Source organism: Myotis myotis, unplaced genomic scaffold (genome assembly GCF_014108235.1).
Source record: "Myotis myotis isolate mMyoMyo1 unplaced genomic scaffold, mMyoMyo1.p scaffold_m19_p_4, whole genome shotgun sequence".
Taxonomy (NCBI): Eukaryota; Metazoa; Chordata; class Mammalia; order Chiroptera; family Vespertilionidae; genus Myotis; species Myotis myotis.
In genome coordinates this window covers 56,765,362-56,837,450 of record NW_023416346.1, presented here as the reverse complement: position 1 = coordinate 56,837,450, position 72,089 = coordinate 56,765,362, and positions in this window count along the sequence as shown.

Sequence of the window (72,089 nt, the reverse complement as noted above, 5' to 3'; positions counted from 1 at the left end):
TGCATATGCTTCTCTTTCTGTTTAGTTGTTATTTAAGTATTACCAGCTACCTCAGCTCCCTGATGATATACATTAATTTTTGCTCTTCTTCCTAAGAGCTCCCTGACCAACTCCAGAAGTTTCATTGAACAAATGAGAAATGTTTTACTCTCTCCCCTGGATTCCAAAAGTCAGACCAGGCTACCTTCAATATTCTGTTAATTTTGGCAATTTTCACAAATGTTAGAATAACAGAGAATATAATTTATATTCACTCCAAGTCTCCTGATGCAACATGCATAACAAAAACACACACATGTTTCTACCTGTGCCTTCTATTATTAATTATAGAATTTGAATCTAAGAGGACACACACATTGGTGAATGTAGATCACTAATGTAATCAAAGGCATCAAATTATCAACTTGGGATTTTATAGAATGAGCATAAGTCTTAGGGTTTTAAGACTTAAGTGTAAATCCCCCATGTGCCACATGATAGCTGAGCAACTATTAGGAAGACACTTAAGCATCTACTTAATTTGAAAGCAATAAAATAGTTGTTCTGATGGTAACCAGTATGATAGGCATTAAAGCCACATAGACCTTTATTCAAATCTACTAATTGGACAAATTGAGTAAAGTTGCTTATTGTTTTAGTCTCTGTTTCCTTGTGTATGGTATTAAAATAATACCTGTGGTTTTTTCTTCAAGGGTTTTGTGAGAATTAAACAAGAAAAATGTTTACAATGTATACATGATCAGTGTTCAGGACATATGGTATATTTAAGAATGTATCTATTATTACTGTTGTTGCCTTGGTTATTTATAGTAAAAGTATTTTATTACCTGTGACAACAAGAAGCCTTTCAGTAAGTCATGCCAAGCCCATATCAGGAGAAAAAAAAAGATTGGATTTATAAGTCAAAGTATCAGTTAAACAACAGTTGTTTCTTAAGTGAATGAGATAGAACAATGTTTTAGAGGGAACCAGAAGAATATATGTCATTTTTAGAGCAATTAAAAAATCTTTGAAAGTAGGAGACATAAAAAGATTATATTTTGCCATTGAGATAATGGGAATGAAGCCACAGCTAAAATTTGTCTTGGGACAAAAGGCAAGATATTGTAATTCACAAAATAATTATAACTTGATTCTGTTGCTATAAGGAGACTGCATATCCCACACTCACTTCTTCATTTTTTCTTCATTTTATCTATCATAACCAGGATCGATAGCATAATGGATAGTAGTCTGGACTTTGGAGCCAGATGGCCTTGGTTCAAGGTCTAACTTTGCTACCTACTAACTATATGACCTTAGGAAATTCACTTAATCTTCCTTATTTGTAAAATGTGAATTATAATTCTGCATGCTACAAAGAGTTGTCATGATTGAATTAACTATGGCAAAGTGCTATGAACAGTGTCTATCACACAGTAAGCCCTATGTCAACACTTATCAAATAAAATTAGTGAAAGGTATTTTGAAAAGAGTTGAATTTCTGTGCTCTACCTGTTATCATATGGGAGAGCTCCTCATGCCCATCAGTTGCTGGTACGAATGGAGTTCTTGTGATATTCCAAGAATATGAATTTTCTGAGACTTACACAGGAGGATTAGATATTGTAGAAAGCTTTATTTCTGTGGAATCAAATCCCTGAATTTCCAAAAGTCCCATTTTCCTTCATCCCATCAAAAAAGAAGTCCTATTTTGCTTTCAGCAGGACTGAAATCAAAGTCAATGTCCAGAGTTCCTGTTCCATGTTGCAGCAGTGTTCGCTGCAGTATCAGGGTAGCTTAGTTTATGTTCCCTGCTGTAGTCCGTTAGTCAGTCAATTGCATGTGGGGTACACAGGGATACAGGGCTATGGAGGGAATATTGGCAGGAGCAAAGCCAAAGGAACCAGAGATCCAAGAAAAGAGAGAAAATTCCTTTGTTGAGGGATTATGTATTCCAATTTTTCACAGGCTTGTAGTGGTCCCACTCCCTCTGGCCAATTATCTCTATTTCCAGGATTGACTGAGAACAAGGACCTTCCCAGTGACACCCTGACTCACCACACATGTGCCCATCATTTTGTTTTTCCAGCCCCTTCCACCAGTAATCTGCAGGGAATGGGCTGGTGTTCCTTGGGGAATGCAAAGTTGAAGCTTCCTGGTGAACCTGCCTAGATGGCCATGCTTATAATGTCAGGTCTCTGCCTTTTCTTATTTCTTATTATTAACTAGAGGCCCGGTGCACAAAAATTTGTGCACTCGGTGGGGAAGGGGGGTCCCTCAGCCCGGCAAGTGCCCTCTCACAGTCTGGGACTCCTTGGGAGATAACGACCTGCTGGCTTAGGCCTGCTCCCAGGTGGCAGAGGGCAGGCCCAATCCCTAGGTGCAGCACCTGGTCAGGCTCAGAGCAGGGCTGATTGGGGAGTTGGGACGCCGTCCCCTGTCATGCACAGAGCAGGGCGGATTGGGAGGTTGCGATGCCACCCTCAGTCAGGCTCAGGGTAGGGCCAATTGGGGGGTTGGGGCACCGCCCCCTGTCACACTCAAGGCAAGGTCGATGGGGAGGTTGTGGCGCCACCCCCTGTCATGCACAGAGCAGGGCCAATCAGGGGGTTGGGGCGCTGCCCCCTGTCACACACAGAGCAGGGCCTATCAGGGGGTTGGGGTGCCACACCCTGACACACACAGAGCCGCAGGGCGATCATGTGGTTGGGGAGCTCCCCCTATCAGGCACAGAGCAGGGCTGATCAGGGGGTTGAGGCGCCTTCCCCTGTCACGAACAGAGCAGGGCCAATAGGGAGGTTGTGGCCCCACCCCCTGTCACACACAGAGCTGCAGGGCGATCAGGGGGTTTGGGCACTGCCCCCTGTCACACTGATCCTGGTGCTAGGAGGCCTCTTGGCTCCACTGATCCCACTGCTGGGTGGCATATTACCCTTTTACTATATAGGATAGAGGCGTGGTGCACGGGTTGGGGCCAGCTGGTTTGCCCTGAAGGGTGTCCTGGATCAGGGTGGGGGTCCCCACTGGGGTGCCTGGCCAGCCTGGGTGAGGGGATGATGGCTGTTTGCAGCTAGTCACACACCCTTCTGGGTGGGGGTCCCCACTGGGGTGCCTGGCCAGTCTGGGTGAGAAGCTGAGGGTTGTTTTCAGGCTGGCGAGTGACTGAAGCTCCCAACCGCTCCTTTTTTTCTTTATTTTTATTCTGGGCCAGCTTTAGCTCTGGCTCCAGCTCTGAGGCCTCTGCTGCTGAAAGCAGGTATCTGGTTTGTTTGGGTTCTATAATCGAAACAATAACTCCAGCTCTAAGATCCAGGCTGGCTGAAAGCAGGTTTCTGGGGTTTTGTTTAGCTTCTATATTTGTTACTATGTTTCAAACTGCAAGCTCAGAGGCCTGCAAGGCAGGAGGGGAACGTTGGAGTCCTCCGTCACTGAAGCAAGCGAGCCTCATGTTCGCTTCCAGCTGCCTGGCTGCCGGCCACCATCTTGGCTGGCAGTTAATTTGCATATCACCCTGATTAGCCAATGGGAAGGGTAGCGGTCGTATGCTAATTCCCATGTGTCTCTTTTATTAGATAGGACTAGAGGCCTGGAGCACGAAATTCGTGCACAGATGGGGATTCCCTCAGCCCAGCCTGCACCCTCTCTAATTGGTGACCCTTTGGCGGATGTCCAACAGGATCAGGCCTAAACTTGCAGTCGGACATCCCTCTCGCATTCTGGGACCACTGGCTCCGAAATACTCACCTGCCTGCCTGCCTGATTGCTCCTAACTGCCTCTTCCTGCTAGCCTGGTCACCCCTAACTGCCCTCTCCTGCCAGCCTGGTTGCCCCTAACTGCCTCTGCCTGCCTGCCTTATCGCTCCTAACTGCCCTCCCTTGCTGGCCTGATCTCGCCCCCAACTTCCCTCCTCTGCTGGCCAATTTGGTTCTAATTGGTCAGTTTCTATAAGAGTCAGTGTCAAAAGCTCCACCTCCTAGGCAGCCATTCGCTCCCCACAGCACCCAGATTTGGTTCTGATTGGTCGGTGTCTATGCCAATCAACGTCAAAAGCTCTGTCTCCTAGGCAGCCATTGGTTCTTCACAGCACCCACATTTGGTTCTGATTGGTCAGTTCCTATGCCAGTCATTGTCTCTGAGCCTATCAGTGGGACCTGATCAGAAAGGTGGGGCTGATCAGCAGCCTGGTGAAGGCCTGGAGAGAAATGGAGGTGTGGCTGCTGTCCAGACTGGGAGAGAAAGAGAGAGGCAAGTGCTGATCAAAAGCTGCCACAGAGGCAACAGATCAGTCCCTGCTTCTCTCTTCATGCCTCTCTCTGGCCCTGATTCGCAGCCCCCTCAGCAGTCAGTGCTGGCGCATCACAGCCATGGCAACCCAGCACTGACTGCAGGACTGACTTCTGGTTGGTCGAGCCTCCATCTTTACTGGTTGTTCAGACCCAGGGTTTTTATATATTAGGTTAACTAGCTAATTAAAATGCTTTCACAACTAATGTAAAGGTATAAGGATTCTATTCCTCATTACCCCACATCAGCTTAGCAAATATCTCACCTTTATTATTTTAAATTTATCTTTATTGTTGAAAGTATTACAGATGTCTCCCTTTATCCCCCCCATTGACATACTCCACCCTGCTCCTTTCCCCTCCCGGGGCCTTCCCTGCACTATTGTATATCAATGGGCTATGCACATCCTATCTAATAAAAGAGAAACATTAAAATTGACCATAACCCCTACATGCTTCCCTTTGGCTAATCAGCAGGATATGCAAATTAACTGCCAACCAAGATGGCGGCAGGCAGCCACACAGCTGAAGTGAACAGGAGGCTTGCTTGCTCCAGTGACAGTGGAAGCCAACATTCCCAGCCTGCCACTGCTGGGCTCTGAGCTGCACTCTAAGCAACTATGTTGCAATTATAGAAGATAAACAAGCTCCAGAGACCTGCTTTCAGCCAGCCGGGCCTCAGAGCTTAGAGCTGCTGTGATGGAAACAGAGTTTCAATTATAGAAGCCAAACAGACCCAGAACCTGCTTTCAGCCCTCAGAGATGGAGCCGGCTCTCAGCTCCAGTGATAGCCATAGAAGGCAAATAAATCCCAGAATAAAAAAAGAAAAGAAAAAAAGGAGAGGCTGGGAGCTTAAGTTGCCCTCCAGCCTGAAAACAGCTCTCAGGCCTTCACCCAGATTGTCCAGGCACCCCAGTGGGGACCCCCACCCTGAAGGGGGTGTGACCAGCTGCAAATAGCCATCATCGCCTCATCCAGGCTGGCCAGGCACCCAAGCTGGACCCCCACCCTGATCCAGGACACCCTTCAGGGCAAACTAGCCGGCCCCCACCCGTGCACCAGGCCTCTATCCTATACTACGGGCAGGGCGGGACAGTGCGAGCTGCCATTCGGGCCGCATGTGCAGCCCTGGGCAGCGGGGCATAAGCCCTGCCCTAGCCGGGACCCCTGTGTGCCACCTCATCCCCCAGCTGGGACCCCCATGCCACCTAAGCCCCGTACTGCTAAGCCCCGCCCCCAGCTGGTACCCTATGACTATTGGAGAGCAGGAAAGTGCCGCTGGGCCCTGGGTCACTGTGGTGATCTGGCCATCGGTAAGTATAAAAGTGCGGCCTGTAGGTAGCCCCCAGCTGTGCCTGATCCAGGAGCAGGAAAGCAAGCCTGGCCTGAGGGCAGCCCTAAGCTCGGCCTGAAACGGGAGCAGGAAAGCCCCCAGCTGGGCCTGCTCCCCGGTCACCATGGGGATCCTGGAGCAGGAGAGCAAGCCCGGCCTGTGGGAAGTCCCCAGCTGGGCCTGCTCCCCAGTCGCCATGGCGATCTGGGAGCAGGAAAGCCTGGCTTGCAAGCAGCACCCCCATCCTGGCCATAGCTCAAGGGAGAGTACAACATGCAGTGGAGGCCAGGAGCCTGAGAGATCAACACAGAGGGGCTCCTGCTCTAAGCCTCCATGGTGTGGCTGGGGGCAGGCCCCAGCAGACACACACACACACACACACACACACACACACACACACACACACACACACAGTGCCTGTTCTCTGCCTCCAATGTGGCTGGGGCAGACCTCCAGTGGGCACACACACACACACACACACACACACACACACACAATGCCTGCTCCGAGCCTCTGCTGCCAGACTGTGGCCATCAGTAGGACATCCACTGAGGGCTCCCGGACTGTGAGAGGGTCAGGCTGGGCTGAGGGAACCCAACCCCCCAGTGCACGAATTTCGTGCACCGGGCCTCTAGTTCTATATAATAAAAGGCCAATATGAAAATCAACTGAACGGCAGAACAACCAATCGCTATGACATGTACTGACCACCAGGAGGAAGATGCTCAATGCAGGAGCTGCTCCCTGGTTGTTAGTGCACTCCCACAAGGGGAGCACTACTCAGCCAGAAGCTGGGCTCATGGCTGGCGAGTGCAGCTGTGGTGGCAGGAGCCTCTCCTGCCTCTGCAACATCCCCTGAAGGCTCCCAGACTGTGAGAGGTTGCAGGCTGGGCTGAGGGACCCCCCCCCGGGTGCAAGTATTTTGTTCACTGGGCTTCTAGTGTATCTATAAGTTCATTGGTTAACTTCTTCCCAGTACCCCCCTTCCCTCTGAAATATGTCATTCTGTTGCATGCTGCAATGTCTCTGGATCTTTTTTGTTCATCAGTTTATTTTGTTCATTAGATTCCACATATAAATGAGATCATGTGATATTTGTATTTCTCTGACTGGCTTATTTCACTTAGGATAATACTCTCTAGGACCCTCCATGCTGTCTCTAAGGGCAAGAGATACTACTTTTTTACAGCAGCATAGTATTTCCATATGTAAATGTACCAAGGTTTTTTAATCCATTTATCTACTGATGGGCACTTGGGCTGTTGCCAGATCTTAGCTATCCTATATAATAATAGGCTAATATGCAAATCAACCGAACTGTGCAACAACCGGTAGCTATGATGCACACTGACCACCCACCAGGGGGGCAGTTGCTCAATGCAGGAGCTGACCCCTAGTGGTAAGTGCACTCCCACAGGGGGAGCGTCACTCAGCCAGAAGCTGGTGCAGCACTAAGGAGTGAGTGGCGAGTGATTAGGAGTGATTGGTGAGTGGTTAGGAGCAAGCAGCAAGCAGTTAGGAGCAAGTGGCAAGCAATTAAGAGCACTGAATGCCAAGTGCCAAGCCCAGCTCGGGCTCCTCCCCGGCTGCCTACCGCTTTGTGAATTGCTATATCCCCCGAGGGGTCCCAGATTGCAAGAGGGTGCAGTCCAGGCTGAGGGACCCCAACTGGTGCATGAATCTGTACACTGGGCCTCTAGTTGTTAATAATACTACTATGCACATAGGGGGGTATATGTTCTTTCTGATTGGTGTTTCAGGCTTATAAGGATATATTTATAGAAGTGGTATCACTGGGTCAAATGGCAGTTCCATTTTTAATTTTTTGAGGAAACTCCATACTGTTTTTCATAGTGATTGTATCAGTCTGCATTCCCACCAACAGTATACTAGGGTTCCTTTTTTCCACATCCTGACCAGCACTCGTTTGTTGATTTACTGATGATAGCCATTGTGGCAGGTAGGAGGTGGTACCTCATTATCATTTTAATTTACATCTCTCTTATGTTTAGTGACATTGAGTATTTTTTCATATGTCCCTTGGTCATTTGTATGTCCTCTTTGGAGAAGTGTCTATGCAGGTGTTTGGCCTTTTTTAAAAAAATATATATATTTTTTTATTGATTTCAGAGAGGGAGAGAGAGCTAGAAACATCAATAATGAGAGAGAATCATTGATTGGCTGCCTTCTGCATGCCCCCTACTGGGAATCGAGCCCGTAACTGGGGCATGTGCCTTTTACCAGAATCGAACCTAGGATCCTTCAGTACACAGGCTGTCCTCTATCCACTGAGTCAAAGCAGCTAGAACTCATTTTTTAATTGGTTTGCTTGTCTTCCTTTTGTTGAGTTGTATGAGTACTTTATATATTTTGGAAATTAGCTCCTTAGCAGATGTATCATTGGCAAATATGTTCTCCCTTTTTATTATGATGTTGGTTTCTTTTTCTGGACAGAAGTGTTTTTGTTTGTTGTAGTCCCATGTATTGATTTTTTCCCCATTGTTTCTCTTGCCATAGGCAATGTATGGGTGACAATTCCTCTACCTGAGATGTCTGATCTTTTGCTATCTACATTCTTTTCTAAGATTTATAAGGTTTCACAATTTACATTTAAATATTTTATCCATTTTGAGTTTATTCTTGTATATGGTATAATTTGGTGGTCTAGTTTTATTATTTTGCATGTACCTGTCCAATTATACCAATACCATTTATTGAAGAGACTGTCTTTACTTCATTGTATGCTCTTGCCTCCTTTGTCAAATATCAATTAAGCATAATGGCTTGGGTCAATTTCTGGATTCTCTGTTTTGGTCCATTGATATATATGGCTGTTCTTGTGCCAGTACCAGGTTGTTCTGATTACAGTGGCCTTGTAATATAGCTTGATATCCAGTATTGTGATCCCTCTAACATTCTTCTTCTTTCTCAAGGTTACTGCAGCTATTTCAGGTCTTTTTGGTTCCATATAAATTTTTGGAGTATTTGCACTAGATCTTAGATCTGTACAATATGCCATTGGTCTTTTGATAGGGATTGCATTGAATCAATAGATTGCTTTGGGTTGTATGGATATTTTAATGATATTAATTCTACCAATCCATGATCATGGTATATTCTTCCACTTGTTAATATCCTCTATCTTTTTTCACTGTCTTGCCATTTTCCAAGTACAGGTCTTTTACCTCCTTGGTTAAATTTAATCCTACCACCTTAAATTTTTTCAGTGGTAAATCGAATTTTTTTTTGTGTTTTTCTTTCTGAGGGTTTATTATTGGTGTACAAAAATGCCATTGGGCCCTAACTGGGTTGGTTCGGTGGATAGAGCGTCGGCCTGCGGACTCAAGGGTCCCAGGTTCGATTCCAGTCAAGGGCATGTACCTTGGAGGTGGCTGATCGATGTTTCTCTCTCATCGATATTTCTAACTCTCTATCCCTCTCCCTTTCTCTCTGTAAAGAATCAATAAAATATATCTTAAAAAATGCCATTGAGTTCTGGGTGTTATTTTTTTTATCCTGCTACATTGATGAATTCATTTATTAAATCTAGAAAATTTTGGAGGAATCTTTAGGGTTTACTATGTACAATATCATGTCATCTCCAAATAATGGCAGTTTTACATCTTTCTTTCTCATTTGGATGTCCTTTATCTTTTATTATTGTCTCATTGCTGTGCTATGACTTTCTTATTATGTTAAATAAAAGTGGTGAAAGCAGACAACCCTGTCTTATTCCTGTTCTTAGGGGAAGTGATTTAATTTTGGGCCAGTAAGTAGGGTTTTGGCTGTAGGTTTGTCATCTATGGCTTTTATTATGTTAAGGTATGACTCCTCTATTCCCACTTTGCTGAGAGTTTTTATAAAAAATGTGTGTTGGATTTTGTTGAATGCTTCTTCTGTAGCTATTGATATGATTATGTGATTTTTATCTTTCAATTTGTTAATATGATGTATCACATTTATTGATTTGCAATTATTATACCAACCTTACATCCCGGGAATAAATCCCACTTGGTCATGGTGTATGATCTTTTTAATATATTGCTGGATCTGATTTGTTGTTGAGGTAATATGTTGTTGAGGATTTTAGTATCTGTGTTCATCAGGGATATCTAATTTCTTTATTTGTAGTGTTTTTATCTGGTTTAGAATTAGACTAATGTTGGCCTTGTAAAACGTTCTTGGAAGTTTTCCTTCCTCTTTGGCTTTTGGAATAGTTTGAGGCAGATGTGTGTTCTTTGAATGTTTGGTAAAACTCCCCTGTGAAGCTGTCCACACTAGGACTTTTGTTTGCTGGGAGTTTTTTTGATTACTACTTCAATTTCATCAGTTGTTATCAGCCTATTCATGTTTTCTGCTTCTTCCTGATTCAGTTTTGGAAGTTTGTGTTTTTCTATGAATTTGTGCATTTCGTGCAGGTTGGCCAGCTTGGTGGCATATAGTTGTTCATCATTTCTTTCTATAATCCTTTGTAGTTCTGTGGTTTCAGTTGTTACTTCACCTCTGTTGTTTCAGATTCTATTTATTTGGGTCCTCTCTTCTTGTTTCATGATGAGTTTGGCTAATGCTTCATCATCTTTTTTATCTTTTCAAAGATCCAGCTCTTTGTTTCATTGATCTTTTGTATTTTTTTTTCAGTCTCTATGTCATTTATTTTTGCTCTGATCTTTATTATTTCCTGTCTTCTAATTACTCTGGGCTTTTCTTGTTGTTCTCTTTCCAATTCATTTGGTTGTAGGGTTAGATAGTTTATTAGTGCTTTTTCTGCTTTCTCAGGATAGACCTGTAGTACAATTGACTTACCTCTCAGAACTGCTTTCACTGTGTCCCATAGATTTTGGTTTATTGTATGTTCTTTTTCATTTATTTATTTTAGAAGTTTTTTAAAATATGTTTTTTATTGATTTTAGAGATAGAGTAGGGGAGAGGGATTGAAAGATAGAAACATCGATGAGAAACATCAATCAGTGGCCTTCTGCATGACCCCTACTGTGGATTAAGCCTGAAACCCAGGCATGTGTCCTCACCAGGAATTGAACTGGTGACCTCCTGGTTCATGGGTTGACACCTACCCACTGAGCCACACCAGTTGGGATACAGGAAGTTTTTTTTCTTCTTCTTTGATATCCTTGGTAACCCGTTCATTGTTTAATAACATACTATTTAGTCTCCATGTGTTTGAATATTTGAGGGTGTTTTTTTGTAGTTTATTACTAGTTTCATGCCATTGTGATCTGATAAGATACTTGATATGATTTCAGTCTTTCTGAATTTGTAGAGATTTAAAATGTGGTCTATCTTTTAGAATGTCTGATGTGCACTGGAGAAGAATATATATTCTTCAGCTTGGGGTGAAATGTTCTGTAAATATCAGTCAAATCCATTTTATCTAGTGTGTCATTTAGGATCACTCTTTCCTTGTTGATTTTTTTGTCTAGAAGATCTGTCTAGTGAAGTCAGTGGGGTGTTCAAGTCCCCTACTATGATTGTATTGCTGTTGATCTATCCCTTAAAATCCTCTAAAATATTTTTATAGATTTGGGTTTTCCTGTATTGGGTGTATATATGTATACCAGGGTTATATCCTCTTGTTTGATTGATCTCTTTAGTATTACGTATTGGTCTTCATTGCCTCTTGTTATGGCCTTCATTTTGAAGTCTATTCTTTCAGATATGAATATTGCTGTCACAACTTTTTTTCATTTCCATTTGCATGGAAAATTTTTCTATTCATTCATTCTCATCTTGTGTGAGTCTTTTGTTCTGAGGTGGGTCTCTTGTAGGCAGCATATATATGGGTCATGTTCTCTTATTCATTCTTATACATCCTACCCTATGTCTTTTGATTGGAGCATTTAAGCCATTGACATTTAAGTTTATTATTGTTAGGTACTCATTTGTTACCATTCTTATTTTTTTTTATTAGTTAAGGTATTACAAATGTGTCCTCATCCCCCCCATTAACCCCCAAATGCCCCCACCCCCTGCACACTCATGCTCCCATCCCCCTGTTGTCCATGTCAATTGGTTTGGCTTATATGCGTGTATACAAGTCCTTTGGTTGATCTCTTCCCCTTACCCCCTCCCTCCCCTACTTTCCTTCTGGGGATTGATAGCCTGATCGCTGTTTCTCAGTCTTTGGATCTGTCCCTTTTCATCAGTCTATGTTGTTCTCTATAATCCACAAATGAGTGAGATCATGTGGTATTTATCTTTCTCTGACTGGCTTATTTCACTTAGCATAATGCTCTCCAGTTCCATCCATGGTGTTGCAAAAGGCAAGAGTTCCTTCTTTTTTACTGCAGCATAGTATTCCATTGTGTAGATGTACCACAGTTTTCTAATCCACTCATCTGCTGATGGGCACTTAGGCTGTTTCCAAATCTTAACTATGGTGAATTGTGCTGCTATGAACTTAGGGGTGCATATATCCTTTCCGATTAGCGTTTCTGGTTTCCTGGGATATATTCCTAGTAGTGGGATCACTGGATCAAATGGAAGTTCCATTTTTAGTTTTTTGAGGAAGCTCCATACTGTTCTCCACAGTGGCTGCACCAGTCTGCATTCCCACCAGCAGTGCAGAAGGGTTCCTTTTTCTCCACATCCTCTCCAACACTTGTTGTTTGTTGATTTGTTGATGATAGCCATTCTGACAGGTGTGAGATGATAACGCATTGTTGTTTTGATTTGCATCTCTCAGATGATTAGTCACTTTGATCATGTTTTCATATGTCTTTCGGCCTTCTGTATGTCCTCTTTCCAAAAGTGTCTGTCTAGGTCCGTGGCCCATTTTTTTATTGGATTGTTTATCTTCCTTTTGTTAAGTTTCATGAGATCCCTGTAAATGTTGGTGATTAAACCCTGATCGGTGGTATCATTGGCAAAAATGTTCTCCCATGTAGTGGGTCTTCTTGTTGTTTTGTTGATGGTTTCCTTTGCTGTGCAAAAACTTTATTTTGATGTACTCCCATTTCTTTATTTTCTCTTTAGTTTCCATTGCCCTATGAGCATTATAAGAGAAGAAATTCCTTCGGCATATGTTTGCGATTTCGCTGCGTGTGGATTCCTCTAGTATTTTTATGGTTTCCCATCTTACGTTTAAGTCTTTTATCCATTTTGAATTTATTTTTGTGTATGGTGTGAGTTAGTGGTCTAGTTTCATCTTTTTGCATGTATCTGTCCAATTTTTCCAACACCATTTATTGAAGAGACTGTCTTGACTCCATTGTATGCTCTTGCCTCCTTTGTTGAACATTAATTGGGCATAGTGGTTTGGGTTGATTTCTGGGGTCTCTATTCTATTCCATTGATCTATGTGTCTGTTCTTGTGCCAGTACCAAGCTGTTTTAAGAACAGTGGTTTTGTAATACAGTTTGATATCTGGTATTGAGATCCCACCTACTTTGTTCTTCTTTCTCGGGATTGCTGCAGCTATTTGAGGTCTTTTTTTATTCCAGATGAATTTTTGGAATGTTCGTTCTAGATCTGTGAAATATGCCGTTGGTAATTTAATGGGGATTGCATTGAATCTATAGATTGCTTTGGGTAGTATGGACATTTTGATGATGTTGATTCTACCAATCCATGAACACGGTATGTTCTTCCATCTGTTTATGTCTTCCTCTATCTCTTTTTTCAGTGTCCTGTAGTTTTTCGCATATAAGTCTTTTCCCTCGTTAGTTAAGTTTATTCCTTGGTATCTTCATTTTTGGGGGGCGATGGTAAATGGGATTGCTTTTTTAGTCTCCCTTTCTGTAAGTTCACTATTGGTGTAAAGAAATGCCATGGATTTCTTGGCATTAATATTGTATCCTGCTGCATTGCCAAATTCATTTATTAAGTCTAATAATTTTTTGATGGAGTTTTTAGGGTTCTCTATGTACAGTATCATGCCATCTGCAAATAAAGACAGTTTTACTTCTACTTTTCCAATCTGGATGCCTTTTATTTCTTCTTGTCTGATCGCAATGGCTAGTACTTCCAGTATTATGTTGAACAGGAGTGGTGAGAGGGGGCATCCCTGTCTTGTTCCTGTTTTTAGGGGAAATGGTTTTAGTTTTGCCCATTGATTATGATGTTGGCTGTGGGTTTGTCATATATGGCTTTTATTATGTTGAGGTATGATCCCTCTATTCCTATCTTGCTAAGAGTTTTTATCAAGAAAGGGTGTTGAATTTTGTCAAATGCTTTTTCCGCATCAATTGATATGACTATGTAGTTTTTTTCTCTCAATTTGTTTATGTGATGTATCACGTTTATTGATTTGCTGATATTGTACCATCCTTGCATCCCTGGGATAAATCCTACTTGGTCATGGTATATGATCTTTTTGATGTACTGCTGGATCCGACTTGGTAGGATTTTGTTGAGGATTTTGGCATCTATGTTCATGAGGGATATTGGCCTGTAATTCTCTTTCATTGTGTTGTCTTTATCTAGTTTTGGGATTAGGGTGTTGCTGGCTTCATAAAATGAGCTCAGAAGTGTTCTTTCCTCTTGAATCTTTTGACATAGTCTGAGGAGGATAGGTTTTAGGTCTTCCTTCAATGTTTGGTAACACTCCCCTGTGAAGCCATCTGACCCCGGGCTTTTGTTTACTGGTAGCTTTTTGATTACTGCTTCGATTTCCTCCATAGTTATTGGCCTATTGAGATTTTTAGATTCTTCCTGATTAAGTTTTTGAAGGTTTTATCTTTCTAGGAATATGTCCATTTCCTCCAGGTTGTCTAGTGTGTTGGAGTAGAGTTGTTCATAGTATTTTCTAACAACCCTTTGTATTTCTGTGGGGCCTGTTATTATTTCTCTTATTTCATTTCTGATTTTGTTTATTTGGGTCCTCTCTCTTTGTTTCTTGGTGAGCCTGGCTAGAGGTTTATCAGTCTTGTTTAGCCTTTCAAAGAACCAGCTCTTGGTTTTTTTGATCTTTTGTATTATTTTTTTGGTCTCTATGTCATTTATCTCCGCTCTGATCTTTGTTATTTCCTCCCTTCTGCTTACACTGGGCTTTTCTTGTTGCTCTCTTTGTAACTCTTTGAGTTGTAGAGTTAGGTCATTTATTCTCATTGTTTCTTGTTTTTTTTGTTTGTTTGTTTGTTTTTGTTTTTGTTTTTGTTTTTGTTTTTGTTTTCAGTAGGCTTGTAGAGCTATGAACTTCCCTTTCAAGACTGCTTTCGCTGTGTCCCATAGGTTTTGGATTGTTGTTTTCTTTTCTTTTCTTTTTTTTAAATATATTTTATTGATTTTTTACAGAGAGGAAGGGAGAGGGATAGAGAGTTAGAAACATCGATGAGAGAGAAACATCGTTCAGCTGCCTCTTGCACATTCCCTATTGGGGATGTGCCCGCAACCCAGGTACATGCCCTTGACCGGAATCAAACCTGGGACCCTTGAGTCCGCAGGCCGACACTCTATCCACTGAGCCAAACCGGCTAGGGCGGATTGTTGTGTTTTCATTGTCGTTTGTTGCCATGATGTTTTTTATTTCTTCTTTGATCTCTGGTAACCCAGCCATTGTTTAATAGCATGCTATTTAGTCTCTATGTGTTTGATTTTTTTGGATTGTTTTTATTGTACTTGATTTCCAGTTTTATGCCTTTGTAATCTGAGAAGATGTTTGATATGATTTCAGTTTTCTTGGCTTTGAAGAGACTTTGTCTGTGACCCAATATATGGTCTATCTTTGAAGAAGACCCATGTGCACTTGAGAAGAATGTATATTCTGTGGCTTTGGAGTGAAATGTTCTGAAGAGGCCAATAAATTCCATCTGATCTAGTGAGTCATTTAGGATTGATGTTTCTTTGCTGAGTTTTTGTTTAGAGGATTTGTCCAGTGGTGATAATGGGGTGTTAAGTTCCCCTACTATGATTGTGTTGCTGTCAATCTCTCCCTTGATCTCCTCCAGAAGATTTCTTACGTATTTGGGTGCTCCTATATTGGGTGCATATATATTTACCAGAGTTATTTCTTCTTGTTGGATTGCTCCCTTTAGTATTATGAAGTAGCCTTCTTTATCTCTTTTTATGTCCTCCACTTTGAGATCTAATTTGTTAGATATAAGTATTGCTACCCCGGCTTTTTTTTCACTTCCATTCACCTGAAAAACCTTTTCCATTCCTTCACCATCAGTCTGTGTGCATTTTTTTTTCTTCTGAGATGGGTTTCCTGTAGACAGCAGATATATGGGTCCTGTTTTCTTATCCACTCAGTTACCCTGTGTCTTTTGATTGGGGCATTTAATCCATTTACATTTAAAGTTATTGAAACAGAACCTAGACACAGAACCTAGAGACAGAAGAACTTTGCTGGAGAGAACATGGCAAAAGATCCTGGACAGAAACTGGCCACAGAACCTAGAGACAGAACCTAGCCAGAGAACATGGCAAAAGATCCTGGACAGAAACTGGCCACAGAACTTGGAGACAGAACCTAGTGAGAGAACCTGGCTGAAGAACCTAGAGACAGAACCTGGCTACAGAACCTGGATAGAACATGGCAAGAGAACCTGACTAGAACCTGGTGACTGAACCTTGCTGGAGAACCTGGACAGAACCTGGCTGGATAACCTAGCGAGGGAACATGGACACAGAACCTGGCTGGAGATCCTAACCAGATCTTCGCCGGAGATCCTGACCAGAACTTGGCTAGAGATCCTGGCTAGGCTGCTGATCAACTGAACGCTGTCTCCATGTCATTCCTTCTTCGCCAACTCTGTCCACACCTTTGGGGACCCCTGGACCTGCTGGGGTTGGACCCCAGCACCTGCAGCCTCTCCAATCCGGGACCCCTTGGGGAATGTCTGACTGTCATTTTAGGCCCTATCCTGGCCTAAACAGGCAGTTGGACATCCCTCTCACAACCCTGGACCACTGGCTCCTAATTGCTCACCTGCCTGCCTGCCTGGTCACCCCTAACTCCCCCCCGTCCCCCGCTGGCCTGATCGCCCCTAACTGCCCCCCCCACCGGCCTGGTCACCCCTAACTGCCCCCCTCTGCCAGCCTGCTTGCCCCCAACTGCCCCCCCCCACCAGCCTGGTTGCCCCTCATGGCCCCCCCACTGGCCTGGTCACCCCATGCAGCCTGCGTGTTCAGTCGTTTGGTTGTTTCTCACTAACCCCCCTGCCGGCCTGGTCTTAGGCAGCCATATTGTGAGGGTGTGAGGGTTAATTTGAATATTACCTCTTTATTATATAGGATAATTTTTTCCATAAAAAGCATTTGCTTATATATCTCTCTCCTTTAAGAAATTCCTACCCCCTCCCTGGGTATATATTTCCATGTCAGCACATACAGATCATCCTCACTTTTTAAATGGCTGCAAATTCCATAACAGTAATAGTTAATATTTATAGAGTGCTTACTGTATACTGGTACCTGAACTGTCCTAAACACTTTCCTAGTTTTAACCCACTTAATCCTCACAGAGTCCTAAGAGGGGCATTCTGTTATTATCCCTACTTTTCATATGAGAAAACTAAAGGATAGTGGCTATGGAACTTGCCCAGCATCACGAAGCTAATCAATGGTGGAGCCAGAATTTGGATGCAGGAAATTCAACCTCTGAGTCTACACTCTTCACTACTATGTTAAACTCCAGGAGCAGAGATGTACCATATTTGACTTAGATCTGTGTTTTTGTAATAGTATTTAAAATTATTTATCTTAAAAAAATACATATCTTTATTCATTTAAGAGAGGAAGAGAGGGAAAGATTGAAACATCAGTGACGAGAGAGAATCATTGATTGGCTGCCTCCTGCACGTCCCCCTACTGGGGATCAAGCCTGCAATCTAGGTATGTGCCCTTGACCAGAATCGAACCAGGGACACTTCAGTCCACAGGCTGATGCTCCATTCACTGAGCCAAACCAGCCAGGGCTATTTATCTGTTTTAAATTGGGCTAAAATATATTATAAAATATTCCCAGGATTTTGGTTTTATTCATGTATGGCAAGCCCACTGAAAAGATAGTTGATTACACTCAGTTCCCAGGGGGAGGGGGAAACTCAGGGCCACAGGAGAGAACCCTGAGTTGGTCACAGGCAGAGAGAGTGAGAGGAAAGCATGCAACCACCATTATTATGGTTTCTGAGAACAGGAATGGGGAAGGCAAGGCAAGCAGTTGAGCAGGTTTGGGATTGGATAGTCTGAATAATTCGGGTGGCTCTGGGCTACAGGGGTGGTCTCTAGTTGTCCAGTATCTGGCCCTAGGATGATGAGGATAGAGGACTGGTTGGTTTGTATATTCCATACAACTCTTTTACTATCCCTAGAAGTTAGTTAAACTTGGGAGGGGCAGTCTCTCCCTTTCCCCGAGGCCCTAAGATGTCAAAGCATCATAAAGTGTAGAAAATTCAAAACAATGTACATAACATAAAATTTACCATCGTAACCATTGTCAAATGTACACTTCAGTGTCATTTAAATACATTCAATTCTGGTGCACCCTCACCACCGTCCATCTCAAGACTGTTTCTGTCTTGAAAACTGAAACTTTATACCATTAAATGGTAGCTCCCTATGCCTCCTGGAGCCCTGGAAAGTGCCTTTCCACTTCCTGTCTCTACGAATTTAGCTGCTCTAAGACCTCACACGAGTGGAATCACAGTATCTGTCCTGCGTCTGGCTTACTTCACCTAGCATAATGCCCTCAAGGTCATGCATGTTGTAGCATACGTCAGAACTTCCCTCCTTTTCAAGGCTGTATAATATTCCCATATGTGTATGTACTACATTCTGTTTACCTGTTTATCCATTGATGGACACTTGGGCTGTTTCCACCTTTTGGTTCATAGTAAATAATGTTGCTATGAACATGTTGTACAAGTATCTTTTTGAGTCCTGCTTTTCGGTATATACCCAGAACTGGAATTGCTGGCTCATAGGATAATTCTATGTTTAATTTTTTTTTTGAGAGAGAGGTGGGGGAGTGGTTGAGAAAAAAAAAAAAAACAGAAACATTAATATGAGACAAATATCAATAGAGCCCTAGCTGGTTTGGCTCAGTGGATAAAGTGTTGGCCTGTGGACTGAGGGGTCCCAGGTTCGATTCCAGCAAAGAGCACATGCCTGGGTTGCAGGCATGATCCCCAGTAGGGGGTGTGCAGGAGGCAGCCAATCAATGATTCTCTCTCATTATTGATGTTTCTATCTCTCTTTTCCTTCTTCTCTGATATCAATAAAAAAATTAAAATATCAATAGGCTGCATCCCACCCACCCACAATTGGGGATTGAACCCACAACCCAGATATGTGATTGTTTTTTCTTCTGTGGATATCAAGTATTGTACATAGGAAATAAATTTTAGACATAGAAAAAAAATAAAGTTATTATTGATAGAAACTTGTTAGTAGCCATTTTTGTTCTTTACCGCTGTGTTCCTTCTTTGTTTCCTATTTTTTATTTTTACAGCAGACCCTTTAGCATTTTTTGCATTGCTGGTTTGGTGGTAATAAACACCCGTAGACCATTTTTGTCTGTGAAGCTCCTGATTTGACCCTCAATTTTGATTGATAGCCTTGCTGTGTACAGTATTCTTGGATTCAGACCCTTCCTTTGCATGACTTTGTATATTTCACTCCCTTCTTGCCTGATGTGTTTTTCTGTTGAGAAATCAGTCGCTAGTCTGATGGGGAATCCTTTATTAGGTAACTTTCTGTCTCTCTCTGGCTGCTTTTAAGATTCTTGCTTTGTCGTTGGTGTTTGCCAATTTAATTATAATGTGGCTTGGCGTTGGTCTTTTGGGGTTTATTTTGTTTGGAACTCTGAGAGCTTCTTGGATTTGTGTCAGTTTTTTCTTCCTTATATCACGGAAATTTTCTGTTATTTTTTCAAACAGGTTTTCTATTCCTTGATCAGTTTCCTCTCCCTCTGGCACCCCTATTATTCGGATGTTGTTTCATTTCATGTTGTCCCAGAGTTCTCTTAGGCTCTCCTCCTGCTTTTTAAATTTTTTTTTTCTAAAAGCTTTTCTGTTTGGGTATTTTTTCCTACCTTGTCTTCTGGCTCGCTGATGCAGTCCTCTGCTTCTTCTAGTCTACTGTTTATGCTTTCTAATGAGTTCTTTATAGCAGTGATGTCATTTTTCATTTCTTCTTGGTTCTTCTTCATTTCCTCTTGGTTCTTACACATATTGTTGAATTTGTCTTCCATTATTTTCATCCACCTTATGGCCATTTCTCTGAATTATTTCTCTTACAGGTTGCTTGCCTCCGTTGCCTCCATTTCATTTACTTTCTTTTCTGATGATGCCTGTTTTTCTTTCATATGTGGTTGGTTCTTTGTTTCACCATGATCTCTCTTCTCCAGGTGTTTGTTTATGTAGTTCTCTCTCTGCTGCATTTATTTAAAGGCACAAAATACAACACAATAAGGCACAATGTACAAGGCACTGAACACAAATGTATTCACGATATTAATAACCCCAGATAAAGGTGACCACCCGAGCGAAGAGAATTAGGGATAAAGATGAAAAAATAGAAAAAAGATAAAGGAGGAAAAGAAAAAAAAAAGGAGTGCAGAAATGAGATTGGGAAAAGGGAGAGAGAGAAAAAAGTAAGAGAGAGAATGAAATAGAAGTGGGGAAGAGACTATTTATATGGGGAGAAATCTCTAATAGAACCGCCACTAATCCCAATAAATTCCAGCAACAGATCCCTGGAGTTGAATACAAACTACAAACAACCACTAATATCAAGCAAGGCAAGGGAACACAGAAGCACAAAAATAACTGGAGAAAGAAAAAAAAAGCAAAACAGAAAAATGAAAATAAAAAACAAAACAATCTCACAAACAAGCATAAAAAAAACCCAATATACTCAAAATCAAGCAAACAATAGCAAAACGACAAAGAGTGGAAAAAACAATTTGGATAGTGAAGAAATATAGGAGAGAGGTGTATATGTATTTAGAGCAAGGGATTGGAAATTAGAAAAGTAAGTAGGGTGAAATTTAGACAGGGGGTAAAAAGAAGGAGTAGGGAAAATCTAAAGCAGGGATAGCGTAAGAGAAACAGGACAACAAAAGGGGAAAAGTGAGGAAGAGAGTTTTGGCTTAAAGGTAAAGTTGAGATAGAGAAAAATGATGCTAAAGGAACAATGAAAAAGAGTGTAGAACACTAATCCCAAAATAAAATAAAGAAAAAAATAAAATGACACTTTAAAATATGGTAAAATGATAGTAATAATACTGGTTAAAAATAAAAATGTAGTAATTAAAAAGGTAAAATCAGGTGATGAAAAAAATAAAAAGAATAATAATAAAATAGGTTCTTAATTAAAAGGTGAAAAAAGAATTAAAAAATATTAAAATAAAAATGTGCAGTAGTGAAGGTGGTTCAGATCTTCTACTCTTCTTTTTGGCACACCTTTGTCCTGCCACGTATTCAGGAGAGTGTTGAATTTCCCTGCAATACACTGTCCCTCCGTGCTGTAAACCACAGACCTGATTTTAAGGCAGGTTGTATTTGTTTACCAGACTGCCTTTATTTGTATTTACAGAAGAGACAGTTCGTGGCTCTGCCTCTGGGTGGCAGTGTGTCTGGATTGACCTCCGAGGCTATAAGTCCTCTCTATCCAGTAGTTAGGGTTTATTTTCTCTATTGTACTTGAAACTGGTTTGGGAAAGTCCACTGCCCAGAGCTGGTTCTTTAATCGTTACTCCCTGCTCTGTTTCCCAGGTTCCCCCAAAACAACTTTCCCCTACAGGCTCTGCGAGTGACCCCAACTGGGAAATCCCATGCACTGGGTTTAATAATCCAACGCACAGATTTAAGGGGAAGTGTAAAAACAAGAGCCTGAGAAGTTGTGCAAATTCGCAAGCCTCCACCTTCCAGGTCTGTGCGCAGTCTCCGCACGCCCTCTCACCCCTGGCACCAAGTAACCGACAGACTGGCAAAATACGAGGTTGCTTTTTTGCATCCAGTCCAGCTATGGGCTTATTTTTAGCGTTCCCTTCTGCCAGAAGCCCTGCGGGAGCCCTTCCACACTCGCGGATCACACTGGCCCCAAACGGCCGCGGATTTTGTGGGGCGCAGATTTCCCCCCTCACAGGTTCCTCTCTCCAACCTGAATTGCAAGCCACACCTTTAGGGTAATTCTAACCTTTCCATGAGGAGAAGCAGTGCTCATCTGAGTTCATGTAGTCGCACTGCTTGAGATCCGTTGTTTCCGGGTTAGTAGCCGATCTCTGGATGCCGCTAACAGACACTCAAGGTGGCACAGTCTCCCACCATTTTTATTCTTTATGCCCACATTCCTTTCTCTCTATTTCTTCTTCCTGCAGCATTTCCTTTAATATTTCTTGCAGTTCTCGTTTGGTGGTGAGACACTCTTTTATCCTTCATTTGTCTGCAATTCTCTTTATTTCACCTTTTATTTTTAATGATAGCCTTGCTAGATAGAGTAGTCTAAGGTTCAGTACTCTGCTTCTCATTACTTTGTATACTTCATGGAACTCCCTTCTGACCTGAAATGTTTCTATTGAGAAATCAGGTGACAGACTAATGGGAGTTAACTTTCTGTCTCTCTCTTGAAGCTGCTAAAATTCTTTCTTTGTCTTTAATGCTTGCCCTTTTAATTATGATGTGCCTAGGTGTGGGTCTTTTGGGGTTCATCTCAATTGGAACTCTGTGTTTTATGAACTTGAGTGACTTTTACTTCCGGACAGGGAAGTTTTCTCTCGTTATTTCTTCAAACAGTGTCTCAATTATTTGCTCAGATTCTTCTCCTTCTGTGACCTTTATGATACAGATGTTGTTATGTTTCATGTTGTCCCAAAGCTCCCTTTAGCTCTCTTCCTACTTTTTATTTATTTTTTTCAATTGGTGCTCTGAATGGGTGTTTTTATACCTCATCTTCTAATCTGCTGATTAGGACCTCTGCTTCTTCTAATTTACTATTGATCCCTTCCAGGGTATTTTTTTATTTCAGCTATGTCATTCTTCATTTCTGCTTAAAACTTACTCATAATTTCTATCTTTTTCTTTTTCTTTCTTTTTTTTTTCTGGTGTAGTTCTCATTAAGTTCCATAACACTCTCATTAAGTTGCTTGTAGTTCTCACTATGTTGTTTGAGCACCCCTATAACCATTACTTTGAATTCTTTATCTGACAAATTGCTTGCCTCCATTTCATTTAGTTCCTTTTCTGCTAATTCATCTTTTTATTTAATTTGGGGGTTATTTCTTTGCCTCCCCATTTTCGCTGTTCCTTTGTATTTGTTTCTATGTATTAGATCAAACTGCTATTCCTCCCAGTCTTCATGGGGTGTTCTTATGTATTTTGTGAGTCCAGTGGTGCATTGGACCTCAGGAGTGCAGGGGATCTAGGAATCCTCTTGTTTGTATTATTTGGGTTCTCATTTTATAATTGGGTCTTGAATATTGTTGTCTTGTTCGTGGATGGAATCTCCTCTTTGGTTGGCTGCCTGTGAGAAGATTATTTATTTAAAAATGGAGAATTAATTTTTATTCTTTAAATGTCATCTGAGCTGTTGTGGAGGTGCTGACAGAACGTAACAAAATACAAAAAAAAAAACAAAAAAAAAACCCACATTCATGTTTCCTACAATAACATAAAAAGGAACCAAAACATAAGATAGACTCAGGAAAGAGAAAAGGGAGCAAGAGTGATAGAAGAAAAGAAATTTAAAAATGAGGAGAAAAAAGAGGGGAGAAAAAGGAAAATGAAGGGGCCAAGTTGTAATAAATAAAAGAAGAATAAAGAATAGGTTAAGGAAAATTGTATAAAAGAGGAACAAAATTTTTTTGAAAAGGAAAATAGAGGAGAAAATAGACACAAAATAAGAAAAGGAAAAAAGTGAGAAAGCAGGGGGAAAAGGGAAAAAATGAGTAGGAAAAGGAAAGAGAAAAATTAGATTTATCAAGGAAACAATAGAGACTAAAATAATAACAAATCAATAAAGCAGATAAAGAGGATACAATAAAAAGGGAGGGGGTGAAGTCATATTTGTCTCAGCAGAGTTTAGTGCCTCCTGAGAGCTTCTGTAGGATACTGTTCTTCTGATGACTGTATCTGACTGTTCTGTCTGCCAGTTCTAGGTTTCTCGGTAAGTACTTAGGTGCTATCCACTACAGAAACTGTCCTCCTTTGGCTTTCAACAACCTGTTTGAAACTCCAAGCAATCCAAAGTTTATGTCTCTCTCCACAGGACTTGGCTGCACACAGGAGGGATCAAGCTTCACTCTAAGCCCAGTATATTAGCAGCATGGTACCCAGGGCTAGGTCAGCAAACTTTCCCAGATTCCTTGGGCTCCTCATTTCCCCTTCTTCCCCTTCTAGCCAGCTGTCAATCTTAATCACTCAAAAGTCTGTTTCTGAAAGGGCTTTAGGTAGAATCAGGAGTATAGACCTCTGGGTATCACATGAGGGGGAGATGCTATTCAGATTTCAGGGAATGTGGTCTTTTTCCCTATCTCAGAGTTTCTCCTCTAAGAGTGTCCCAGAGTATTATTCTATCCTTGGCTGGGTAAATATCCTCATATGCAATCCTTTGGGTTCAGCTGGATAATAGGAGGTTCTATCAACTTTCCCATGTGGGGGGGGGGAACCAGCCAGTGGGATGGCCCCAACTCCAGTCCAGTCACTAATGCTTCCTGAGACTATCCAAACCTTTAGGCTTGGCCTGTGCTGCTGTCTCTTCTGCAAAGGTGGAGATGCAAGGTGTGGCAGGACTCCTGAATGTTTGGTGGGCTGTTTCACCTTGGGTGAGGTGTTGCTGTTGTTTTTTTTTCCTTTTCCTATGCTGTGGCTTCTGGGGAAGGCTAGTGCCTCTTAGGAAAAATGTCTGTTTCAGTTTGGAGGGGTACAATGGAATGCAGGACTCCTGGCTGCTGCTTTTCCCTGTCTCCCCCCAATGCTTCCCACCCCAGCCTCTCTTTAGGTACCTTGAGTCTGCAGAGCCCTCCCTCAACCAAAACCTTGGGGGAGTAACTGCTAACTAAATTCCTGTGCTCTGGGTTTAAAAAATAAAAATAAAAACACCTTAGGCTTTCTTTCTTTCTGATTGGCTCAGATCTCCTGAGCAGCCAGAAGCCCTGCTACCTTCCATGGCTGGATATTACATGGGCCACTGGTCTTAGCTCTGGTTTTCCGGGCTGTGGAGCCCAGCCTGGGTTCTGGGCCTTGATCTTCTCAGGGAAATAACCCTCCCATAGCCAAGAGATTCCTCCTCACTCTCAGCCTGCTGCCCATGGAAGCTGGGTCAGCCCATCTCACAACCTCATGCTTTCTACCAGTCTCTAGGTGTTTTGTGTCCTTCCTGGGTATTAGTTGCCTCCTCAGCTGGACCTCAGTTGGTAATTCCAGATGAATATTCCATACTTTAGTGTTGTTTTTTTCCCAGTCTTGCCCTGGGAGGAGTTGCAAGAAACGTCTGCCTATTCTAGCTGCCATCTTCTCTCCCAATTTTTCAATATCTCATCTTTAAAGTCAATTACCAATTTGTAAAGAGCTTATAATTAGTTGATTTCCATTTGTGTTTGTGTGTGTGCATGTGAGTATGTGAAACAAGATTCCCCATTCATTTATTTATTTTAATTCTTTAAATTTTTTTCCATCACCATTTATCCTCCCTATACCATCTTCAACCTTCACTCACCACCCTCACTCAAGCAATCACCATACTCTTATCCATGTACCCGAGTTCTTTCTCTATTTTAAATACTCATAGAAGAATAAATAAGGTCTTTGAGCATGTTGGGAATGACAAAACACCACTGAAAGAACTTTGAGTATTCTAAATTGGTCTGGATTTTTCTTTTTTAAAATCATGCTGAGCTTTTGCTTGAGGAACTATTAATATGGTAATATTTCTTAAATATTCAAATTTGTGATTTTCTTGGTGCAGATTCAAATTTATAGTGCTAAACACATATAAATAAAGGTCACTACCTCCTACTATGCCTGATAGGGCCACTGTGAACCCATAAGAAACACACATATTGACGTTGCATATATAAAATACTTATATTTTGGAATTTTCACTGGCCTATGTGGAATAACTACATGGTTTTTCCATGAAATATATTTTGTTAATTACCCTTACATGCAATAGTGAGAACAAGACACTGTACTTTGTTTTGTAGATTGTTGCAACTATAGTCAAAGTAAAGTGCCTGCAAGATCTTGAGTAGAACTGAAAATTAAAAGTACTTGTAGCAGTGGTATTGATCTTGGAGATCTTCATCTCCCATGATTCCTTAAAAATATCTGTACTATGCTTCTAAATAACATGCATGGATACCCCCATTCATGGCATATTATTGTGATAAATTATATCAAAGTTCTGTCAAACTCTTTCCAAATATCTAGTGGCCATTGAGGTTCTGATTTTAAGCCAGGCTGTGTTTCCTTCATGTTAGTTGCGGAGGGTATACAGTAAGAACTGACCCTCTCCATTGACATGGTAAGAGGGTTTTTGGCTCAGCAATTACAGGTCAATTAGCTGGATATCAAACCAATACAGCATTTTATGAAGCATTTGTAGTAGCCCCTGCAAATAAGTGAACATCTAATTAAGAGAAAAGAAATTAAGGAAAACAATTGTTTCAACTTGCCTTACTGCAATGGGGAAAGCCTGTCATAGAGGATCCCATCCTAGTTATCAAGAATTCTAAGCCCCCATTTCAAACTTTAAAGTATTTAAGGGAAAGGGCAGAAATACTATGATGTCCCCTTGGAAAAATTTACTTTCCCATAGTATGACATCATAATAATCTTCATTAACATTGGACACTTATGTGCTAGGTCTCATTTTAAGTGTTTTGCATGTGTTGGCTAATTCTCACAACCCTATGAGGTGGGTATTATTATTTTTCTCATTGAAGAACAATGACACAATATGCCTAAGGTTTTTCATCTAGTAAGTGGTATATCAAAGATTCAAATATAGGGAATCTGGCTCCATATTTCATCATGTTAACCACTATGATATTAATCTCAAGAGATACATATGAATAGATGACACAAATTAACCTTAACAGGCCAAAGTCCATTTTAATTTTTATTATTTTTATTTTTTTAGTAGTGGGGTGGATTTTGCACTGAACAATCAACAATCTCTCATGTGGAATTTAGTTGACCCAGGTTACACATTTGCAAGGTGACTGGTCAATGCTTGGGTTGTGGCCTGTTGCCTTGGGATTGATGTGGCTGGATGTCAAATATGTGACCTTGGCAGGTAATAATTAAATCGAGAATATTTGTTAGCTAGATGTACCCTGATATTCTTATTTTCCTCCCTAGGATTTATGTGGAAGTTTCTGTAGTGTATGATACATTTCTCACTTTTTCTGTAAATAAGTATATTTCAGAAAAAAATAGAACCAGTTTTTGGGGGCCAGTCATCAGGTGCAACATCACATGCTGATTTGTCACCAACTGGCAGCCTATTTGCTTTGCCATTTCAAAGCATGAGAGGACTCCAAACCTGTTTTTGTGGTTGGAGTGTCCCTGAAAGTTGATACATGTTCTCATTGAGATTTCTTTGAATGGCATCTTGGCAGAATACCTTTGACTATGCTTTAATTTAGCAACGACCAATTTGATGTTTTCTACATGTGCCTAAGAAAATAGAGGTTTACAATGAAAATGCTGACAAAATCTCTAAATCTAGGGTTTTAAACAGGCTTTCATTCAGTAAAGTAGTATTTTTTTTGTGTGTGCCGTAAAATACCAACAATCTGCTTACAGTGAAAATATTTAACACCTTTTGGTTTTCTTTTCTGCTAAGATGAATGCACCTGGAAACAAATGCAACCTCAGATAATACAGGCAAAAAGTTTGAAACAAGGCATTTTTATTTGAAATTTTTATATTTAATTTTTATTTTTAAACATATTGGAACCATAGCTCAGATTACAAATCCTATTCAAAACAACTTGGTGGCAAGATGCCTTTGAATAGTACACAATGCTTACCCTCGGTTCTAAGTGCCAGCAATGGGGCTATGAACTAAGTATCATTAAGTAATAATAGAAGTGGAAAAGAAATACACTATGATTAAATCTAAGAGGGAAATTTTATAGCCCAAAATTCAAAACAGAGGCCAGGATTCAGCATCCAAAACAGATGTCAAAGGCCCAGGTAGACATTGTAGTAGGAGTGGCAAAAGGAAAGAAAGAAAAAGATGTGATATTATTAGAACCACTTAGTCCCCCTGCCTGAATCTTTTACCCACCTTAATTATTTTCTTCATTGCTACCAGAATCTTTTGTGATGAAGATAGCAAACAATGCCTCTACCCTACTTATATTTGGTATTTCCTTGTAGTCTATTTAAAAGGTTTGAACTTCTGTAAGGTTTTCATTATCTGAACCCAACCTACTTTCAGCCTTCTCAAATACTGTACATATCCATAGACACTCCGTCTCTATGCTCAGTGATTCTAAATTGGGTCTGGCAGTATTTGGGAATCTGTTGAGGTATTTGGGGTTGTCATAATGAATGAGGGTCATATGGGTATTAAGCGATACAGAGCAAGGGATACTGAGCATCTTGTATTGAGTGAAATAGGTCCTCACCATTCTAGAATTGTCCCACTGAAATTCCAATAGCACTCTTGCCAAGAAACTGAAAATTTATAGCTAAACTGGACTGTTTTCAGGTCTCCAGGTGACATGCTTTCCCAGTAATGCACCCTTGCTTCTATTTATCCTTCACCTCAATGTGTTTGCTTTTATGCCTAGACTTTTCTGTCATATTCTAAACAACATCAGAGTGTAGCTTTTTCATTGAAGCCTTTCTAGATCTCCACTGAGAAGTAAATTATACTTTCTTCCTCCCATAGTTGATGAGCATACTTTGATATAGTAGAATAAGTGCTAATATGAAGAGAGACCCAAAATGTTACCTTGGTATTGCCATTAGCCAAGTGTATGACACTGGACAAATGGCTGATCTTCTTTGGGCTTTGGTTTATTCATCTGTAAAATGAGAAAGTTTTAAAAAATGGACAGATTGAACAGACTTTTCCTAAAGTTTCTTCATTTCTATGGCTTCCTTATCACATATGCCATTTTAATGACAGACTAGAACACCTTTAGACCCCTCAACATAGCACTTTGCACATCAAGTGCCTCAAATAATCGTTAATCTGACCAGTCCATGGCACTTTATTCTTTTTGCTTTTTGTTGAACATGGCACTGGCCATTGTTACTTTGTTGGACTTAATCCAGGAAATTTGTATATCTGGGCTGAGAAAAGGTCACTCAGTAAGATAGGGAAGAGCCATGTTGGATAATTATTTTGTTGGGTAATTATTACCATTGCTAAATCTATATAGAAAAGATAACACACATTTAATGAATGCAAAAGAATATGGTAGATTTTGTTTTGTTTTGTTTTGTTTCAAAATGTAGAAAAGTCTTTGAGAAAGTAGTAATAATTATAAAAGATATATTACTTAGGTTTATAATCCTATAGTCTGAAACAGGCTGTTTATCTTAAAATTAGAAGTTTTGTAGGTTTCAAATGTGTTCAAATAGTACTTGCTTTGATATAATAGTTCCCTTAGAGGTTGGCTGGAATCACATCCATATATCCAGATGTTCTTTCACAGCTGTGAGTCTGCATTATGATGTATGGGCATATTGCAAAGTACCTAGTTTGCATAATCTTTCCCAGAAGCAGAGTTTTTCTTAAGCCCTTCTAAAAGGCTTGTCACTAAACTGAGTATCATGGCTTGGTTTCTGTTTGAATCTTAGAACCACCTCAGCTGTTAACTTGGTGAAGCCATTCAAGTTATTAGCTGGTATTTCTTTAGTGTTGCCATTGTCATGGAAAGATTTTGTTTGACACATGCTGAGCCAATGCTGTCCAACATTTTTTCCCTTCCCTTCCCGTCCCTTCCCTCTCCTTCCCTCTCCTCCCCTTCCCTTCCCTTCCCTCTCCTCTCCTTCCCTTCCCTCTCCTCCCCTTCCCTTCCCTTCCGCTTCCCTTTCCCTTCTCTTCCCTCCCTTCCCGTCGCCTCCCTTCCCTCCCCCTCCCTCCCCTGCCCGTCCCTTCCGTCCTCTCCTCCCCCTCCCCTCCCCTCCCTCCCCATCCCCTTACCTCCCCCCCCCCTCCCCTGACCTCCCCTTCCCCCCTTCCTTCCTGCCCTCTCCTCCCTTTCCCTTCCCTTCCCTTCCCTTCCCTTCCTTCCCCTCCCTCCCCCCCCTCCGCTCCCCTCCCCTCCCCTTCCCTTCCCTGCCGTCTCCTCCCTCCATCCCCTCCCCTGCCCCTTACCTCCCCTCCCCTCCCCTTCCCTCCCCTTCCCTCCCCTCCCCTTCCCCTTCCCTCCTCCCTCCCTTCCCTTCCCTTCCCTTCCCTTCCCTTCCCTTCCCTTCCCTTCCCTTCCCTTCCTTTCCCTTTCCTTTTTGCCCTTATAATCTATAATAATTAAAGCATAATATGCTAATTAGACTGGACAGCCGAACAACCTTTCAGATGACCTTCCGGACAAAAGCCGGGGCTATGAGGGCTGAGCACCTTGCACAAATTTCGTGCATTGGGCTTCTAGTAAGTAATATAAATTTATTATGTAATTGTCATAACATTCAGTATTATTTTCACTGAAGGGCAATCATCTACCTTAAAAAAAAAATGGTTAGTTAGGTTTTTAGCACCTCTTCTCCCTATCACAGGTTATTTAGTGACCTTTTGAACTTATGGGTTTCTGTTTTCTCCATTTCTTCCAGCTCTCAGAACAATCTTAGTCCTTTTCCCACATTGTGACCCATGTCTTAGGAAATGCTAAAGTCAAGATTCAAATCTAGGTAGTCGGCCTGCAGAGTTTATGCTCTTGACCATCAACCTGCACTGGAGTAACCAAGATTGGGAGGTAGGGGGTGAAAAATAGGTGACCAAAGACTCTGGGCCTCTCAATCTGTTTCAACCACAGCGCCTCCACTTTTGCCTCTTTTATATATTGGATTTTAGTGTGAGTTGTTGGTTGAAGAAAGAATTTATTTGCTCAAACTGTGAAAAACCATGATCAGGTATAGACTTTAGGGAGGTCTTAAATCTAGGCCTGCTGGGTAGGAGGTATTTATGAAAAATGGATTCTTGGGACTAGATCTTTTGTTTATCCTTGTTGGAAGCATGCAGTTTGTGAGGAGTTGTTTTCAGTTATTTGCAGCCTAATGGGTAGGCAGGTAGAGAAGTAGCCAGAGTCTCTACAGTGGTTAAGAAGGGCCAAGATAGTATTGAAAACAGAAAAAGGATGCCTTATATAAAGAACTACATGGTTACTTATCCCAATCAGTTAGTATCATTGACTATAAGGTACCTTCCGGGGACTTGAAAATCAAGGAAGCTTATCCCTCCGACTTTAAGTAGGGCTGAGCTTCTTGCTCTATGTTCTTGCCATCTGTGTGTAGTAAGTTGTGTTTATTACCTGCATTATGGAACTCATATACTTTCCCTATTTGTGTTGGGAATCATTCTGTTTACCTGTTACCATACCATTTGAAAATGACAGGTGCATTCCATTTCAAGATAACAGGTACAAAAGTTGAAAAACTGTAAGATGAGAGGGCACCTGAAATTCAAAATGCTGACTCCAGTGTCAAGGCCAAGAAGCAAAGAAGTCTTTTGATACCAACAAAAATCCCAGGAGGCCCCATTACAGTTGTATCACTGTTTTAACCAGAATAGTTGTCATGATATTACTGCTCCTTGAAATCAACATAATTACCATATTTTATCACATAGAACACAGCTCTCCTCACTAATCTATACATGTCATTTGTAAATTGGTAGTTGGGCAAGATTGTCTTACTTTTTTGATAGTAAATTGTTCCATACACCACTGATTATTCAAAGTTCAGTCAGTACTGCAGAACATTTAAAGTGAAAGTGTTGCATTTCACAACCATCGATGAGTAATAAAGAAGCATAAAGCTAGTCATTTTTTGAAGACTGGAGACTAGTTTGATATAACTCTTTATACAGGTCCCTTCATGTTATACTTAGTGAGTGACAAGGAAATGCTAACTAAGAATAACTCAAAAGAATGATAGCCCTTGGTCATCCTATATTTTATTTTATTTTTAAATATATTTTTATTGATTTCAGAGAGGGAGAGGGAGAGAAACATCAATGATGAGAGAGAATCATTAATCGGCTGCCTTGTGCATGCCCCCTACTGGGAATAAAGCCCACAAACCAGGCATGTGCTCTTGACTGGAATCGAACTAAACCAGCTAGGGTGGTCATCCTATATTTTAGATAGCAACTTAACTTCCAAGAAGCTTAATGTAACACCCATAATCTCTAATTATCCTCATCATAGCAACTATAGTTTAAGCACTTACTCTTTGCCAGGTACTATTCGTAGTATCACTTAATTACCACAGCAGCACTATTATTTAGATTCTATTATGATCTCCACTTTTGTGGATGGGGAAACTGAGGTCTAGAGAACTTTAGTCATTTGCTTAAGGTCATACAACTAGTAAGTGTCAGAGTCATGATTCAAAGCCAGAGTGTCTGACTCTAGAACCTGTGCCTTAACTATTATGCTATGTTGTATTCTATTATAAAGAGAAATACAACAGACTCACCTATTTTGATCAGTATCCAAGGGAATGTAGACTTCTGAAATGCCCAAATAACTCATTGAAAAATTATCCTGCACTATAAATTCCAAGGAAAGTGTTCTATAGAGGTTCATGTATATTTTGGGCTTTTTTAAGTTTAGAGAGAAAATACAATATCCCATGATCTGTGCTCCTTTCTACCATGTCTTGAAAGTGCTTAATCCTTAAGGAACTCTGAGCTTTAGGTTCTCCTAAATTTAACTTTTAAATTCAAGTTGTAATCCATGTGGACTTATTCCCCACACATCCTTCTATTTACCAACCATCTCTCCCCTCCAGCAGAGTGTCAGTTCCAGGGATGTTCACCAGAAACCCAGTAGGAGGTGGCCCTAGTGTTATTTATCAGGTTATAGGCCTTAGAATAAAGTGTATGTGAAAATTGATTCACTCTTCATCAGCCTTTGAGGACTAATAACTCAATTAGCATGTCAGATACTGACTACATATCTCTTTCAAAAAATTCTCAAAGGTGATTCTGTATTTTGTATTAGATAAGGTGTGAGAAGTATTTTCGTTGTTGTTTGTATTTTATTAAAATTCTTATTTTCTTTACTATTCTCAGCAAAGGAAGCAGTGTTACCTTAATAATTGGATTTCTTTCTTCTTTTTAATCTGTGTGATTCAGGAAAGAATGATGATATTTTGAAGTGGGCAGATAAGGAAATATGAATTAAAATATCCTGGCTGTAATAATTTTGATTTCCAGGCCCCAGCTGAGAGCGAGTGTGTATTGAGTTGACTGGCAGAGCTATACATGCTCAGTAGCATATAGGGGTGCATTGGAGAAGGGATCAGAGGGGTGGGAAATAAAGGAAAGTCTGGTTCAGGTCTGGGTTATACTTTTAAGTAGTAGCCTACAAATGATTTTGACTGGACGTAATGATTAGAAAAAAAAAGTTTTGAGTACAAATGCCTCTGTAAACCTATCATATGCATAATGAAATGAAAAATACTATTAACATTTAATATTTTTTCCGTTACCTCATGGATATCTTTTATAACCACAGAGTACATACACCCCTTTTGAATATCAATAATTTAAGAGCTATACTTTGCTTGTCTCTTCAGTGATTTGGACCTCAGTTTTCTATATGTAATATGGGAGATATGCACTGACTAAAGTGCAGTTTTAAGTGTAATTTTATACTTATTATTCGAATATCTTTTTCCTAAGGTATTCCCAGGCACTTTAGTTATTCTTTCAGGATGAGGTTTTCACTGTTGCTTTGATGACATTTTGAGCCAGATTATGGCAGAAGAATGTGCTCATATTGATAGTCACAATGACCACATTGTCTGTTCCAATTAGAAATGCTCCCATAACATTTGCACACTTATATTTATATGTCTTATTATTTTAATATGTCCAAAATATAGTTTATTAAGTAAAGGTAGTATCACAGTTGTTTCCCCACTTGCTTTCTTTATTTCCATCCAACCTCTTCCTTCTGTTCTTTGCTAAGACATTTAGATAAATTCATTAATACAGTTGTCTGTAACAATAAAAATTATTTTATTTAGACCTAAAGCCCTTATATTAAAGATAGTACTAAATTTAAGAAATAAAAGAATCTATTCTTTGGTTAAGTCATTTATTGGCTAGATCCTGCCTTGTAAAAGGTAATCTGGGCTTTAGCAGACATGTTTGTAAAATCCATCTTTGCCATGATTTCCACATATTTAAAGCACAGAGAAATATAATTCTTACTTTGTCTGTAAAATATAAAATCCCATTTAGATTTTTATAATTATTTTAAATCCTATATTAAATTTTCTTTTTAAAGTCATATGGAGCCCTAGCTGGTTTGGCTAGGTGGATAGAGCATCAGCCTACAGACTGAAGGGTCCCAGGTTCGGTTCCGGTCACGGGCATGTACCTTGGTTGTGGGCACATCCCCAGTGGGAGGTGTGCAGGAGGCAGCTGATCGATGTTTCTCTCTCATCAATGTTTCTAACTCTCTATCCCTCTCCCTTCCTCTCTGTAAAAGATCAATAAATTATATTAAAAAAATAAAGTCATTTGGAAACTGTACCCTGTGGACTGTAGACAAATGGGAAACCTTGTGTATTTTAATAGTCAGACCAAGTTAATTCAATTGATATTACTGAGTAAATTCATTGGATACTTTTTAGGAGTCTTTTGAGTTGGTGAGACCAATCTCTGTCCTTCACCTATCCATTATGAAGGCATTGTAAAGACACTTAATTGTGCCACAGGAGGTGCAATTTTCCAGTCTTTGAGGAATCAAGAAAATGACTTAATGTGTGTGCCTCCCCCTTCCCATATCCATATGATAATTTTGTAATAGTTTATTTTAATTCAGCTCTTTTAACTTGCAATCACATTTTCTTGATTGAATTCTTAGGTAACTTTAATTTGTGCATGTTAATTGGGCATTATTTATTTTGCCACCCAGAATTGATTCACTTTTCTTTTGGAAGCCATACTTTTATTTACTCTTTGGAGATCACGTCTTACCCTTCTCAGTCCATGTATTTATTGTAGGCACATGATAACCCAGTGGTTCTCAACCTTCTGGCCCTTTAAATACAGTTCCTCATGTTGTGACCCAACCATAAAATTATTTTCGTTGCTACTTCATAACTGTAATGTTGCTACTGTTATGAATCGTAATGTAAATATCTGATATGCAGGATGGTCTTAGGCGACCCCTGTGAAGGGGTCGTTTAACTGCCAAAGGGGTCGCGACCCACAGGTTGAGAACTGCTGATTTAACCCAAGCCAATTAGAGCTTTGCATTCCCTTAAGCCAGTGGTTCTCAACCTTGGCTGCACATTAGACTCACCTGGGAATCTTTTTAAAATTCTGATTTCTGGGCCTCATCCTCTGGAAATTCTGTTTCTTTGTTATGGGGTGGGGCCACAACATTAGTAATAAAGAAACAGAATTTCTGGAGGATGTGGCCCAGAAATCAGAATTTTAAAAAGATTCCTAGGTGATTCTAATGTGCAACCTAAGTTGAGAACCACCACCTTAAGCATTAGTGATTATTTCAAGGACTGACATATGACTCACCTGGAGTAAAAGAGATGTGATGAGACCTTCATGGATACTTCTGGGAAAGAGGTTCCTGCTCTTATCAATTGACTGAGAGTTGTGTGAATGTAAGTTCTGGAGTTGCTGTGGCCATTTTGTGACCATGACAGACAAATTTGAAATAGATTGGATGCAAAGGTTAGAGTCAAGAAATGAAACATAGGGTCTTGGATATTTGCTAGAGCCATCAATACAGACCTATTTACCTGGAACTTTTTAATTACATAGTCTAATAAAATCCCTTTTGATTTAATGCACTTGGGTTCTATTTTCTGTCACTTGCAATTAAAAAAGTTCAGTTGATCATCTCTACTCAATCCCAGGGCAAGGCACAGGCTTTATATAGCCATGCACAGTGCCAAATCTTTCAACATGTAAAGAGATGATAGATAGATAGATAGATAGATAGATAGATAGATAGATAGATAGATAGATGATAGATAGATAGAGATGGAGGCAAGGAAGGAAGGAGAGATAGCAGAGGAGAGGAGAGAGAGAGAGGACAAAATATGTTTGAACTTTCTAGTATGGATTAGCAGAATAGATTGAAATGAGGCATATTTTTTACATGATAATTTATTTCACATTTATTTAGTGATGCCCTATGTCTGGCACTGTGCTACGCACTTGGCAGAGTTGAAATATAGTTTACAACGTAGTGGGTGAGATTGGTACATACCAGCAAAAGGGATACTTGAAAGGTTAATAGAAGCATGTCCAAAAGAAATCTAACTAAGGTATGACACTTGAACTGTACTTGTGAATACTAGGCACCCAAGTAGAGAAGGTCCTTTCAGATAAAGGAATTAGCATGAGCAATATTCTTTAAGAGTTTCTGAGTTTTGAGTGCCTTATGTAGCTACTGTCAGGGTGATAAAAATTTATTTTAGAAAAAAAGTTTTGTAGTTCTTGGGTCCCTGAAACAGTAATTGAAGGACTGATATTCCTATTTAGAAATGATGCCAGAACCCAGATTTGGATCAGAATGATAGAGTGGAAATGTAGCTTTGGTCTAGAATACAATCCACACTATCTGAGTATTTGTGCCTCTAGTGGTGTGCCAGTGCAGTACAAAGAATATACCATAGCCAAAAGAGGTAAAGTCTGTCACTTTGATAGGAGACAGAGAAGTGGGAAAATTTACAAGTTTCCTTGAGTAAAATTTCCTTATTTCATTTATATGTGTTGTGCAGAATGAAAATCTAATAAAAGTACATAATGTGAACAAGGAGTGGGCAAGTATCTAAAATTTTCAGGTGTGTGATACTGTATTCAGCTTTCTTTTCTGATGAAATATGATGTCTTGACCCTCTCCCTATCATGCTCTTTTATAGTATAAAAAAACACAAAACATGCCATGTTTTCTCCTCATGAAGAATATAAATTTCTTACCAGCCATGGTAGAAATCTTAAGTACTCCCTACCCCTAACTGCTAGTTTTTATACTTACTTCATCGCTGCATTGCTGGTTAAATGGCTTTTAATGTGCACTGAGTGTCAGCAGTCTTTGAGGTGCCCTGGAGGAAGAAGAGCTCTGCCTGAGCATTCATTCTAAATTAAGCATAAAGGTTCCTGCTCAATTGTGAAAATTCGCAAATTATATTTTTCAAGATACCTTACCATCTTAAAGCTACTTTACAAAATCTGAATATTAATACTATCCAGATTCTCATTTACTTTGGTACAAACTGCCTACAATAAGAGCTGATTGTGCTTTAGAATGGAAAAACAGCTTATAACTGTAGATGATCAAATGATATGTGACAGTTAAAACACACAGGGGAGCTATAGTTTTGAATTTTAAAATGTTTAAACCAAAAGGATCATAAAAATAGTAGTAGGAAAATATAGCTTGTTATATATGTATATGTATCAGAGGCTATAGGTGTGCCTACATTTAGAAATTTCTCCTATTTAAAAAACCCAATTTAATAAAACAAATGGGATGATTAATTACATTACTGAAGGATTTAAGGAAGATTTGTTAAAATATATAATGCATCTTCTGCTTTTTTTTCCTTTCCTTTCAGCATTTTTTTCTGCTGTTTTTAAGTGTTGGCTTTTATAGATTATGAACTGTAGCTACTTCTGGTGAAATGGATAGCAAGAAACATAGGTCCACTATTTAAAACTAATGTTAATTGAAAAATGAAGATGGACTATCCCTAAAATTATAATTTATTAATGGGGGAAAGGATTCAATTTCCAATTAGAAAAGTATCTTCATAGGTGGAAGCATTAGTATTTTGAAGGCTATAGAAGGGAATCTTGGCATGTGTAATGTCAAAAAAATAACACGCTAATGTAAATCACCCCACATAAGTAGAAAATGTGACATAAGTAAAAGAGTTTAAAGAGAAGGAAGGAGAGAGAAGGAGAAGGAGAAGGAGAGAGGGTGGGAGGTAAAGGGGGAGATAGAGAAAGGGAAGGAGGGAGAAAGGGAAATGGAAAGCTATTTTAGAAAATAATTTGGTTTAATACAATAAAGAGTATGGTCAGAGGGTTGGGATGCTGAGAGAGAAGATGTACTATTTATCTGATTACCATGTGGACATGGAGCAGGAGTGTTCTAACTAGTGTCCACTGATGTTCCTTGTCCTTGACTACTTATTTGTTTATTCATTCGTTCTTACATGTATTCCTTTATTCATTCAGTGGACATTTATTTGCTGAGCAATTGTTATATGGAGGCATATAATAATTGGGGAAGAAAGGAGAATATTGGGGGAGAGTGAAACATCAGGGCACAAAGTTGGAGGAGTCCTTGCAGTAGTGAAATTGAAGTGAGTGAATCTGTCCTACTTAAATAGTGATAGCTAAGTGTGGGCCACATTCTTGAAGTCTTCCTATTGTACTTGTACATCCTAGAAGGCTCACTAGAGAACAATGACTTTGGATGCTAAACTGGGAAATGGGGACAATAAGGTCACTCTCTTGGCTTTGACATCAAATTAGTTGGTTGACCTTGGTCCAATCCTTAAGCTTTCTGTGCCTCAGTCTCTTTGTCTTAAAAAAAAAATGCCCTAACCGGTTTGGCTCAGTGGTAGAGCATTGGCCTGTGGACTGAGAGGTCCCGGGCTCAATTCTGGCCAAGGGCACATGGACAGGTAGCAGACACAATCTCCAGTAGGGGGTGTGCAGGAGGCAGCTGATCAATGATTCTCTCTTCTCTCTCATCATTGATGTTCTATTTCTCCCTCTCTCTTCCTCTCTGAAATCAATAAAAATATGTTTAAAAATAAAAAAATAAACTGTATATTTTACAATAGTTTTAGATTTTTACAATAATTAAGATAATACAGAGTTCACATATATATCATACCCAATTTCTGTTATTGTTAATGTCTTACATTAGTATATTTGTAGGTTATACTGATGAATTATTGTTTATGTATGCATTAAATAAATTCTGTATGTTATTCAGATTTCCTTGGTTTTTACCTAATGCTTGTTTTCTGTTTCTAGATATCACATCCAGGATATCATATAACAGTCATAGCATCTACTTAGGCTCCTCTTACAGTACTGACTTCTGAAACTTTCCTTATTTTTGATAACCTTGACATTTAAACAATTGTGATAGAATATACAGAACATAAAACTTACATATTAACCATTTTAAGTGTAGAGTTCAGTGGCATTAAATACATCCTTGTTGTTATGCAACCATCACTACCATCCATCTCCAGAATGCTTTTTCATCTTGTGAAACTCAAACCGCATACTTATTAAATACTAATACCCCTCCCACCTCAGACCCTGGTAACTACCATTCTACTTTCTGTCTGAATTTGACTATTCTAAGTACATCATTTAAGTGGAATCATACAGTATGTGTCCTTTTGTGATGGGCTTATTTTACTTAACATAATTTTCTCAAGGTTCATTCATGTTTGGGAATGTGTCAGAATTTCATCCCCTTTTAAAGTAGAATAATATCCCATTGTTTGTGTATACTATATTTTGCTTAATCATTCACCAATGAAACTTAGATGTACAGATATTTTCCAAGTCCTTGCTTTAAATTATTTTGGGTATATACCCAGATGAATAATTAATCATACGACAGTTCTATTTTTAATTTTTTGAGGACCATTCACACTGTTTTTCATAGTATCTGCGCTACTTTACATTTCCACCAGCTGATTACAGGGATTACACTTTCTTTACATCCTTGGCAAAATTTTTTATTTTCTGTTTTTTTAGTTGCAGTCATCCTAATGGGTGTGAGGTAATTTGATTTTCATTTCCCTAATTATGAATTATGTTGTTTCTTTTCATGTGCTTATTGGACACTTGTACATCTTCTTTGGGAAAATGTCTATTGAAGTTCTTTGCCCATTTTATAATCAGGTTGTTTGTGGTTATTGTTCACTTGTAGGAAATCTTTATTTAACCTGATTAACCCCTTATCAGATATATGATTTATAAATATTTTCTCCCATCCTATAGGTTGTTGAGAATGATAATTTTAATAGACTTGCAAATTGGGCATAAGTATTCAACTAATCAGACATTTTAGTTTTTTGTCCAGATTTACAAGCCCATCAACTTCTTGTTAATGCCTCCTACTTGTTATCCCTACAATCAATTTAAAATTCTTCAGAGATCTTTGATTCAGAAAATAATTACTTGGTAATTAAAAACAGAGAGAAAATTAAGAACATATAAATGAATGAAATCACAGTGGCTTCAGTCCAACAGACCTTTAATCCATGAAAAGTATTCCTAAGGGTTTTCTTCAATTTTTAACTTTTTTCCTTCATAAAATAAAACATTTTTTTATTTGGCAAATAAAAATTTTCATCTTTTTAAAATTTCTTTATTGTTTAAAGTATTACATATGTCTCCTTTTTCCCCCATTGATCTCTCCTCAGCTATTCACACCCCCCGGTACATGCCCTCACCCCCCTATTGTCTGTGTCCATGGGTTATGCTTACATGCATGCATAAAAGTTCTTTGGTTGATCTCTTACCCAACCCCACCCTGCCTGCCCTCTGAAGTTGGATGGTCTGTTCGATGCTTCTATGTCTCTGGATCTATTTTTGTTCTTCAATTTTTATGTTGTTCATTATATTCCACAAATGAGTGAAATCATGTGATATTTATCTTTCACTGACTAGCTTATTTCGCTTAGCATAATGCTCTCCAGGTCCATCCATACTGTTGCAAATGGTAAGAGTTCCTTCCTTTTTACAGCAGCTTAGTATACCATTGTGTAGCAATACCACAGTTTTTTAATCCATTTAACTGCTGATGGGCACATAGCCTGTTTCCAAATTTTAGCTATTATAAATTGTGCTGCTATGAACATAGGTGTGTGTATATCCTTTCTGATCAGTGTTTCTGATTTTTTGGGATATATTCCTAGAAGTGGGATTACTGGGTCAAATGGGAGTTTGCCTTTTAATTTTTTGAGGAAACTCCATACTTTTTCGAGAGTGGCTGCACCAGTCTGCATTCCCACCCGCAGTGCACGAGGGTTCATTTTTCTCCACATCCTCGCCAGCACTTGTTGTTTGTTGATTTGTTGATGATAGCCATTCTGACAGGTGTGAGGTGAAAACTCATTGTCATTTTGATTTGCATCTCTTAGATGATTAGTGACTTTGAGCATGTTTTCATATATCTCTTGGCCTTCTGTATGTCTTCTTTCAAAAAGTGTAAATTTTGGACCTTTGCCCATTTTTTGATTGGATTTTTAATCTTTCTTTTGTTAAGTTGCATGAGTCCCCTATATATTGTAGAGATTAAAACCTTATTTGATATAACATTCTCAAATATGTTCTCCCATGTGGTGGGCTCTCTTGGTGTTTTGTTGATGGTTTCATTTGCTGTGCAGAAGCTATTTATTAATTAATTAATTTATTTATTTATTGTCTAAAATTTTACATATGCCTCCTTTTTCCCCAGTTGACCCCCCCCCAGCCATTCACACCCCAGGCAAGCCCCCAGTGTCTGCGTCCATTGGTTATGCTAATATGCATGCACATATGTCATTTGGATGCTCTCTAAACCACCTCCCTTCCCCTACCATTTGTCTCTGGATCTATTCTGTTCATCAAATTATGTTGATCATTACAGCCCACATATGTGTAAGATCATGTGATATATATCTTTCTCCTACTGGCTTATTTTGCTTAGCACAATGGACTCCAGGTCCATCCATGCTGTTGCAAATGGTAAAAGTTCCTTCATTTTTATAGCGGCATAGTATTCCATTGTGTAGATGTACCACAGTTTTCTAATCCACTCATCTGCTGATGGGCACTTAGGTTGTTTCCAAATCTTAGCTATGGTAAATTGTGCTGCTATGAACATAGGGGTGCACATATCCTTTCTGATTGGTGTTTCTGGTTTCTTGAGATATACTCCTGGAAGTGGGATTACTGGATCAAATGGGAGTTCCATTTTTTACTTTTTGAGGAAACGCCATACTGTCTTCCACAGTGGCTGTACCAGTCTGCATTCCCACCAGCAGTGCATGAGGGTTCCTTTTTCTCAACATCTTCTCCAGCATTTCTCATTTGTTGATTTGTTGGTGATAGCCATTCTGACAGGTGCGAGATGATACTTCATTGTAGTTTTGATTTGCATCTCTTGGATGATTAGTGACTTTGAGCATGTTTTCATATGTCTCTTGGACTTCGTTATGTCCTCTTTCGAAAAGTATCTATTTAGGTCCATTGCCCATTTTTTTGATTAGATTGTTTATCTTCCTTTTGCTAAGTTGTATAAGTTCTCTGTAAATTTTGGAGATTAAACCCTTATCTGAAATAGTACGGGGAAATATGTTCTCCCATGCAGTGGGGCTTTTTTGTTGTTTTGTTGATGGTTTCTTTTGCTGTGCAGAGCTTTTTATTTTAATGTAGTACCATTTGTTTATTGTCTTCCTAGTTTCCATTGTCCTAGGAGCTGTATCGTTTTCTCATCTTACATTTAAGTACTTAATCCATTTTGAGTTTGTTTTTCTGTATGGTGTAAGTTGGTGTTCTAGTTTCATTTTTTTGCATGTATCTGTCCAATTTTTGCAACACCATTTATTGAAGAGACTCTTTTGACTTCATTCTATGCTCATGCCTCCTTTGCCAAATATTAATTGAGCATAATGGCTTGGGTCAATTTCTGGGTTCTCTGTTCTGTTCCATTGGTCTATATGTGTGTTTTTGTGCCAGTACCAGGCAGTTTTGAGAACAGAGGCTTTGTAATATAGCCTAATATCTGGTATTGTGATCCCTCCTACTTTGTTCTTCTTTCTCAGGATTGCTATGGATATAAGGGGTCTTTTTTTATGCCATATGAATTTTTGGAGAGTTTGTTCTAGGTCTGTGAAATATGCTGTTGGTATTTTAATGGGGATTGCATTGAATCTATAGACTGCTTTGGGTAGTATGGACATTTTAATGATGTTGACTCTACCAATCCATTAACATGGTATGATCTTCCATTTGTTTATGTCTTCCTCTACCTCTTTTTTCAATTTCCTGTAGTTTTCCGAGAGCAGTTTTTTTTTTTTTTTTTTTTTTTTTTTTTTTTTTTTTTTTTTTTTTTTATACCTCCTTAGTTAAGTTTATTCTTAGGCGTCTTGATTTTGTTGTTGCAGTGGTAAATTGCATTGTTTTTTAGTTTCTCTTTCTGTGCGTTCATTATTGGTGTATAAAAGGCCATAGATTTCTGGGTATTAATTTTGTATCCTACTACATTGCCAAATTCATTTATTAAATGTAGTAATTTTTGATGGAGTCTTTAGGATTTTCTATGTACAATATCATGCAATCTGTGAATAATGACAGTTTTACTTCTTCTTTTCCAGTTTGGATGCCTTTTATTTCTTCTTATCTGATTGCTATGGCTAGCACTTCCAGTACTATGTTGAACAGGAGTGGTGAAAGTGGACATCCCTGACTTGTTCCTGTTCTTATGGAAAATGGTTTTAGTTTTTGCCCATTGAGTATGATGTAAGTTTGTCATATAAGGCTCTTATTATGTTGATGTATGAACCCTCTATTCCCACTTTGCTACGAGTTTATATCAAGAAAGGGTGTTGGATTTTGTCACATGCTTTTTTCTGCATCGATTAATAAGATTATGTGATTTCTGTCTCTCAATTTGTTTATGTGATGTTGAACATTTATTGGTTTGTGGATACTGTACCAGCCTTGCATCCCCGTAATAAACCCCACTTGGTCATGGTTTATGTTTTTTCTAATGTAATCAGGGGGCCTCAAACTATGGCCCGTGGGCCACATGCAAATACAAATATTGTATTTGTTCCCATTTTGTTTTTTCACTTCAAAAAAGGATATGTGCAGTGTGCATAGGAATTTGTTCATAGTTTTTTTTTTTTTTTTTTAAACTATAGCCCGGCCCTCCAACAATCTGAGGGACAGTGAACTGACCCTCTATTTAAAAAGTTTGAGGACCCCTGAATGTTATGCTGGATCCGATTTGCTAGAATTTTGTGGAGGATTTTAGAATCTGTTTATCAGGCATATTGCCTGTATATCTCTTTCTTTGTAGTGTCTATATCTGGTTTTGGGATTAAGGCAATGCTGGCTTCATAGAAATAATTTGGAAGAGTGCATCAGTCTTGATTTTTTTGCAATAATCTGAGGAGGATAGGTTTTAGTTCTTCTTTGAATGCTTGGTAATACTCCCCTTTAAAGCCCATGGACCAGGACTTTTGTTTGCTGGAAGTTTTTTGATTGCTGCTTCAATTCTATTAGTAATTATTGGCCTATTCATATTTTTTTATTCTTTGATTGAATTTGGAAGATTGTATTTTTCTAGGAATATGTCCATTTCATCTAGGTTGTCCACTTTGTTGGAGTGGAGGTTTTTTTAGTATTTTTTACAATAATTTGTATGTCTCTGGTTGGTTGTTACTTCACCTCTTTCATTTCTGATTTTGGTTATTTGGGTTTTCCCTCTTTGCTTCTCGGTGAGCCTGGCTAGAGGTTCATCAATCTTGTTTATCCTTTCAAAGAACCAGCTCTTAGTTTCATTGATTTTTGTATTTTTTGTCTTCATGTCATTTATTTCCACTCTGATCTATATTATTTCCTACCTTCTGCTCACTATAGCCTTTTCTTGTTGCTCTCTTTGTAATTTTTTAAGTTGTAGGGTTAGATAATTTATTACTATTTTTCTGAGGTAGACAGACTATGAACTTCCCTCTCAAAACTGCTTTCACTGTGTCCCATAGATTTTGGATTGTTGTGTTTTCATTGTCATTTGTTGCCATGATGCTTTTTATTTCTTCTTTGATCTCTTTGGTAACCCAATCATTGTTTAATAGCATGCTATTTAGCCTCCAAGTGTTTGATTTTTTATTGTTTTTATTGTAGTTGGTTTCTAATTTTATGCCATTGTGATCTGAGAAGATGCTTGATATGATTTCTATCTTCTAGAATTTAAGACACTTTGCCTGTGTCCCAATATATGGTCTATCTTTCAAAATGTCCCATGTGCACTTAAAAAATATATATTATGTAGCTTTGAGGTGAAATATTTTGAAGATGTCAATTAATTCCATCTGATCTAGTGAGTCATTTAGGATTGCTGTTCCTTTACTGACTTTTTTGTCTAGAAGATTTATCCCGTGGTGACAATGGGCTAGTAAAGTCCCTCACTATGATTGTATTGCTATTGTTCTCTTCCTTGATATCTTCCAAAAGTTTTTTTAAAAATGTATTTTAGAGCTCCTGTATTGGATGCATATGTGTTTACTAGAGTTATATCCTCTTGTTGAATTGCACCCTTTAGTATTATGAAATGGTCCTCCTTATCTCTTGTTATAGCCTTCATTTTGAGGTCTATTTTGTCACATATAAGTGTTGCTACACCAGCTTTTTTTTAGTTTTCATTTTCATGAAAAATTTTTTTACATCCCTTCACTATTAGTCCGTGTGAGCCCTTTGTTCTGAGATAGGTCTCTTGTAGCAAATATATGAGTCATGTTTTCTTATCCATTCAGCTATCCTGTGCCTTTGATTGGAGCGTTTAATGCATTTACATTTAAGGTTATTATTTTTTTATTAAATCTTTATTGTTCAGATTATTACATTTGTTCCTCTTCCCCTCCCCCATAACTCCCCTCCCTCCAGTTCCCACCCCACCCTCCGCCCTCACTCCCCACCCACTGTCCTCATCCATAGGTGCATGATTTTTGTCCAGTCTCTTCCTGCATCTCCCACACCCCTTCCCCCCCCCAAGAATAGTCAGTCCATTCCCTTTCTATGTCCCTGATTCTATTATAATCAACAATTCATTCTGTTCATCAGATTATTTATTCACTTGATTCTTAGATTCACTTGTGGATAGATGCATATTTGTTGTTAATAATTTGTATCTTTACCTTTTTCTTCTTCTTCCTCTTCTTAAAGGATACCTTTCAGCATTTCATATAATACTGGTTTGGTGGTGATGAACTCCTTTAGCTTTTCCTTATCTGTGAAGCTCTTTATCTGACCTTCAATTCTGAATGATAGCTTTCCTGGATAAAGTAATCTTGGTTGTAGGTTCTTGGCATTCATCACTTTGAATATTTTTTGCCACTCCCTTCTGGCCTGCAAAGTTTCTGTTGAGAAATCAGCTGACAGTCGTATGGGTATTCCCTTGTAGGTAACTGAGTTTCTTTCTCTTGCTGCTTTTAGGATTCTCTCTTTGTCTTTTGCTCTTGGCATTTTAATTATGATGTGTCTTGGCGTGGTCCTCTTTGGATTCCTTTTGTTTGGGATTCTCTGTGCTTCTTGGAGTTGTAAGTCTATTTCTTTCACCAGGTAGGGGAAGTTTTCTGTTATTATTTCTTCAAATAGGTTTTCAATATCTTGCTCTCTCTCTTCTTCTGGCACCCCTATAATTCTGATGTTGTTATGCTTGAAGCTGTCCCAGAGGCTCCTTGCACTATCTTCATATTTTCGGATTCTTTTTTCATTTTGCTTTTCCGGTTGGGTGTTTTTTGCTTCTTCGCATTTCAAATCTTTGACTTGATTCTTGCGTTCCTCTGGTCTGCTGTTGGGAGTCTGTATAGTATTCGTTATTTCATTCAGTGTATGCTTAATTTCTAGTTGGTTCTTTATCATAACATCGAGGGTCTCATTAGATTTCTTGTAGATCTCATTAAGTTTATCCGCGGCTTCTAGACAGTTCTTGAGAGACCTTAAAAGTGTGGTTCTGAACTCTATATCTTCCATTGACAATTTTGTCCTGTTTCTTTGTCTCCGCATTTTTTTATGCTTTCTTGGTGCACTCCCTAGTGTTCTTTGTGCACAGTCTTGTTGTAGTTAAGCCTTGATTGTTGTAGTTAATACTGGGGGGATTTGACCTCCAGGCCAACTTGCTGTGAGAGTCAGCTGTGTCTGCAGTAGGAAAACTTCTGTCCTCTGGGGAGGTGCTAATCTAGCCTTTGCCTGAGGCTATCTGGCAAATGGCTCTGTGCAGGGCTTGGGCGGGGCGGGTTGCACGGGATCAACAGGGTGGGTGGAGGGAGCAGTTATGGCTGCTCTCAGTCTCATCCCCAGAGGCTCTGCCTCTCAGAGTCCCAGAAACTGCTACAAAACTCGGAGAGAAAGCTGCCCTTGGGTTCCAACCGATGCCAGACAGTCCCACTTCTCCTGTTTGAGTCTGGGTCCCTAGAGACTCGCCCAGAACTGGAGCTCAGGGCCTGAGCCTCCCTCCCAATTGAAAACAACAACCGTGCCCTCAGCCACCAGCCCGCTCTGTGCGCACCTCCGCACCTTTGTATTTTCTGCACTGCACCTCCTCTGAGTCTCGGTATGCTGTTCTCTTTCCTTCTAGTTGAAGAATTTCCCCTCAGCCAGCTTTCCTGTGGTTCTGGGTGATGTCCGTTCCGTCTTTTAGTTGTATTTTTAAGTGGTTGTGCGAGGCAGCATTCTCCGGTGTTTACCTATGCCACCATCTTGGTTCTCCCCCTTAAGGTTATTATTGATAGGTACTTGTTTGTCGCCATTTTTATTCTTTATGCCTGTGCTCCTTCTTCTGTTTCTATTTCTTTATTTTTATAGCAATCATTTTAGCATTTTTTTTTTTGCATTGCTGACTTCATGGTAATAAACTCACTTAGCCTTATTTTTGTCTGTGAAACTCCTGATTTCACCTTCAATTTTGAATTACAGTCTTGCTGAATATAGTATTCTTCATTCAGTCCATTTCTTTGCATCACTTTGTATACTTCATTCCATTCTCTTCTGGCTTGATGTGTTTCTGTTGAGAAATCATTTGATAGTTTAATGGAAGATCCCTTGTAGGTAACTCTCTGTCTCTCTCAGGCAGCCTTTAAGATTCTTACTTTGTCATTGGTGTTGGCCAACTTAATTATGATGTGTTTTGGTATTGATCTTTTGGGGTTCATCTTTTTTGGTACTCTGTGTACTTCTTGGACTTGTGTGACCTTTTACTTCTCCAAATCAGGGCAGTTTTCTGTCATTATTTCTTCAAACAGGTTTTATGTTCCTTGCTCAGCTTCCTCTCCTTCAAGCTCCCCTATTACGCAGATGTTTCGTTTTGTGTTATTCCATAACTCCCATAGGTTCTCCTCCTGCTTTTTATGTTTTCTTTCCATTTGCTGCTCCGCTTGGTTGTTTTCCTACCTTGTCTTCTAATTTGCTGATGCAGTCCTCAGAATCTTGTCTACTGTTGAAACTTTCTATCATGTTCTTTATGGAAGCTATGACATTCTTCATTTCCTCTTGATTCTTCTTCATTTCCCCTTGATTTTTACACATGCTGGTGAATTATTCTTTTATATTTTTTAGTCTCCTTATAACTATTGCTCTGAATTCTTTCTCTGACAAATTGTGTGCCTCCATTTTGTTTATTTCCTTTTCTGTTGATTCCTCCTTTTATTTCATACTAGAGGCCCGGTGCATGAAAATTCATGCACTGGAAGGGGACAGAGTCCCTCAGCCTGGCCTGGCCCCTCTCACATTCTGGGAACCCTCAGGGGTGGGAGGCAACCCAGCAATCAGGGGAAGGCAATGCCCCATCACACCTCTGCTGCTGCCACTGCTGACCGTGCAAGACACAGGCAGCCCTGGTTACCTGAGCCTCAGGTGGCCCTGGGCGGCTGGGCAGCTGACATCTGAGGATTGCCTAAGCCTTGGGCATCGGCTGAGCAGCAGTCATCTGAGGCTTGTCTGAGCCTCAGGCTGGACCTGGGCGGCTGGGCAGCCACCATCTGAGGCTTGTCTGCACCTCCAGCCAGCCTAGGCAACTGGGGGGCTAAGAGGACTGTGGGACTCTGGAGACAGGCACCCCGTCGGGGCTGAGGGGTCTTGGCACCACCATCTTGTGGCTGTGGGCACCGTAATCTTTGATGGCATGGCAGTCAATTAGCATATTTCCTCCTTGTTGGCTGTGGGTGCCATCATCTTTGAGGGCAGGGCAGTCAATTAACATATTCCATCCTTACTGGTTGTGGGCACCACCATCTTTGAGGGTGGGGCAGTCAAATAGCATATTCCATCCTTATTGGCTGTGAGCACCACCATCCTTAAGGGTGAGGGAGTCAATTAGCATATTCCCTCCTTATTGGCTGTGGGCGCCACCATCTTTGAGGCAGTCAATTAGCATATCCTCTCTTTATTAGATAGGATGGAGGTTGTTTCTTTGTCTCCCAATTTTTTTTAAATTTTATTTTATTGTTTAAAGTATTACAGATAGTAGTACATATATCTCTTTTTATTTTTCCCCATTGACCTTCCCCTGGCCTCCCCTAACCCCCAGCACATGCCCTCACCCCACCCCCAGTGTCTTGTATCCATTGGTTATGCTTATATGCATGCATACATGTCCTTCGGTTGATCTCTTACCTCTACCCTCCCAACAATCCCCAGCCTTCCCACTGTGATTTGACAGTCTGTTTAATGCTTCTCTGCCTCTATATCTATCTTTCTATTCATCAGGTTATAATGTTCTTTATTATCCATAAGTGAGTGAGATCATGTGGTGTTTTTCTTTCACTTCCTGGCTTATTTAACTTAGCATAATGCTCTCCAGTTCCATCCATGCTGTTGCAAATGGTAAGAATTCCTTCTTTTTTATAGCAGCGTAGTATTCCATTGTGTAGATGTACCATGGTTTTCTAATCCACTCATCTGTTGATGGGCATTTAGGCTGTTTCCAAATCTTGGCTATAATAAATTGTGCTGCTATGAACATAGGGGTGCATACATCCGTTCTGATTGCTGTTTCTGTTTTCTTGGGATATATTCCTAGAAGTGGTATTACTGGGTCAAATAGCAGTTCCATTTTTAAAATATTTGAGGAAACACCATACTGTTTTCCACAATGGCTGCACCAGTCTGCATTCCCACCAGCAGTGAAGGAGGGTTCCTTTATCCCCGCATCCTCTCCGGCACTTGTCATTTGTTGATTTGTTGATGATAGCCATTCTGACAGGTGTGAGGTGGCACCTCATTGTCATTTTGATTCGCATCTCTCTGATGATTAGTGACTTAGAGCATGTTTTCATGTGTCTTTTGACTTTCTGAGTGTCCTCTTTCAAAAAGATTCTATTTAGGTCCTTTGCCCATTTTTTGATTGGATTATTTATTTTCCTTTTGTTGAGTTGTATGAGTTCCCTGTAAATGTTGAAGATTAAACCTTATCAGACAAATATGGTCTCCCATACAGTGGGGTTTCTTGTTGTTTTGTTGATGGTTTCTTTTGCTGTGCAGGATTATTGTATTTTGATGTAGTCCCATTTGCTTATTTTCTCCTTAGTCTCTCTTGCCCTGGGATCTGTGTCTGTAAAGATATTGCTATGACATATGTCTGCATTTTTGCTTCCTATGGAATCTTGTAGGATTTTTATGGCTAGTACTTCTAGTACTGTGTCGAACAGGAGTGGTAAAAGTGAGCATCCTGGTCTTGTTCCTGTTCTTAGGGGAAATTGATTTAGTTTTTGCCCATTGAGTATGATTTTGGCGGTAGGTTTGTCATAGAGGGCTTTTATTATGTTGAGGTATGATCCCTCTAGTCCCACTTTGCTGAGAGTTTTTATCAAGAAAGGGTGCTGGATTTTGTCAAATGCTTTTTCTGCATCGATTGGTATGATTATGTGATTTTTGTCTCTCAGTTTGTTTATGTGATGTATCACCTTTATTGATTTGTAGATATTAAACCACCCTTGCATCCCTGGAATAAATCCCACTTGGTCATGGTGTATGATCTTTCTGATGTATTGCTGAATCCGATTTGCTAGGATTTTGATGATGATTTTAGCATCCATGTTCATCAAGGATATTGGTCTGTAGTTCTCTTTTTTTGTGGTGTCTTTATCTGGTTTTGGGATTAGGATAATGCTGGCTTAATAGAAAGAGCTTGGAAGTGTGTTTTCCTCTTGAATTTTTTGGAATAGTCTGAGGAGGATAGGTTTTAGTTCTGCTTTGAATGCTTGGTAGATCTCCCCTGTAAAACTGTTCAGACCAGGGCTTTTGTTTGCTGGAAGAATTTTGATTGGTTTCAATTTCTTTTGTAGTTATCAACCTATTCAGGTTTTTTGACTCTTCTTGGTTGAGTTTTGGGAGCTTGTATTTTTTTTAAGAATATCTCCATTTCATCTAGGTTGTCCATTTTGTTGGAATAGAATTGTTCATAGTATTTTTTCATAATCATTTGTATTTCTGTGGGATCAGTTGTTATTTCACCTCTTTCATATCTGATTTTGTTTATTTGGGTCCTCTCTCTTTGCTTCTTGGTGAGCCTGGCTAGAGGTTCATTAATCTTGTTTATCCTTTTAAAGTACCAGTTCTTTTTTTTGTTTGTTTTTGTTGTTGTTTTTTTGTCGTCTCTATGTCATTTATCTCCGCTCTGATCTTTATTATTTCCTTCCTTTTGCTTACACTGGGATTATCTTGTTGCTCTCTTTCTAACTCATTGAGTTGTAGGGTTAGATAATTTATTACTATTTTTTCTTGTTTTTTGAGGCAGGCCTTTAGAGCTATGAACTTTCCTCTCAAGACTGCTTTCACTGTGTTCACATAGATATTGGATTCTTTTGTTTTCATTGTTGCTTGTTGCCATGATGCTTTTTATTTCTTCCTTGATCTCTCTGGTAACACAGTCATTGTTTTATAGCATGCTCTTTAGCTTCCAGGGGTTTGATTTTTTTATTGTTTTTATTGTAGTTGATTTCTAGTTTTATGCCATTGTGGTCTGAGATTATGCTTGATATGATTTCTATCTTCTTGAATTTGAAGAGACTTTGCCTGTGACCCAATAGATGGTCTATCTTTGAAAATGACCCATGTGCACTTAATAATGTATATTCTATGGCTTTGGGGTGAAATGTTCTGGAGATGTCAATTAATTCCATCTGATCTAGTGATTCATTTATGATTGATATTTCTTTGCTGATTTTTTGTTTAGAGGATTTGTCCAATGGTTATAGTGGGGTATTAAAGACCCCTACCATGACTGCAGTGCTATCAATATCTCCCTTGATATCCTCCAAAAGTTTTATATATATATATTTGGGTGCTCCTATATTGGGTGCATATATGTTTACCAGAGTTATATTTATATTTTCTTTTTGGATTGCTCCCTGTAGTATTATGAAGTGGCCTTCCTTATCTCTTGTTATGTCCTTTGAGATCTAATTTGTCCGATATAAGTATTGCTACCCCAGCTTTTTTTTTTCATTTCCATTTGCCTGAAAAATCTTTTTCCATCCCTTCACCATCAGTCTGTGTGAGTCCTTTTTTCTGAGGTGGGTTTCCTGTAGACAGCAGATATATGGGTCATGTTTACTTATCCACTCAGCAACCCTATGTCTTTTGATTGGGGCATTTAATCCATTAACATTTAAAATTATTATTGGTAGGTACTTGTTTATCACCATTTTTAATCTTTACGCCTGTGTTCCTTTTTCATTTTCTGTTTCTTCTTTTTACAGCAGACCCTTTGGCATTTCTGGCATTGCTGGTTTGGTGGTAATAAACTCCTTTAGTCCTTTTTTGTCTGTGAAGCTCCTTATTTCACCCTCAATTTTGATTTATAGCCTTGCTGGGTACAGTATTCTTGGATTCTGACCCTTCTTTTGCATGACTTTGTATCTTTCATTCCATTCCCTTTTTGCCTGATGTGTTTCTGTTGAGAAAGCAGTCACTAGTCTGATGGGGGATCCTTTGTAGGTAACTTTCTGTCTCTCTCTGTCCGCTTTTAAGATTCTTACTTGTTGGTGTTTGCCAATTTAATTATAATGTGCCTTGGCGTTAGTCTTTTGTGGTTCATTTTGTTTGGGACTCTGTGAGCTTCTTGGATTTGTGTGAGTTTCTTCTCCCCTATATCAGGGAAGTTTTCTGTCATTATTTCTTCAAACATGTTTTCTATTTCTTGCTCAGTTTCCTCTTTTTCTGGCACCCCTATTATGCGGATGTTGTTTCATTTCGTGTTGTCCCAAAGTTCCCTTAGGCTCTCGTGCTGTTTTTTAAGTTTTTTTCTAGATGCTGCTCTGCTTGGGTATTTTTTCATACCTTGTCTCTAGCTCACTGATGCAGTCTTTGGCTTCTTCTAGTCTACTGTTGATGCTTTCTATTGACTTCTTTGTAGCAGCGATGCAATTTTTCATTTCTTCTTGGTTCTTCTTCATTTCCTCTTGGTTCTTACACATATTGTTGAATTTGTCTTCCATTCTTTTCAGCCACCTTATGACTATTTCTCTGAATTCTTTCTCTGACATATTGCTTGCCTCCTGTTCATTTACTTCCTTTTCTGGTGATGCCTCCTTTTCTTTCTAGTGTTCCTGGGTAAGTAGCTGGTCCCTGGGTGCCATGGTTGCAGCATCCTGGAATGTATACACTTCCAATAACAGCCACTCTCCCCTTTAAGACAGTGCAGTCTCCCTCACCAAAAAAAAAAAATAAAAATAAAAATCTGTCTCCCAGTTTTTGCTGTTCCTTTGTGATTGTTCCTATGTATTAGATCAAACTGCTATGCCCCTAAGATTTTTTGAGTTTATATTATATAATAGATGTTTTGTGGGACACAGTGGTGCAATATATCAGGTCTTCTAGGCTGGGTATTCTAGGGATGCCCCCTACTTGGGATATTTGGGTTCTCTTGGTGTAGTTGGGCCTGGAGTTTTATTGTCCTGTTCATGGATGGAGTTTCCTCTCAGGGTGTCTGAATATGTGACTTTCTCTCTACCATGTTGACTGAATGGCACAAAATACAACTCAACAAGACATGACACAAAGGTAATAAAACATGAATGTACTCACAACACTGATAACACCAACAAAAGTGACCACCAGAGTAAAGATAATTAGGATAGAGCAAAGAGAACAAAAATGATATCAAGAAAAGAAAAAAAAAAAGGTGAAAGTGAAAAGAAAAAGAAGAAAAATGTGGAAATATATATGGGGAGAAAACATCACAAAACAAACAAACCAAAAAATACAAATAACAAGCACCCAGCAAAAGGCTGGGACAGAATCTGTAGAGGTAGATCTTATATACAGAAAGTGAGTTTAAGGGATTGAATGAATAGGGGAAGGAGCACAGTTCAGTATAGAGGAGGTTGAAAGATAATGAGTAGATAAGAAGAAAATAAAAATAATTAAAATAAATAAATAGAAAGATAAAACAAATTTGTTTTTAAATATATTTTTCATTTATTCATTTTTTTGGAAAAGGAGAATAGAGATGAGAGCAGATAGGGTTGCAGTTAGTGAGAGAATCTAATTAAACAATTAGGAGAAGAGGAGAGCAATAGAGGAGAGAAAAAACAAAAGCCTTAAAAATTGACTAGCGAAGAAAGAGGAAAGAGAAGGGTGCATGAACTTGGAGCAGGGGAGAGGAAATTAGATATATGAGTAAGCCAACAGAGTCTACAATAATAACAAGTAAAAGGAAAGAGAATAACTAAAGCAGGATGAAAAAGGGAGAAGTGAGGAAGAAAATGGTGGAAAAAAGAAAAAAAATAAGATAAAAAGATAAAATAGAATGAAGAAAAATAATACAAAAACAATAAAATATTAAAAAAAATAAAAAATAAAGTGTCATTCACTTCAGCCCTGTTTTAATGCTCCATGAGGGCTGCTTTAAGACTCCACTCCTATGTTTTGTCTGCCATTCTCAGTTTCCTGTTATGTTTTCAGCCCCATGTTGAAGTTCCAAGCAATTCCCCCACTCTGTGTCTATCTCCACAGCCTTGGCTGCAAGCACGTGGGACCATTCTGCCTGCTATGTCTATCAATCTTAATCACTCCAGTGTCTGGTTCTGACAGGGCTTTAGGTGGTGGTGGTGCTGTATCGCTTTCTGGAACTGGACTAAATGGCCCCTCTTCAACCCAGGCCCTGAGGGCTCTTTGGGGATGTTCAGTGTCTTGGTTTCCTTTGAAAAGCTCCTGGTGTAGGCTGGGTGTGGCTGTATTAGATTTCTTGAGGCTGCTGAGAGGGGCTGGCTCTTCAGGAGAAAAATGGCTGCTTAGATTTGGAGGGTCAGAAATGTTTCAGTGCCAGATTCCCAGTCACTTCTCTCTGTCCTGCTCTCCTCTACCACCTCTCCCCAGACTCCACAAATATGCACCACCACCTGCACCACAGACTTGGGTGAGTGTTTTTAATTAAAAGGTTCTATGAACTGGGTTTAGGAATTAAAGCAAAGACAAAAGAGAAACAAAACAACCACACAATTATGAGTTTCTCCTCTCCCTCCCCCCAGCTCTGCATGGCTTGGGAGTTCTTCAGGATGCCTTTCTGGCTGCAGCCTCTCGCAGCTATGGACCTAGATCTAGATTTCCCAGCTGCCAGCAGGCTGGTTGACTTCCTTTCCACAGTCATATGTTAAGCCTGTCCTCAATGGACTTGGTGCACTGCAGCTTCCTCCTGACCCTCTCAGCCTGGTGGTCACATGTCTTTTTCCAGCCCAGATCCTCAATCTTACAATTCTCCAGGCATCCTTTGTCCTTCCCAGCTGTGAATTGTCTTACCAACTGTGTCTAATTCACCAATTCTGGGTGTATGTTATTCAGTTTAGTTGCTGCTTCTTTCTCCTCTGGGACAAGGCACAGGGCAAGGTCAAGGTGCAGGACAAGTTTGCCTATTTGGCATTTTCCCTCCCAAAATAAAACATTTCTACTAAATAATTAAAATTGATTTTATTTACTAAAGAGGTAGCCTGTTGTTAGCTGTCCTAAAAATTATTCCAGTCTTCATGGATAGAAGCAACTGGATGCCTTTAGACCAAGTATCAAATTGCCCAAATGTCTGCTCAAAAAAGAGGAACTTGTCCCTGTGAAGCCCAGGTAACAGATGGATGTCAGTGAGTATCCCTAGAGATGATAACACTTCACCATACTACCCATTCTACTTCTATTCTTCTTTTTATAACTTTCTCAAACTGCTTACTCTTCTAATCTTGACTGATTTATTTTCTTCCCTTTGTTAAGGACAAACTCACCCAACTGATATATCTAAAGTACTAGTTGGCAGAACTGGGCTTGGACCTATAGCTGGTGATTCCAACTTGCCATTAGGCTTCCTTCCAAAGCAGTAGATAGAAATGTGGTTTTTGACAGAATTTGAAGATCAGGAAGGTAAGTATTGATGAGCTTTCAGCTTCTCACCTAAGAATCATTTGTTGGTCTGAACACATGTGCTTTGATACACTGAGAACAAGTCTCCACACTGAGCAGATTGATGGACACAATTAGCCTCTTTACCACAGAGGGGCACTATCAGATACAACAGGGACTGACAAGGGTAAACACAGAAGGCAAGGAATGGATAGAAAAGAGGTACATAAAATGGAAAAAAAGCATAGTTCCATCAATAATGATATTAAATGTTCACATGTTGTCCAGAGTACCCTGCTTACTCAGAGTGTTTAGGAAAAGTATAATGTTGAGAATAATGAAGGCATAGACAAATTATATCATTTAATCCCTTCATCAACCCAATGATGTAGATACTATCAATATTACCCTCAGTTTACAAGGGAAGAATCTAAGTCCTAGGAAGTTATATGAGCTTCCCAAAATTACACAAGAAAACTTAGGGTTCAAGTCATGTATTTGTAACTTCATTACTGTTGCTACTATTGGTTTTTGTTTGTTTATTTGTTTTTGTTTTGTTTTGTTTTGCCTTAATAACAGGTGAAGGGAAAAAAAAAACTATGGGTGATAATATGAAGATGAAAATATAATATGTGACAAGGAAAAGATGGGTGTGAGGAGTATGACACCAGAATGAAAACTAGAGTTAGTAGAGAGGAAGAAGAATTAGGTGTCAGTTAAAAGGACACTTGGAAGAAAATATTTGGTCCCTGATAACTTAATGACTCCTATATCTTCTTCAATATGAACAGACTAAATGAAAATGATAAAAAATAATTTTTCATTTCAAAATAAAAATAAAGGTTTTCTTCACCCTCTAATGAATATAGTTTAAGTAGATATAAAGAGTAGCCCACAGGCCAGGAAACAAAGTCAGATAGCATCTTACAGGTGGATATAAAAATATGACCTTCAAACACATGTCAAGAAAAACAGTATTTGCTCATGCTTTCTTAGCACATCTCAGGATTGCTTACCTTATGATTTTTCTGGAAATACCTATACAATTTTCTGTTTATCCAACTCTTTAGACAGATGCCAATGACAGCCTCTATAATTCTGACAAGTCATTGCCACTTTGAGAAATCCAGGGATAGTGCTGATGCCTATGTAATCACAAGGCACAGCTCAAGCTAGAGTTTGCCATTCTGATATCTCTCTGTGACAGAAACAAGGCCCCATATGCAAATACTGATTGAGCCACTTGTCAGAATGACTAGGAAGAGTATACCTGTTTACGGTATGGTGGTGGTATGATACTGTTTAGGCATTGTAGGTTGCTATATTCCAACAACATTCATTGGGCCATGTTTTTGTATCTTTGTTGCAGTGTTTCACTTAATACCATTTTATTTCTAAGATTTGTTATTCTTTTCCCCTCTATGCTTCTGTGGAGAATCCTTTGGTATTGGAAATTGGCAAAGAGGAAAACGTAATGCAGTCATCCCAATCCTAGCTGAAAATGCCCTCCCCCACTTTTTTTCATCTAACATGAATTTTGCATTCTCTTGAGGGCTTGACCTTTGGTGAAGCAGACTTCCTTTGGCTTACTCCCAGAGTACATTTTTATCTCCCAGGTGTTTTGGAAGAGATTTTCCTGTGCTAAGAATCTGCCATCTAATCAGGTCATCTTTTCAATGACTTAGTCTCACCCTCATAGTCTATGGAATCCTATTTAGTATGAATAGATTCAGCCATGCATTTGAAGATTCTTTCCCCAGCAGGTTTCTATAGCACAGGATTTGTACATTATTTGTAACATGTCACAATGAAATGTAGTACCTCAAGATGTTTCCCAATAATGGCACAAAAATAGTAGGAGATCTTAAAGCTTTCTATACTTTTCTTAGATTTTTTTTTAAAAAAATCTTTATTGTTGAAAGTATTATATATAACCCTCTTTTCCCCCATTGACCCCTTCTAGCCTGTCCCCAATAAGGCAGTCAGAGAAAGATAAGTGTCACATGATCTCACTCATATGTGGAACCTAATGAGCAAAATGAACTGATGAACAAAATAGATCCAGAGATATAAAAGCATGGGACAGACTGTTTTTTGTTTGTCAGAGAGACTTCCATTTTTAAATATAATTAACAGCATTTTCCTTTTTTTGTATTTCATTGAGCCTCTCTTTATACAGCTATAGATAATATTTATTAAACAATTAAAGTGAGACAGGCATTATGTTGTGCTTTGCATGCATTATCTTTACATACTCCCAGTACACTGAGGTTCAGAGTATTTATGAGATTCTCCCAAAGGCCTGTAGCTTATAATATGGAAGCCAGGGTTCAAAATCAATCTGTCTGAGCTGATGCTTTTGAACAATTCACTGATATTACTTAGGATATAGACTAAGATACTGTAACCAAGAGACCCCAAAATACAGTGGTTTAAATAACAGAAATTTCTTTCTCTTTGATTTCTCTGGATGGGGCAGTTTTGTTCTATTGTATACCTTGGGGATTCAGTTGCCTTCCATTTTATAATGCTATTGTAACCTAGAAATGCCACTCATCTGCAGAATCAAAACTGGATCACTGTTGCATCTGCATTCCAGCACTTGGGAGGAGGAAAGAGGGGGTGTGTAGGTCAAGTATTCTCATTTCTAATGATTTGAAGCAGAAGATGCACATAGTCATACCTAGTTGTAAGGGAAGCTGGGAAATGTGATCTCTATCTGGGCAGGTTTGTGTCATGCCAGAACTGGGGAGGCGTTTTATTCCTAAATTAAAGGAAAAAAGAAAAAAATATTCAAGGGGCAGCCAGCAGTCTGCCACACCCACTATAATAGCTGATTTTATTCATCATCATCCCCTTCTAATACATACTAAGTCAGGTAAGTGGCATCAATAAGAGATTACCATCTGTGGACAAGAGAGCAGCCTGAAGTCAAATAACCTGGATGTTTTAGTTATACAGGTTCAGGGATGGTAAGCTTTGTATAGCATCTCTGTTAATGTAACTAGTCATGCTAATATTCATGGATTTTTATAGCTCTTCTTAAGAAGATCAGTTTAGGAGACGATTATTTTAGTATTTATGTAGTTGTCAAACTTTTGCTCCGTTTCTGGTAATTTTAATTGTTTTTCTATTATAATATTAACAACTCAAACCAGCAAGTTAATCCCTTTTTGAGTCTTTTACAGTGGGGCCTTGACTTACAAGTGTCCCGACTAACGAGTTTTTCGAGATATGAGCCTTCTCTCGGCCGATTTTTTGCTTTGAGTTGCGAGCTAAAATTCGGGTTATGAGCCAGCTTCAGATACCTCACCGCTAGTTGGCACAGCGAACGTCACAGTTTATGCCACAACATCAGGCCAGCATCACCTGTCTCACTCGTTCACTGTTGATTTGGCATACGAGTAATTTGAGTTACGAGCTCCGTCACGGAACAAATTAAACTCGTAAGTCAAGGCCCCACTGTATTCTTTTTTTATTGTCTAAAGTTTTACATGTCTTCTTTTTCCCCAATTGACACCCCACCCCCAGACATTCCCATCCCTGGCAAGCCCCCACTGCCTCAGTGTCTGTGTTCATTGGTTATGGTAATATGAATGAATACAAGTCTTTAGTTGCTCTCCTCCACCCCCAACAACCTCCCATTTGTCTCCAGATCTATTCTTGTTCATTAAATTATGTTGATCATTATATCCCACATATGAGTGAGATCATGTGATATTTATATTTCTCCGACTGGCTTATTTCGCTTAGCATAATGCTCTCCAGGTCCATCCATGCTGTTGCAAATGGTAAAAGTTCCTTCTTTTTTGTAGTGGCGTAGTATTCCATTGTGTAGATGTACCACGGTTTTCTAATCCACTCATCTGCTGATGGGCACTTAGGTTGTTTCCAAATCATAGCTACTGTAAATTGTGCTGCTATGAACATAGAGGTGCATATATCCTTTCTGATTGGTATTTCTGGTTTCTTGAGATATACTCCTAAAAGTGGGAATACTGGGTCAAATGGGAGTTCTATTTTTAACTCTTTGAGGAAACTCCATACTCCCTTCCACAGTGGCTGCACCAGTCTGCATTCCCACCAGCAGTACAGGAGGGTTCCTTTTTCTTCACATCCTTGCAAGCACTTGTTGTTTGTTGATTTGTTGATAATAGCCATTCTGACAGGTGTGAGATGGCATCTCGTTGTTGTTTTGATTTGCATCTCTAGGATTATTAGTGACTTTGAGCATCCTATCTAATAATAGAGAAACATGGTAATTAGCTGTACCTCCACTACCCTTCCCATTGGCTAATCAGGGTGATATGCAAATTAACCGCCAGCCAAGATGGTGGCTAATTTGCATACAGCAGGCAGGGCAGGACAGTGCCAAACGCCAACTCGCCTCCATCCGGGGCTGGCGGCAGAGGAGCCCGCCCTCATCCGGCCCTCCCACGGGGGACCCGGGGCTGGTGGGTGGGACCCTGGTGATCAGGCACCATCCCGCCCTCATCCAGCCCTCCCGCGGGGGACCCGGGGTTGGCGGGTGGGACCACAGTGATCGGGCACCCGCCCTGCCCTCATACAGCCCTCCTGCTGGGGACCTGGGGCTGGTGGGTGGGACCGCGCGGTGATCGGGCACCCCCCTCATTTGGCCCTCCCATGAGGGACCCAGGGTTGGCGGGTGGGACTGCGGTGATTGGGCACCCGCACCACCCTCATCTGGCCCTCCCGGGGCACCTGGGGCTGGTGGGTGGGACTGCGGTGATCGGGTACCCGCCCTGGTATCCCCTGTGTGAAGGGACCCGGGGCGGCAGCAGTGATCGGTCGGCCAGCGCATTCTATGTGCCACCCAACCCGGGGTGGGTAGGTCGCGGGCATGCCCGGCAGCCTCCGTCAGTGCCTCAAGCCCCAGCAGCAGCAGCAGCAGCGGTGGCAGTGGCAGTAGCTGTGGCGGCAGTGCCCACGACCTGCCCGCCCAGGTGTGAGCGGCCCCAAGCGGGCAGTGCATTCCATCAGCTGCCGCCCGGGCGCACATGCATGCAGGTGAAGTCACCAGCGCCTGCTTTCCCACAGGCCTGAGGCTCTCAGGCCTGTGGGAAAGCAGGCGCTGTGAGCTGGTGATCCCAAAGGCCTGATAGCCCAGCAGTGGAGGCGGTTTTGGGATTGGGGAGTGGTGAGCAGGCAGAACATGGCCCTGATTGGGCCAGTCGCTATGACACCCACTGTAGCCAGCACACTGCCTGATCAGGGGGTGGGGCCAGCAGCCAACCTCGCAGCCCCTCCCCCCTGCAGGCCTTCCCCTGATCAGACTCTCCCATCCACATCAAGAGCAGGGCGCACAGAGCCTGGACCCTTCCTGGCAGCCCTGAGTCCCTGGGGTTGAGAATTCTGATGGCCCTCCCAGAGAGTAGAGGTGCCTGAGGGGCAGGGACAGGGACCACAGACCTCCAGGGAGCACTGCAGAGTTGGCAATGAGAGGAGAGGGCCTGTGAAGGGGGAGAAGGTGAAGCCAGTGGACATCAGCCCAGAATCCATCCCTTCCCCTCCAGAGGCGGCAGGACCTAAACCCAGAACCCCAGCCTAAATTGGAAGAGCCTGAGGGAGCTTCAGGAAGCTCTATGCAAAGCTGCACATTGAGAACGAGAGACTTCATGAGGCCCTGACCCAGGCCACGCTGCGGCTGAAGCAGCTCAAGGTGGAGCTGGAGTGCACCATGCAGAGGCAAGAGCGCTTTGCAGAGAGGCCAGCCATCCTGGAGCTGGCGAGATTTGAGTGCAGGGCCCTGGATTGCAAGGCCGCTGAACTGGAAGAGGAGCTGAAGGGCCTGTACAATCTCCTAGCTGACAACCAGCACCTCAAGGATGAGAATGTGGCCCTAATCTGCATCATCAGCAAACTGTCCAAGTGACCCCAGAGGACTTGCTCCTGCATCCGTATTTATACAGCTGCTTTTGCCACATGCACCCCTTCCCTGTGTGAACATGAGTGACAGGGCTGTCGAGGAGTCTCTGAGAAGCCATAACCTTCCTTGAGATCTCCAGGTTAGGAGTGGAGGACAGAGCCCCCAGGAGCCAAGGGGGCCATCTGAGTCCAGGATGGAGACAGGAGGCTTAGCCAGGTAGGGGGACCAGGGCTGCAGGCAGGACCAGAAAGGAACTAGGGACCAGGAAGTGCAAAGACCAGTAGCCAGGACCAGAGTGGTCACCCAGAGGTCCCCTCTCACGTGTGCTGCCACCAGTCACCCCTCCAGCCCCTGAGCAGGGATCCTAGAATGTGCCAAGCATCCCGCCGGCCTGGGCCAGGTGAGCCTGTATATAGGGTCCATGTGCAATAGGAAGGGATGTCTTCTATTTTTTGCTGCCCCCTTCCCATCGTTGTCCTGGGCAGGGGGAGAACATATTTTTCAGACATAGCACAGGCACCGCAAGTAAAAGTTGTGAAGTTGCAAAAAAAAAAAAAAAGCAGGCCGGCTGGCCAAATACCCGCCTCTTCCCACCACCCCCCCCGCCAGCCCCGCCCTTGATCAACCTGCCCCACCACAATAGACCCACAGCCCCTCCCCGTGGCTGTCTGCCCCTGATTGCACCCCCCCCCACCCCAAGAGGGGGCAGGGCTAGGTGGCCAACATCCTGCAGCCCCTCTCCAGGCCGGCCCCACCCCTGATCCCCCCACCCCAATAGGGGGCACGGCTGGCCAGCCAATCTCCTGCAGCCTCTCCCCTTGCCCAGCCCCACCCCAAATTCCTCCCCCCCCACGGCAATCAGGGGTAGGGCTGGCTGGCCAACCACCCATGGCTCCTCCCCGAGGCCACTGGCCCCGATTGCCACCCCCCAACCCATTTGGGGGGGTGGCTGCCCAGCCCACCAACCACAGCCCCTCCCCAAGGCCAGCCCCTCCCCCAAGTGGCCCCCCAACCCCAATCAGGCTGGCAAGGGGGGGGCAGTTGGGAGCAATCAGGCCGGTGGCAGGAGGTAGTTGGGGGCAAACAGGCTGGCAGGGGAGGCAGTTGGGGGGGATCAGACTGGCAGAGTGGTTAGGGGCAATCAGGCAGGCAGGTGAGTGGTTAAGAGCCAATGGTCCTGAATTATGAGAGGGATGTCCGACTACTGGTGCAGGATCGGGCCTAAACCGGCAGTCTGACATCCCCCAAGGAGTCCCAGATTGGAGAGGGTGCAGGCCAGGCTGAGAGAGCCCCTCCCCCCAGTGCACGAATTTTGTGCACCGGGCCTCTAGTGTTTTTATACGTCTCTAGGCCTTCTGAAAGTCCTCTTTTGAAAAGTGTCTATTTAAGTCCTTTGCCCATTTTTTGATTGGATTGTTTATCTTCCTTTTGTTAAGTTGTATGGGTCCTATGTAAATTATGGAGGGTAAACCCTGATCTGAAATAGCATTGGCAAAGATGTTCTCCCATGCAGTGGGCTTTCTTATTGTTTTGTTGATGGTTTCCTTTGCTGTGCAGAAGCTTTTTATTTTGATGTAGTCCCATTGGTTTATTTTCTCCTTAGTCTCCATTGCCCTAGGAGCTGTGTCTATAAAGATAATGCTATGACATAGGTCTGCAATTTTGCTGCCTATGGAGTCTTGTAGGATTTTAAGTTTTCCTGTCTTACATTTAAGTCCTTTAGCCATTTTGAATTTCTTTTTGTATATGGTGTAAGTTGGTGATCTAGATTTATTTTTTTTCATGTATCTGACCAATTTTCCCAATACCATGTATTAAAGAGACTGTCTTGATTCCATTGTATGCTCTTGTCTCCTTTGCCAAATATTAATTGACCATAATGGCTTGGATCGATTTCTGGGCTCTCTGTTCTGTTCCTTGGTCTATATATCTGTTCTTGTGCCAGTATCAGGCAGTTCTGAGAACCGTGGCTTGGTAATATAGTTTGATGTCTGGTATTGTGATCCTTCCAACTTTGTTCTTCTTTCTCAGGATAGCTGTGGCTATTTGGGGTCTTTTTTTATTCCATATGAGTTTTTGGAGAGTTTGTTCTAGATCTTTAAACTATGCCGTTGGTATTTTAATGGGGATTTCAGTGAATCTGTAGATTGCTTTGGGTAGTATAGATAATTTAGTGATGTTGATTCCACCAATCCATGAACATGGTATGTTCTTTCATCTGTTTATGTCTTCCTCTATCTCTTTTTTCAATGTCCTGTAGTTTTTGGAGTACAGGTCTTTTACCTCCTTAGTTAAGTTTATTTCTAGGTATCTTAATTTTTTTGGTGCAATGGTAATTGGGATTTTTTTCATTTCTCTCTGTGAGTTCATTATCTATCTATCTATCTATGTCTATGTCTATATCTATATCTATCTGTATATATCTAATCTATATCTTTATCTATCTATATCTATATCTATATCTATGTCTATGTCTATGTGTGTGTATATATATGTGTGTGTGTGTGTGTGTGTGTGTGTGTGTGTGTATATATATATATATATATATATATATATATATATATCTCCTATCTAATAATAGACAAACATGGTAATTAACCATACCTCCACTATGCTTCCCATTGACTAATCAGCAGGATATGCAAATTAACTGCCAACAAAGATGGCGGCCGGCAGCCACGCAGCTGAAGTGAACATGAGGCTTGCTTGCTCCAGTGATGGAGGAAGCCAAGGTTCCCCGCCTGCCACGGCCCAGCTCTGAGCTTCAGAAGCAACAATGTTTCAATTATAGAAGATAAACAAACCCCAGATACCTGCTTTCAGCCAGCCACGGCCTCAGAGCTGGAGCCAGGCCTCAGAGCTGGAGCTGGCTCTCAGCTCCAGTGACAGCTATAGAAGGTAAATAAATCCCAGAATAAAAAAAAGGAAAAAAAAAGAGGCTGGGAGCTTCAGTTGCCTGCCAGCCTGAAAACGGTCCTCAGCTCCTCACCCAAACTGGCCAGGCACCCCATTGGGGACCCCCACCCTGAAGGGTGTGTGACCAGCTACAAACAGCCATCAGCATGTCATCCAGGCTGGCCAGGCACCCAAGCGGGACCCCCACCCTGATCTGGGACACTCTTCAGGGCACACCAGCTGTCCCCCACCCATGCACCGGGCCTCTATCCTATATAGTAAAAGGGTAATATGTAAACTGACCCTAACAGCAGAAAGACTGGTAATGACTGGTCACTATGACACACACTGACCACCAGGGGGCAGATGCTCAATGCAGGAGTCAGTGTGCTCTCACAGGGGGGAGCTCTGCTCAGCCACAAGCCACGCTGACGGCTGCCAGTACAGCGGTGGTGGTGGGAGCCCCTCCTGGATCCTCAGCAGTGCTAAGGATGTCCGACTGCAGCTTAGGTCTGCTCCCCGCTGGCAAGTGGACATCCCCCGAGGAGTCTCAGACTGTGAGAAGGCACAGGCCGGGCTGAGGGACCCCCTACCCCCTCGTGCACAAATTTTTGTGCAGGGGCCATCACATCCAAAACAACAAAACAACCGAACAAGCTGAGTGGGGTAACAAGGTCGGCACAGGGGTTAGTGAGGGATATCCAAGTGACTGAGCAGCAGGCTGCATGGGGCAACCAGGCCGGCAAGGGTGTTAGTGAGGGATGACCAAATGACTGAGCAGCAGGCTGTGTGGGGCGAACAGGCTCGCAGGATGTGCAGTGAGGGGTGACCAGGCTGGGGGGTGGTGGGGGGCAATTGGAGTGACCAGGCCAGCAGAGGGGGGCAGTGATGGGAAACCAGGCTGGCAGGAGGGCAGTTGGTGGTGACCAGGCCGGCAGGGGGGGTAGTGGGGGAGACTAGGCCAGCAGAGGGGGGGCAGTGAGGGGCAACCAGGCTGGCAGGGGGGCAGTTGGGGGCGACCAGGCAGGCAGGGGCAGTTGGGTGTGACTAGGCCAGCAAGGGGGCCAGTGAGAGGTGACCAGGCCTGCAGGTGGGGCAGTTGGGGGCAAGCAGGAGGGCAGTTTGGCCAGCTAGGGGCAGTCAGGCAGACAGGTGAGCAGTTAGGAGCCAGTGGTCCTGGATTGTGAGAGAGATGTCTGACTGCCAGTTTAGGCCTGAGCGGTCCTGGATTGGAGAGGGTTCCAGCTGGTCTGAGGGCACACCCTCTCTCCCCCCGCCCACCATGCACAAATTTTGTGCACTGGGCCTCTAGTTGGTGTATAACAAGGCCATAGATTTCTGGGTGTTAATTTTGTATACTGCTACAATTTTGAATTCATTAAGTCTAGTATTTTTTTGATGGAGTATTCGGGGTTTTCTATGTATAGTATCATGTCATCTGAAAATAAAGACAGTTTTACTTCCTCTTCTTCAATTTGGATGCATTTTAGTTCTACTTGTATCATCGCTATGGTTAGCTCTTCCAGTACTATATCAAACAGGAACAGTGAAAGTGGGCATCCCTGTCTTATTCCCATTCTCAGGAGAAATGAGTTTAGTTTTTGTCAGTTGAGTATGATGTTGGCTGTAGGTTTGTCATATAAGGCTTTTATTATTTTGAGGTATGATCTCTCTATTGCCGCTTTGATGAGAGCTTTTATCAAGAAAGGGTGTTGGATTTTGTCAAATGCTTTTACTGCATCAATTGATATGATTATGTAATTTTTGTCTCTCAATTTGTTTATGTGATGTATCACATTTATTGATTTGCGGATATTGTACCATCCTTGCATCCCCAGAATAAATCCCACTTGGTTTTGGTATATGATCTTTCTGATGTAATGCTGAATCCAATTTGCTAGGATTTTGTTGATGATTTTAGCATCCATGTTCATCAAGGATATTGGCCTGCAGTTCTCTTTTTTGTTGTGTCTTTATCTGGTTTTGGAATTAGGGTAATGCTGGCTTCATAGCAAGAGCTTGGAAGTGTGCCTTCCTCTTGAGTTTTTTTGTTTAGGGAGCAGCTCTAGAATTAAGCCTCAGTATGACCTGTGGCAGAGTCACAAACAAGTCCCAGCTTAGAGGGCAGAGCCCTCTTAGCATAATTAAGCTAGACCTTATGGCCTCCCCCTAGATCCTTCCTATGTAGCTAATGAGCTATGAGAGATGCAGCATGTGCTGCCAAAACAAGTGAAACTCACAAGAACACTGTAACTATGTTGACCACTGCCTTATTTTTCTTTGACTACAAAATAAATACTCAGCTTGCTGGCTGGATCCTTCTCTGTGGCCTCATCCAGGCACGGAAGATCCACTGAGTCCCAGCTATATTCTCTTTGTCTGTTTTTAATTATTTGCTTCCCCCACCCCCCTCAGGCTTACCAAACCTTTGGCTGTGATGGCACGGCACATTTTTGGAATAGTCTCAGGAGTATGTGTTTTAGTTCTTCTTTGAATGCTTTACAGAACTCCTCTGTAAATCTGTCTGGACCTGGGACTTTGCTTGCTGGAAGATTTTTGATCACTGCTTCAATTTCTTTTGTAGTTATCAGCCTATTCAGTTTTTATTTTTATTCTTTCTGATTGAGTTTTGGGAGCTTGTACTTTTCTATGAATATGTCCATTTTGTCTAGGTTGTCCATTTTGGTGGAATAGAGTTATTCATAGTATTATTTCATAATCCTTTGTATTTCTGTGGGATCGGTTGTTACTTCACATCTTTCATTGTTATTTTGTTTATTTTGGTTCTCTCTCTTTGTTTCTTGGTGAGCCTGGCTAGAGGTTCATCAATCTTGTTTATCCTTTCAAAGAACCAGCTCTTGGTTTCTTTGATCTTTTGCATTGTTCTTTTGGTCTGTATGTCATTTATTTCTGCTCTGATCTTTATTATTTCCTTCCTTGTGTGTATGCTGGGCTTTTCTTGTTGCTCTCTTTCTACCTCTTTGAGTTGTAGGGTTAGATAATTTATTACCATTTTTTTTTTGAGGTAGGCCTGTAGAGTTATGAACTTCCCTCTCAAAACTGTTTTAACTGAATCCCATAGATTTTGGATTATTATGTTTTCATTGTAATTTGTTTCCATGATGCTTTTTATTTCTTCTTTGATCTCTTTGGTAACCCAATCATTCTTTAATAGCATGCTATTTAGCCTCCTGGTGTTTGAATTTTTTTTAATCGTTTTTATTGTAGTTGATTTCTAATTTTATGCCATTGTTATCTGAGAAGATGCTTGATATGATTTCTATCTTCTTGAATTTGAAGAGACTTTGCCCGTGTCCCAATATGTGGTCTATCTTTGAAAATGACCCATGTGCACTTGAGAAGAATGTATATTCTGTGGCTTTGGGGGTGAAATATTCTGAAGATGTCAATTAATTCCATCTGATCTAGTGAGTCATTTAGGATTGATGCTTCTATGCTGAATTTTTGTTTACAGGATTTATCCATTGGTGTTAGTGGGATATTACTAGTAAAGTCCCCTACTATGAATGTATTGTTGTCAAGCTCTCCTTTAATATCCTCCAGAATTTTTTTTAAAATGTATTTGGGTGCTCCTGTATATGGTTCATATATGTTTACCAGAGTTAAAACTTCTTGTTGAATTGCTCACTTTGGTATTATGAAGTGGCCTTCCTTATCTCTTGTTATGGCCTTCATGTTGAGGTCTAATTTGTCAGATATAACTATTCCTACCCCAGCTTTTTGTTCATTTCTATTCACCTGAAAAACCTTTTTCCATCCCTTCACCATTAGTCTGTGTGAGTCCTTTGTTCTGAGATGGGTCTCCTGTAAACAGCAGATCTATGGGTTATGTTTTCTTACCCACTCAGCTACCCTATGTCTTTTTATTGGTACATTTAATCCATTTAAATTTAAAGTTATTATTGATAGGTACTTGTTTATTGCCATTTTTATTCTTTATGCCTGTGTTCCTTCTTCCCTTCCTATTTCTTCTTTTTACAGCAGACCCTTTAGCATTTCTTGCATTGCTTGTTTGGTGGTAATAAGCTAATTTAGTCCTTTTTTTTTGTCTGTGAAGCTCCTGATTTCACCCTCAACGTTAATTGATGTCCTTGCTGGGTACAGTATTCTTGGATTCAGACCCTTGCTGTGCATGACTTTGCATATTTCATTCCATTCCTTTCTGGCCTGATGTGTTTCTGTTGAGAAATCCGTAGATGGTCTGATAGGAGATCCCTTGTAGGTAACTTCCTGTCTCCCTCTGGTAGCCTTTAGGATTCTTACTTTGTCATTGTTGTTTGCCAATTTAATTATAATGTGTTTTGGTGTCAATCTTTTTGGGTTCATCTTGTTTGGGACTTGTGAGCTTCTTAGACTTGTGTGAGTTTCTTTGTTATGGGGTGGGGCCACAACATTAGTAACAAAGAAACAGAATTTCTGGAGGGTGAGGCCCAGAAATAAGGATTTTAAAAAGATTCCCAGGTGATTCTAATGTGCAGCCAAGGTTGAGAACCACTGCTCTAGGTCCGTGGTCAGCAAACCTCGGCTTGCGAGCCACATGCGGCTCTTTGGCCCCATGAATGTGGCTCTTCCACAAAATACCACGTGCGGGTGCACACATACAGTGCAATTGAAACTTCGTGGCCCATGAGCAGAAGTCAGTATTTTTTGGAAGAGCCGGTATTTTGTGGAAGAGCCACACTCAAGGGGCCAAAGAGCCGCATGCGGCTTGCGAGCCGCGGTTTTCCGAGCCGCAGTTTGCGGACCACTGCTCCAGGTGATCTCTGACCTTTCCATCCATGGATTGCCTCACCAGCTGTGTTTAATTCACCAATTCTGGTGGATGTTATTCGATTCACCTGTTCCTTCTATCTGCTTTATGAGAATGCTAGGACCCATCCACGTACTCCGTGCCCCTTTGATTCCCCCTGGACAAATTTTTTAGGTGCCCACAGCTGGGGAGGCTGGAGTCACAGTGTTCATGGGTTTGCAGCTGAGGCAGCTGGTTCCTGAGTCTTGTGGTTGTAGGGTCCTGGGAGGTATCAGTGGTCTCCCCAGTTGTAGGTAAGGCCGGGTCTCTGATCACAGCTGCTCTCCCCTTCAAGACGACATGGTCTCTATGGCGGAGTCAGCTGCTCTGGGAGAGATTTCAGCAGTAGTACAGGCTGCCTGGCCAGGGGAGCCTGGTGTGCCAGTCCCCAACAGTCCTGTGGAATATAGCTGTCCCTCACTCACAAATACAGACAAACTCCCCGCATGTCCATTCACTCTCCTTTTTCTCTCTCACTCACATACTATCTTGCAGCCTGCTGCCCCATCAGCTGCCATCTGAAGACTTTTATTCTTGTAAATATGTATCAGCCCCACATTTGTTTGTGTGTTTGTGTGTGTGTGTATGTGTGTGTGTGTGTTTTATTTTTTTTTATAAACATCTTAGTTGGAAAGAAGAACTTGGTCTCTGGAGTATTGGTGATGCTTTCTATATGATCATTCTCAGATTGTTCTCATTTCTCTGTTTCAGTATATACAAGTGTACCTACTGGTATTGCTAAGATAAAGGATCAGGGATAGGTCCTATGGTTTACAGCAGCCATATTTGAGGCCCAAGTATAAATGGTACATAGATTCCATAGCAGCCACTGAGGCTGTGGATTCACAGATGACAGCTCTTTATCTCATGGGAGTGTGTGTGGTAGAGCCTGGTAGGAGTAGTAGTAGCTCTTCTGAGCTTTCTTCACGAAAACTTCATTCTGGGATCTGGAAATAAAAATTTTCTCCACAGCTTGGTACAAGTGCAAACACTCCTTTGAGATAATTTTTAAAAGCCATCTAAGAAAGTGGATTATGTAGAAAAACAGAAAATTAACCGCAAAGTAGTAGAAAATTTCTTGGTATGAGTTCTCATTTGAGTGTTAATGTGAATGGGTGGAAAGGTAGATGAGTTAGATCATCTGATATGAGGAGAAATTTGGAGTTAATAGACTTGAAAGTTATTCCTCTCCTTCTCTAATACTTTAGAAGAGTGTCTTGTATACCTTCTTCAAAGTTAGTGAGCAGTGTTTTTTCTGGAGACAGATTGCTGAAAGTGATCATGATCAATCATTATATGGAGATGCTAACCCAGTTTTTCATATTTATCTCTATAAACCAAAGTCAGCTGACTCTTTTCATAGCCCGATGTGGCCAGATGGTATTATGCTGACATGCTTCCCTATCACAAGACTGATAAAGGAATTCATTTTTATTTATCACAATACAACTTAAATTTCAAGGCTGCCTATTTAATTGGCAATGATCCCTACTGAATTTTTAACTTATGCTGAAAAGCTGGTGGCTGTTTTTATGAGGCTTTTGGTGTTTTATTTTAGCTTAATCTGTTTTTATTGTCAGAAGATGAATTATCTCTACTGGAATTTCTACTCTTCAGTGTACAGGTTATCTCCACTATGACAGCTCTGAATCTTCAATGTCAGATACACTGCTCCCAAGTCATACTAGATTTACACTTTCTATTATACTTCTATTGAACAGCTCTTAATCTGCTCAGAAAAAAATGCTAGAACCAGCAAATTTCCCCTGCATTTAATGGGAACCTTTCTTGGCAAGGGTGGACAATTGTATTGAGAAACATTCCAACTAGACCTGGCCAGTTTTGAAAAGATTTTTAAAGGTTAACCCTATAAAAGTGTAAAAGCCAAACTCTGGTTTGTACTTTTACATTACCATTATATCCAAGTTCACATCATATTTTATGTACTGATTTGCTCCTGTCCCTCAGCTGCCAATAATTCCTATGAATTCTACCTAATGTAAACCCTGTCTTAGTTACTGGAAAACACATTTTATTTACAGTGGGATTTCATGCTGAAGTTGGGTGACAAGATGCAAATGCACTTTCTTGGATAACTTTACTGAATAATCTTCTATTAATTATATTTTAAAGTATGAGTGTTAAGTTTTGGTACTCTTAGATTAATGTAGGAGTGGGTTATATTATATTGGGGGTGCTCAGGATTTATTGAAAGATTTTTTATCTAGAGAGACATATTTGAAATTAAGAGGGAAGAGGACAGTGCTTCTTCTGTAGCTTGCATTCTGAGGTAGGTAATGTCTGACATTAAGACCAGTTCATTGTTTTCATCACAATGTGAATGTGAAGTGACAAAATATGGAGACACAGACTGTTGCTGGTCTCCCCGTTTGTACATAGAGGATAATAATAATATGTGCCTTGCAGAGCTGTGATGAAGAAGAAATAAATATAAATAATGTAAAACATGTTTAATGTATGATTAATAATAGTGAAGTCTCTGAGGAGAAAGTAGACTCTAAATCTATACATCACCCTTCATGTATTTTCTGATTCTTCCTTTCTCTCTTCCTTCTCCTCCCCTCCACTCCCCTCTGCTCTTATCTCTGTCCCTATCTCTGACTTCTCCCCTCTTCCTCCCTCCAGGCCCTTTATCCTTATCTCTCTTTCCCTCTCCTCCTCTATCTCCCTTCCCCTCCCT